Here is a 65,942-nt window from a genome sequence, read left to right as displayed (position 1 = left end):
AAAGTAGTACATGCTTCCGATAACTTGTCCAATTGTTAAGGGCAACAGCCTTACGAAAAAGAGCTTTAGCATGTCGTGGAAAGAAGTGCAAAACCATTGAGCAATATGTCAAAGCAACCTCAGGAGCCTGAAGCTTGTTACTAACAACATGAAATGTGAAACTACATCTTATGCAGGGATAGAGTTTAAAAGCAATACTACAAGAAACTACGTCCTACTCCTATGCTATGTACTATATATATCTAATCTAATAGTCTTGCTCACCATTCAACTCCTCCTATTCTTTCACGTTATTTTCTACGGAGTATTTAATATTGAAATTGATACATTGTCCGTGTTTGCCATGACTCGGTTTTGAACCCGAATGCAGCTTTCCAATATTAAGTGGTGTGCTCTGTGTCCGTGGGGTAGTCGGATGCCGGTAAATCGGCATGGGGATGAATGGCGATAAAGTTGGGTGTATGCGAGATTGATGTCGGGTTTTCGGGTTTATGGAAAGCTACTGAAGAAGATTGCCGAGATGGTCAATTGATTAGTGAGGTTCTAGAACATGGAGCTCAAGTTATATATATATTGAGTTTTAGGTACAAAAACTGATTTTGTATGCAGGTTCGCGATAGTTGAGCTCGAAATAAGTGCTCGAATATAAGCAAAACACATTCGAGGTACGGTGGTTGATGACAGAGTTTGTGCTCAAGCTGTGCGCGGGTGTGTAGAGATATTCAACTCCAGCCTGTCAAATTTGCTCCAGACAACCAAGTATAAAAAGAGCTTAGGTGTATGCTTAGAATAGAGGCATTCAGATGGAGGAGGAGATGAAGGGACCTTTTCCATTAGAAATGAGGTTGGGGACTGTGTTACTTAGAATCGGGTACATATCTACATACCACAAGTGGGTATGTATCCAAGTGTAAGACTTGTCATGACACACTTGGAGAAACGAGGACTTTCCGGCCATGAGGATATAAGAAGGGGTACACGTCTTTAGAATTTAGAGCATAAATTAATATTTCTATGCAAATATCTTTCCACCGTGGGAAAAACTAATTGTGAACTCTTATCAAATAAAATATTAATTTATAATAAGTGGGGTAGTTTTTGGTGACAATATATTCTTGTTGTAGAAGTGGTCAGAAGTCCACATGTAAATATAAGTGGCCAGAATAAAGTCCAAAAGAGTAACAATGCCGTAATTGAGTCAAAGTTTTTCATTAAAAGGAAATATCTAATGAAAAGTCATGTGGGACTCATATACACTGGAAATTCAACCGGATTCGTAAATATCGACGACGTTTTAGTAAACGTCGACGACGTTTTTTAAAAAAAAAAAACGACAATGCCCCTACTATCTCACTAACCCTTCACCAATTCTCTCTATTCTCTCTAACTCAAAACAACTAAAAATCAACCTTCCACCAACACCACTACCACACCCCCGCCGCTGCAACCACCACGCCGCTGCTACCACCACGGCCTTGCCGCCGACACCACCCCCTGCCGCCGCTGCTACATACAAAGGTAAGTGGCATTTTTTTTTTGGTTAAATTAGTTTAGAAATTGAAAGTAATTGAATTAAACTATAAAATTAAATAGTTTTCTTTCCTTTATTGTTATTGTTAATCGATTAAATTGATTGGATTTTGTTTTAGAATTGAAATTAGGTTATGTGTTAGCTTTTTATTAAAATTAATTGAATTAGTTTAGAATTTGTTAGTTTTTCTATTAAAATTCATGTTAATTAGTTGTTATTATGTAAATTTTGGTATTGTTATATGTTGTTTGCGAAATATAGTTGATTGGGATTGATTTTTGAGTCGAAATTTGTTGTTGTTAATCGGATTGGGAGTGAATTTGAACGGTTTTAAGGGCGAAACCACGGCCAAACGTTGGAAATGGTTGTTGGTCGTGGCTGGAACGTTGGAAATCAACGTTCAACCGTGGGTGTAACGTTGGAATTGGAGGTTTGGCTGCGGTCAAACGTTTAATTCTCACGTTTGACCGTGGTCAAACGTTGGAAATAATTGTTTGGCCGTGGTCAAACATCCATTTTCATTGTTTGGCCGCGGTAAAAAAAAAAAAAAAATGTTTGCCCGCGGTAAAAAAAAAAAAATGTTTAGCCACCGTCAACTAAGGGATTTTTTTGTTCAACCGCGGTCAAAGAAGGGGTCTGTTTTGTTAGTCCGCGGTAAATTAATTTTTTTTTTTAAAAAACCGTGTTTTATGCTATTATTTGCCGATTTTTGTTACTTTATATGATATTTAGTCGATTAACGTGTTTTCTAACAACTTCCAATTTCCTAATGCAGATGGCAGATCGAAATGAGAGAGGAAAGGCAATCATGAATGCTCCGCCTCCGCCTAACATACACGACCGTACCGCTGGGCGTAATGTTACGGGCTCGAAGCGCCGTTTGCGAGTTAAGCAGGCCCACAAGCAGCCACCCCCACTTCGAGAGACGTGCGGGATGGTTATGATGCCTACTCCCGGTCCACGTCATTAGCGAGTCGGAGGAGGCGAGGTCTCGGAGGTTGCTTTGGTAGTTACCGGCATGATGATAGAGGATGAGCCGTCGGATGACGGTTGCCTGGGAGGAGGAGGAGGAGGATGGAGAGTATGTGGTCCAACCGACCCGCACCGCCGGGAGTGTTGAGTCTGAAGTTGGGCCGGGATAGTAGAGGACGTTATTCGAGTGTTAGAGAGTCCTCTAGCACCGATAGGTCGAGGAGGCCGAGTAGGGATAGTTCTTGGATCCTGAGAGAGCCCGTTCCTGGTGGTCCTAGGAACATTAGCACCCTACGGAGTTTTGGTGGTCACGTTGCGTTCAACAGTTGGTCGGACCCTAACCCGGAGAATATGAGGTCGTGGATCAAGCTCTACGAGAGGCCGAAAGTCATGAGGGAGATTAGGCACATGGTTCTCACTGAGGGTGTTGCAGCTAGGGTAGAGGCGAGCGGGCTTGGGGTTTTGAAGGAGTGTTTTACCACCGGTCTAGATGATAACCTCCTTAGTGCTTTTATCGAGAGGTGGCACCCGGATACTAACACTTTCCATATGCCTTTTGGAGAGATTAGTATCATGCTCCATGATGTCCAACATATTCTTGGGATACCTGTTAGTGGTGATCGGGTTCTTGTGGCCGGTTCGGGCGAGGATGATGACAGTGGTTTGCGGGGTAAGATTGCGAGGTTTTATGGAGTTCCTGAGTCCGATGTTGCATCACCGCTCTACAAGAATGGCGGTATACTAACATCGGAGTTGAGGCAGGTTGTTTACCTAGTAAACGAGCATGACTCGTTACGGGCTTACCTCTTGATGTTACTGGGTCATACTCTTTTCATGGATAAGAGTGGTGATAGGGTGTCCGCTCAGTTGTTGCCCTTGTTTGATAGTCTTGAGCGGGTTGGTTCATATGCTTGGGGTGCGGCTTGTTTGGCTTACTTGTACCGACAGCTAGGGATAGCATCGCGCCGAGATAGTGCTGGTGTTAGTGGGTGTTTACCGTTACTCCAGGTGTGGATATACGAGTACTTTCCCAGGTTCCGACCCGGTGGTGGATTCTTTTTTGAGGACCGTCCTCTTGTTGAGGCTTGGGCCAACTTGCCTCGGAGTAAGGGCGAGTCTCGTACTTTTCAGTTGTATCGTCATAGTTTGGACGATCTTAGGTCAGAGCATGTCTGATGGTTGCCTTACGGGAACCGTCCTCAGGGAGCTTGCAGAGTATCGCTTTACTCGGGTTTTATCAGACATCTTGATTTAGTAGAGCCGTACCAGCCGGATCGGTGCATGCGTCAGTTTGGGTACCGTCAGGATGTCCCGGTCTCGATGCCTATTGCAGTGAATGAGTCTCGGCCCGCGAACGGGCTTTACAGGGTGGACTTCAGGCAAGAGCCCGATAGGACATGGATGACCGAGATATCCACCATACACCTCCGAAACCTGTCAAAGAAAGCATATATGCCTTTCGAGTGTACTAGTGGATACATGTCTTGGTATGCAGACCATTCACACCCCTACCTTTATCCCCCCTCACACCGCTTCCATTTTCGGCCTGTCGAGTTTCATGAGGAGCCTAAGTCGCCCTAGTCGTTAGTCGTAAGTTGAAGAATGTCTTCCGGCAAGCTGATGAGGAGGCCGAGAGAGAGACTCTAGAGGATTTGTTTGCGGGGATGCGTCCTTACTATGAAGACGTGTATGATGACTAGTTTCTTTTTATTTTCTTATGTTTTTCTATTTGTTTGGATTATGTTTGTTTGGATGATGTTTGTATGGTTTTTTTAGTATCTTTGTATGGATAATTTTTATGTTTTATTTTTATTTTCAGATGTTTGTATTATTGTTTGGAGTCGGTATTTAATTAAATGCAACGATATTTAATTAAATGACTTTAAACGTAATTTAACATAATTTAATTAAAACATTCATTAATTGAAATACAACGACATTACATAAACCACTTAAAATATAATTAAAATATAAACCACTTAAAACATAAATTCAAAACAAACAACAACACCCCATACCCTAAACCCTAAACCCTAAACCCTAAACCCTAAACCCTAAACCCTAAACCCTAAACCCCAAACCCCAAACCCTAAACCCCAAACCATAAACGATTATTACTTAAAACATAACATAATTAAGCCATGAAAGAGCAAGTGATATGTTTGAAAGAGGAAATTTCGAGTTTGTCAAAGATGATGAAGTTTTATTTCAAGTGTATCTTGTACTTGTTTGTGTTTCTTATGTTAGCCATTGTTATGAAGTAGTGAGTATTTGCAAAAATTTCCAAATTTGTATTAGTTGTCATGAATTCCAGAAATTTCAGAAATTAGTGATTGTTATGATTTTCAATAATATATTACATTACACAAGTGAACTTAATAGTTTTTTCATTCCGAACAACTACTAACTGAGATAACTGTCGCACTATCAGAGACCTGACTTCTACGACGTCTTCTCGGAGTTTCTAACATGAACGCTTGCCAAATCTCAATGTTATGTTGGTACAAAGTCTCTAGGTGAACAACACTGGGATCTCGGAAGGTCAACCAAGCGGGATCAAGTGGCGATAGGGAGACTCTCAAGGGGGTCGCTAGAATGCAACCGCATCCAATGGCTATGATGTAGGACAAACCACAAAATACCACACGGTAGTCGGCCTTCAACTCGGGTCTTCAATGGCATGATAGTTTTGCAACTTCCTTCCCAAACATTCTTCCCGTCTCGCAGTGTATGACCAATCACACATATCGTCCAGTTTAACATCGTTGCAAAAACTAGCAAATCGTCGCTACACATCCAATGGTCCCGCCCACAACTAATTTCTTGAAAAACTCAACTCGTCGAAGTGCTAAATCCAACCCGACATACCGCCGAGTGGTGATTGAAAACCTCCATATAACTCTGCGTAGATAGAGTCGGTCCTCATCTCCCTCGAACACCATTCCCGCATAACTATATAATCTGTCTCTTGGCCTCGGCCGGCGTGCGATATTACCCGGAATCCACAATGACCGTCATCTCCAACATCCACCCAACCATCGAAGTGGCCCCACAAAACCTCAGGTATACCCCACCGTTTGACCCATGTTGATATAAAGCCAATGGTAAAGTTCCTTCCCAAAGGAGCACCGGAGTTCCCGATTCGAAATCACCAATTCTTTGTTGAACCTCTGCATTTGTTGAACAGTGAGTACTTGGTGTCCCGAACTTCCTTTCTGCATGCTCAAAACCCGACTTGTTTCTAGTGGTTGAACCTCTTGGACGACCTTTCGGGTGCTCATTAATAGGGGGTGGCAAAATCTCTTGGTCCTCCGGGTGCTGGAAATCACGCAACAAGTCTATGGCCGCCCTTAGTTTAACCGGGTCACTGTGCCTCATATCATCCACTAATTCCTCCCATAAATCACTGTCATTTTTCGGCATTTGTTGAGGAATATCATACACCAATGTCTTCCAAAAGACATGAATATCCTCGAGATGGACCCTCCTACCTTTTCCGTGCAAAGATACCAAATTGCATGCATAAGGTAATCCATGAGTCGTTCGCATCACGTGTCGGCATCGATCATTCAATCCGATACCCAAATCAAGGCCTCTAGTAAGTTCTTTCTCCATTAACTCTATGGCCTTAGTAGACACGTTTCCTTGCAATAAGGAGAAAGTACGAGATGTTCTCCTTGGTTTACTCAATTCATCTTCGAGTTCTTTCTTAATCTTCGAGTGTTGACTTTCAAGCATGCCGTGGATACGGGACCACATGGAGTCAAGTGTGAGATGCTTTGACTTCAACCAAGCCTTCAATAGAGAATGTGCTGACTCAACACGGGAAGTTGCCGTGTTACCAAAATGTAAGACCTCGTTTGTATAGCATAAAACGAACTTCCCCCGCGTGTTGACCCCAAGTTGTCGACATAATCCACCATTTGTGGCCACTTACGTTGGAAACACCGCCACGCACGCTGAAACGATTCCTCGAATCGAATTGATCACCCTAAACCAACCATCTTCATCATTTGAGATGACAAATTTCCTCATACTTTCGCTTTTGAATGTTGTCAAGGCTTTTGCATTGACGGCTTTGTTCACATGCCATCTACACAACAAATGCTCACCGGGAAATACTTGCTCAAGAGCGCCGATCAAACCCAATTCCCGGTCGGTGACAAATACGGCAGGGACGCAACTCCGGTGGCATCTAAAATCGCAGCTAACTTTCTCAACAGCCACTTGTAATTCACGTCAGACTCGGTAGGAATCATCGCACATGCAATTAAGAAGGACGATCCCGTGGGTGTCACACCAACCATCTCAATGAGTGGATTCTTGTAAATGTTGGTTTTATAAGTCGAATCCATGAGGACCACATAAGGATAAGCCCGGAACAACTTAATCGCTTCAGGATGAGCCATGAAAATGTGAGTCAACTCTTTTGACTCCTCGGAATCAATCTCGTAGAAGTGGACGTATTTCGCTGCCACCGCTAGAGCCAACATTTGCTAAGCGGTGTTTCTTTCACCCATTTCTTCTTTCTTAATTTTCCTTGTTTCATTATACAGTTGGGTGCTTGACGGTTGAGGTTTATCGGGGGATCTCAAATGAAGACCATTTTTAATATCCCTCGGTTGAACCCCGGCCAATGTTTGTTGCCTAACATATGCCTTCTCTTCCGCGTCCAATCCCGCAAAGTGCCGATCCCCGTCCTTATAAACGGCTACGTTGTGGTTGTGTAGTCCACCACCCTCGGAGGTTAGAATGTTGCACACCACCGTCTCTTTATCATTTTTAGACACGAAATTTTGAACGGCACGAATACGAAACTTGCATGAACACTTCTGCGACCTCCTTGGCTTTTCAAGATCGTCCGTTTCTTTTGGTTTACCATGTCTTTTACATCGAAAATAACTTGCCAACAACCCGTTCTTTTTCCTATTTTTAGCTCCGTTATTTGCTTTAACCAAAGCAAACCCATTCTCGAATGTGATTTTCTGAGCCCAATTGAAAGCTTCGTCACGCGTTTCGAAATCTATAGTAGTCTCGAACAACGGGTTGTAATCAATTGGATTATCGCCAAAATCCTCCCACGATTCCTGTTACAAACAATAACGACTATAGTAAGACAATAAAAAGGAATCATATACTACATAAATTGCGTAAAACGAAAGAAAAACATGTAAAAACGAGTAGAAAACGACTTATTCATGCCTAAAACACGAGACCCAGCAAACGACCGCGGCCAAACATTACTTTCTATCGATCAACCGCGGACGAACAACGAAAACCAACTTTAATCCACGGCCAAACAATGAAAATCAACATTTGACCACGGCGAAACAATGAAATCCAACGTTTGACTGCGGCCAAACATTGAATTCCAACGTTTGACCACGGCCAAACATTGGAATCCAACGTTGGACCATGGCCAAACGTGGGAATCAAACGTTGGACCATGGCCAAACGTGGAATTCCTTTGTTTGGTCCGTGGCAAACGTTGGTTTCCAACATTTGGGCCGTGGTCTGAACGTTGGTTTCCAACTTTGGCCATGGTTCATCTTTTGGGGGACATTTTTCAGATTACGCAACAAATTCAAACATTCCCTACTACTAAGTTAATACGTCAATTAATTCAATTATCGAATAGAATGAACGATGCGCAAAAAAAAATTGAAAAATTAAGCAAATGATTAAGTTGTTTACGTACCGTTGAATCGAGATTAGACATATTGTTAATTGTTGTTGTTGTTGTTGTTTGTTTTGAATTTAGTTGAGTTTGAGAGAATTTTTTTTAGAGAGAGAAAGTCATAAGGGCAGTCATCGTCTTTTTTATGAAAAACGTCGTCGATATTTACTAAAACGTCGTCGATATAAATCAGCCCCCAAATTCAATATGAGAAAGGAAAAATATTACGTTTTTTTGTTAAGACGTTAGCAATAATATTGTGTAACAATTTTTTAGTCATACCAAATTTTAGTACCATATATTGTGTAATTATTTCCAGTCATAACCTAGGAATCCTGCTAAAGACCCAATTGCTAAGTCATATAAGACGGACATGGGTGAAGTTTGACATATAGGAATCCTTGTCATATTATAATTCACATATTCTCATTTGTGAACCAAAGTTGGCTGGTGTGAGTGGTAAGGGCTCTCATCTCTTAAACAAGTGGTCAGAGGTTCGATTCCTGACTCTTGCGAATGAAAAAGCCAAACTTGGGAGGGGTCAACCCATTAAATAAAAAAATATTCTCATTTGTGACAGGTTTATCCGTCACAAACTTGCGACGGGTCAAATACTACCCATGTAGGATAGATAAATTACTTTACGATAGCAAATTTACCGTTGGTAGCCCGGGCGAAGCCGGGCACCCATACTAGTATATAAAATTGCACGTTGTTCTTAATTTTTGTGCATGTTTTTTTTTTTCAACTTTGAACTCTAAAAAAATCATATTCCTTCATTCAAAATTAATTTCATAGGCCAATTGATAGTTTTGCTAATTTTCTGAAAATAATTATGATTACTTGGTATTACTAATTTACGATCTTTCAATTTTGTAGAATATTTTCATAATTTTTATATTATTTTGAGAGAATATAATAAATTTGATTAGTTTGGATGAAATTTTTTTAGTTTGGCTTTAATTTGGCAATTTTATAATTTACATGGTCATTTTGGTAATTAGATTTATAAAACGGTTGTTTTGGAAAATAGCTTGAGTTAAACGGCTATTTTGGCATAAGAGCTGGAGTTTCATTCAATTTTTTGCGGTGGCAAGTATAATAATGTTCCTACAATAATCGAATCCTTTTGGCAATATTACACCCATGTGAAAGTTCCAACATAAATAATACTACTTCTATCTCTGAATAAGATAAACTCTTTCTATTTTCACAATAGGCCGTTTCTCGATAAGCTTCACCTTTTACCTTATTCCTTTTTTTTTTTTGGCTGGTTTTAGTGGTCATTATAAGTTGTGACCCCAAGTATTTCTCAACTTTCATTTTCATCACACATGCTTACTATCCCTAATTTCTGTTCATTGTAACAAGTGAACCTTATTAAGAGACGGAGCGTCTTGGAAAGAAAATGAACTACAACAAGTGATGTTGCATCTTTTGGTAATAGAAATGCGTTGCTCGAGTACGGTAAAATGGGCACGAGAAACCATCGAAACATATAAGTTATCAAGCAAAAAGAAGTAAAGAACAAGATGCATTTACGGTAATGAAGACGTAAACATGATCGGTGAAACGCAAGCCAACATTAATAGCCTTCAAAATTTTAACCGTCCTAATAATTCAACCAAAAAGTCAGAAGTGCAGAGTAGTACAGAGAGTAGTACAGAGTACAGAGGGGTAAGTGAAGACATTCAGAAAATCTCCATTTTGTGATCTTGTCAGTACTACACTTTCTTCCAAAGGTATGTTCTTCCTCTTTCTTCTTTAACTTCTCTTAAACAAAGTTGATGCATCTGTGCTGCACTTAAGTTGTTTATTTTGTAGGAGACAAGTTAAGCATGGTGATCAAACCAACTCCTTCATTCTTCAAATTATATCTCCCTGAGCACAACTCTAACAAACTGGTATGTTCCGTCTCCATCATTTGTTTACCTTTCATATATTGTTCCATTCTATTGTGAAATTGTCTCATTCAAACTCTATCGAAGATGCTCTTTCATTTTTCGGAAATGTCTAATTTGCTTTAATTGCTTTGAACATGGTCATAATGCAGCTGATACCACCACCATTTATCAAATATTTCAATGGATGCATTCCAAAGGTGGTCAAATTGTGGAATTTGCAAGGGAAACTTTGGAAAGTTAAGCTTGAAGTTGTTCAAGATGGCCGCGTATACATGACAAAAGGCTGGAATGAATACGTGAGAAACCATTCGTTGGTCCGAGGAGACTTCTTAGTGTTTAAGCCGCTTAATAAGTCTGACTTCCACGTTAAGGTCTTCGGCATTGATGGGGTTATCAAGGAAGAGCCTGTGAACACAGGTACACTAATTGTTTGAAGCCTATTAATTACCTAAAGCGTTTATAAATTTCGATACAACTTGTTACGGATTTGTATAAGAGAAGAAACTAATGTTCTTTATCTGGTAGGTGTGACTACGGAAGCTGCTGCGAGCTTAGGAAAAGATGATGTTCCGCAAACCTTGCAGTTCAGTAAGATTTATAAGCCTTATAATAAGTTTTATGTGGTAAGGACTCAAATTTGGGAGCATAGTTTATGAAAATTTTGCCTATCTACTTAGTTATAAAGTTTCAATCTGCCTACTGAGAAAAAAAAAAACTCTGTTTTGTGGAATATTGGTATGACTGTGTACATCCGACCTCTCATACCCACAATTTACGGGAGCCCTTAAGACAATGGGGTAATGTCGTCATCGTTGTTGAGTTTCATGCTTTGGTTTTCTATTTGAGTATTGGCTATAACACACTCCATCAACAACATTATCCTGGTATATTAAAGACTCGCACTTATGTAGGATTGCAGGGTTGTGGGTCGGGTGTACACAATCTAAGCACCGTATGTTGGAAATACAAGGTTTTTCTTAGACTTCCAAAATTAGATTGCATTCAGGATTGCATTGGCGAGTCGCTACTGCAATTCACTACTGTATATAACAAACATGAGTACAACGAATCTAAAATCTGATATGAAGGAAATTATTATCAATGAGCATTCAGTTAACGACTATTGTGAAACTGAAGTATACATTTAATGATTCCTCATTTGGAAAATGATGTCGGATGTTCACAGTGTAACTATATTACTCAAAATGATGCTAAAATTGTGACTATTTGAGTGTGTTAATTTATGCATTATACCAAATACGGAGTATATATAATTAAGAAAGCGAAGACAATATCACAAATTGCTAATGTTGAACCATCGCAGGATTTACCCAAGGCTGTGATCGAGGCATGTGAGCACGGACTGCCTCAGAAGGTAACTCTGCGCGAGGAGAAGGGGTGCGTTGTAGAGTCAGTCTTGCGTAAAATAACCGCCAGATTTCGCTTGGGAGGTCAAGGATTTAATGAGCTTTGGAAAAAAACTAAAGTAAAGATTGGAGACAAGCTGGACTTTGAGGTTATTCTCGGAGAAGGGAGAAATATCAAGGAGATTCGTCTGAAGATTACACACAAAAGCAAAAAAGGCAAACTAGCTGCGGAAATTGCAGGTGGTCGGTGATCGATCCACTGGTGTTTCTTAGATGTCCATTCTCTAGTACTAGTATCTATACTATGTAAAAGAGTTGCAGTGTAAGACCAAGCTGTAGAATTTGTAAGGCACTAAGGATATGATGGGGGTTTGATATAATCCTTGGAGGAAAGGCGATCATGGGTCGAAATTGCATCAATCAACAATATTTCATCCTTCAATTGTCGGACCTCATTGGAAAACTAATCCATTTCATTTTCATACATTTGTTTAAATTACGGGAGACAATGCATTAGTCAGTAGCCACAAAGTTCCGTCAATTGCATGCATTAGAATTGTTGGAGTAAAAACTAAGGCATGCATCTCCAGTTCTCCACAGTATGCTTCCACAAAATACATTAGAATATTGATACAAATTTCGGTCTTCCTATTAATACTTTTACCTTGCAGTAAAACGGTCCTGGTATGTCTTCAAGTAGTTCTTCAGGGTCTTGCAGTATAAAATAAGAAAGCGTACAACATTGTTAGAGATGTGTTCATTGAGTTCAGCCTTAACAGTGAAAATGTGAGGTCCAAGTCCTGAATATCACCTCATGTCGCAAAGATGACATAGGAAGAACATGAAGAGGGGTATCCTTGCCATCTGAGCAGAGACTTTTGGACAAATGCGGCGGGCCAATCAAAGGACTGATAGGGGTGCAATAGATACGGCCATGTGACCATCCCTTGCTTAAGCCGCCATAATGATCGGCATGAAAGTGGGTAAGAAAGTAAGCAGAGCACCATACCGAAAAGCATCTACAGTAAAGGCTTTGCCCGAATTATGAGAAGAAACCTGTTAAAGAACGTGTGTAAAATAATCTTCCACCCTTCATTATTTGAAAATTGCACTGAAGAGAGTTATGCATCTACGAATCATGTTGAAAAAAATCGGAAATCACATGTAACATGGTCTGGTCTACCGGTGTGGGTCCCTCCGAGTTTGTAAAATCTCTGAAACTTTCCAAGTACCCTGGAGGAAGGTGCCTTACATAACTCATGTTCATTTTTCAGAAATTAATTGTATCAGTAAATACGACAGACGAAACTTATAACTCATGTTGAATGATTCAGGATAGGAATTGATTGGTTGAGGGTTCCTTCAGTGCAAGATGTATTTGCGCTGGTTTCAGGGAGCAAACTGGAAGGAAGGTGCTTCCTGCTCTGGCTCAGGTTGCTGAAAGAGAAGGCAAATATTTAGTAGAACTATTCTTCAACATCGGAAAACAGGATGGCGGTAAGGCTTACTGTGCCAAAGGCCTTCTCTTAGGTGAGCCTTTCGTTTACAAGCATGCCGGTAGCATGGCTTCTGTCGGGAGCTACAAAGGCGCTATATAATTGTAGACAAAAATATGGCAATGTGTATAGGTAGTATAAATAAGGAGAGGAATTGTATGTTAATTTGCATTTTTTTGTCTTTACTGACCATATATGAGTACTCATCTCCATCATCCAGAATTTAGAGTAATTTATCAAATACACCCACGTTAAATGCACATTTTTACATTTACTCCCACGTCAATTTTTTTTTTGTAATTTACACCCAAGTTAATAGCTCAGGTTATAAATTGCACCCAGGGCCATTTTCAGGGGAAAAACTTGATTAATTGACGAAAATACCCCCGCGTTTATAACTACCAATTTTCCTATGCCTCTTCATTTACTTTCCCCATTTCACCTCTTAACCTAATTTCATTCGAAATTTCCCCCAAATTTTGTCCTTAAAAATTCCCTTAAATTTACGCAATAATCCAAATTAAACGGGATTTCTAATTTGTTTGTAGGCTATTGTTCATCCATCACCATCTATCACTGCTGTAATGTATGTAACTATGTAAGTTGTCCTTCAATCTCAGATTTCTAATTTGTTTGTAGGCTATTGTTTGATTTCTGTTATTTTGATTTATGTCGTGAAATTCATTACTCCCTCCACAAACCTATTTTCACCCCATTTGCTTTATTGCGGTTTTTAAGACGACACTTTGACCGTGTTTTTCGAAGTCTATATGTTAATTTTTTTTCTTGAATTTTTTTTTTCGTGAAAGATGTCATGAAAATAAGTGTAAATGTTTTTGTTTTATACTCTAATAATTTTTATTGTCCAACTTATTTACGGTCAAAGTTCGGAAACTTTGACCTCCCAAAAGCAAATGGGGTGAAAATAGGTTTGTGGAGGGAGTATTAATCATTGCTCGAAAATTTTTCTTTGTTTTTTACCCTAATTTCTTGGTTTATAATTGATGGGCATTGAATTAGATTAATTTTGGTCATTCTGATTTCTGGGTTTTCAATTTCCGTGTTTGTAATTGATGGCTATTAAATTAGGTTATTTCTGGGTTTTGAATATTTGGGTTTTAATTAGTTTAATTCTGTGTTTTGAATTTCTGGGTATTGTATTTCTGGGTTTAGTGTTTATGAGTTTTGCATTTCTATGCCTTAGTTTATGAGTTCTGGGTATTGTAGGAAAGATGAGCAGCACCGCGTCTATAGTTCAGGGTATACAGGATAAGATTCATCGCATATTGGGTGAGGCTCCAAAACTATTTCAGCGTTTAGATGTTGTTTTGGCACCAACCGCCGTGTGGGGTATGTTGACTGGCCAAGACCCGGCGCTCCAACTTCAGCGGCCTCTTTTCGTGAATATTCCAGGTCCATCTCACGCTCCAATCCTGGGTGGTGTCGTCTCAAATAGTAAGTTGCAGTATACATAGGAGTTAGGTTTGTTGTGATTTGCAACTACCAGTTTCATGAAACGTTCGTATGTTTGGTCTGTTGCAGGAATGGTTTCCGATAAACGGGAGGAACTGAAACAGCTGACTAATGAGGTGGTCCTTCTATTTGAAAGGATCCGAAATGTCTTGTCCTGGGATGCAGTGGTGGATATATGCCGTGCGAGTAGGAGAATTGTGAACCTCCCAGAAGGACAGCATGAGTACCTCAGGATTCTGGATGTTTATTGTGATCATTTAGAGCCCCTACACGAAGACAAGCTTAGAGAAGAAAGGCTTCGAGAGCTTGACTCTTCTCCTTCTTCTGATGACAGTTACAGCCGATGAATGAGTTTATTCAAAGGGGGCAGGCAGGGTATGGAGGTTGGGGGGTTCTAGCTTGCTGTTGAACAATATGTTGTATTTGCACTTATGTAAGGGTATGGATGCATTAAGGGATGTATTTGCACTAATGTACGGTGATGTATGCTAGAGTAGTGTTTCAATTAACAGTTGTACTGTTGAACAATATGTTGTAATTCAACAAATTTCTTTCACCCATCTTTGTCTGATTCATCAGTTCAGTATGCCAAGTGTAGTATTCGTTTCATTTCCGTCTGCTAATCAAATGCAATGCCAAAAATTGTAGTGTGTAATTGCCATTGCCATTACAAAAATTGCAGTGTGTAATGTTACAAAAATTTTTCGTCTGCTTTTATTTTTTTTGTGGAATGTTAGTAGTATTAAAATATCATATCAAAGTCATTACACCCAGTACAACCATTTGAGACATTGGCCTCCTAGCTAAAAAAACAATTATAATACAATTCATATAGAGCCTAAGCTAACAAAATCCAGCAGCATGACACCAATAACGTACTCAAACACTGTTGTTGGGTTAGAGAACTTGCACTTCTCAAATCGTCTTCCTGGATTGTCTTGAGTCGAAGACGTCAAAATCGCAACTGGTACATCACAAAGACATTTCGTGGGTTGCTCATCAATGCCACTATGATGAGTGCTTTCATAGCTACTTTCAATTGACATTTTAAATGAATTTCTAACCCTAATATTCAAAAGAGAACCTAATTATCAAGAACCATGACAAGATTAAATGGAAACGAAATTTATTGAATACAAATTAATAAAATTGAACACATTGAACAAAAACAAAACAATGGGGAATGAATTACCTTGAGGATTAGTAACACAATGAAGGAAATCAAATTAGGGGAAATATGAGAGAGAATGATGAAGAAGGAAGGGAATGAATGAGATGTTAACCATCAAACAAGCACAAAGTCAATAAAGAAAGCAGGAGGGCAAAATCGTCCTAAAAATATGTTTTATCCCAAATTTGAAATTTGACGGAAATGTGGTCGGATTCCGATATTGGGTGCAATTTATAAACTGAGCTATTAACTTGGGTGTAAATTATTAAAAAAAAATTGACGTAGGAGTAAATGTAAAAAAGTGCATTTGACGTGGGTGTAATTGATAATTTACTCCAGAATTTATGTTGTTGGACTTGTATGTTGCAAGTAGACTTGGCAAAAGCAACCCGACCCGGTTGACTCGACCCGAAAAAGCTGACTCGAGACTCGAAATTGAGCCGAACTAAATCACCCGAATGTGACCTGAAACCCAAATTGACCAGACCCGACCCGAGAATGACCCGAGGTTTCTTGACCCGACCCGAAAATGCCCCAACCTGAAACCACGAAACCCGAAAATGACCCGACAAAACATAACTCTAATTGAACCGAAAAGACTTGAAATGACCTTTTCTCTCATATTCATTGACCCGAAAATGACCCGACCCGAAACAACCCGACCCGCTTGACCTGGAACAGACCCGACCAACAAACTCGAAACCCGAAATGACCCGACCCGACTTGAATTAACCCGAAATAAATGAGAGACCCGAACTTGGCCCGATTGACCCGTTTGCCAGGTTTAGTTGTAAGTAGACCTGACAAATGGATCGTTTAGGACAATAATTATCGGGTCGGGACATCCGGTTCGGGTCATAACTTTGCTTAAAATAATCATTTTGAGTCGGGTCCGTTCGGATATATCGGGTCAAGTTCAGGTCACATTTTTCGGTTTTCAGGTCAGCCTTATCGGTAGGGTGTAGGGCTGAGAATCGGTCCAAAACCGGACCAAACCGGGCCGGACCGAAGACCGAAAATAAAAATTAAGTGGACCGAAGACCGGACCTAAAACTTTCGGTCTTGGAACGGACCAAACCCGAAATATTTGGTCCAGTCCGGTCTTGGACCGAAATAGACCTAAAATTAGTTTTTTCACTGTTTCGTATAGGATAATTACATTTTAAAATTCCGCTAAATAAAATACATTTAAATAATTAGACGACTCTTTTTATGAAAATCATTGATAATACTATTTTATAATGTCTTTTGAAGATAAAACATTAATTTGATTCATAATATTTTAATGTTGCGTCATTAAAAACAGGAAATTTGGTCCATTCGGTCCGGACCTAAATTAACCGGTCTTGGACCGGACATGACCGAAGACTAAACCTTGAAAAACTGAGGACCGAGGACCGGACCAAAATAATTCAGTCCGGGTTTGGTCCAGACCAAATGGTCCGATCCGAACCTAAATTTGCTCACCCCTACTTATCAGGTTGGGTTATTTGGATCGGGTCAGCTTTGGCAGGTCTAAGATTTGACAGTAGAAATTAATTCCTGTATCAAAACCGTTCATGTCCAATTTCAACCACCCTCACACATAGAAGTATTGAAACGTTTTCAGAGTCCTTGGAAATGTTGATATGAAGTTACTCCACAACCATTGAAACCACAACGCCCTGCACTTTAAACGATGAGACAACGTACATTCTTGTTTAATGCACCAAATCTTTAATCTTCTATCTTAAATACTCACTTAGTCTCTTAATACGTCTTAACATTTCAGTGCTACCAACAAAACAAAAATGTCAGATGTAAATCCATGCATCTCTGAAGACATATGGTTCAAAATCTTCACGGAACTTCCTGTAAAAACCTTAGGCAAATGTCGCTGTGTTTGCAAATCATGGCATTCTCTCATTATTTCCTCGTCTTTTATGGCTGCACACCTTAAGCATTACACCCAAAACAACGCCAATTCCTTAATTCTCTACAAAAAGAAATCGGAAAACCCGTGTTACGAGCAGTGTGTTCTGTTCCGTGATTCAGCTCAGTTAATGGATGGAAATAGTACCGTCCACTCTTCGACTTTCCCTGTTGCGGTTTGCGAGTGGCCTTACTTCCAACTTTTAGGCTCCGTCAATGGTTTGTTGTGCATCTCTGACGATGCATATATTCGTACCTCTAGTCGCATCCTTATATGGAATCCCATACTTGAAAAATGCATTAAACTTCCCATGGCCATGGCCTCACTTAGGGACAGAATATCTGTGCTGGGGTTCGGCTATGATTGTCGAAAGAGTGATCATCGGGTGGTCAGAATTTATTATTCAAAAAAAGAAACTCCAGTGGTTGAGGTCTTCTCAGTTCAGGAGCGAACACGGAGAATTATTTGCGCTGATTATTTAGTTCAGAATTCCATAACTCATCTTACTTTCGCAAATTGTTTTGTCAATGGGGTAATTCACTGGTTTACTTGGGACGCTGAAAACAGGCCTTTACGTGCCAAGACATTGCTCCGGTTTAATGTCACAGAAGAGAAGTTCGACATGATGGAGTTGCCTGAAACCATTATAAACATGGGGGAAAGTAAAAATGACAGCGATTTCGGTGTCTTTGAGTATCAAGGTATGTTATCAGTGTCGCTTTACAATGCAGTCCACCGCCAGGGAACGGATATTTCAGATCGATGTCAAATCTGGGTGCAACGAGAATACAACAATGCGAGTTCATGGTTCAAAATCTTGGATGTTAGACCATTACCTGGTATTTCTCATACAGGCCCAGTGCAGTATTTGGGTAAGAATGGCGAGTTACTCGGGTTTACCAAGAAACATAGTGATGAGCTTGTCTACTATGATCCAAGGACTGGTCATATTAAGGAACTTGGTCATCGTTCAAGTTTTTCGACTAGGTTTAGTGCTTATTCTGAAAGTCTTGTCTTTCTTGATCAACAGATTTCTGATTATATTGACGACTCTGCTGAACGCGAATGGTACATTCAAGCAATCTCGGTTATTCTTTCTATACCTTAAGCATTAAACCGATAATTATTGTTAATCTGGCTTAAGTTTGAATGTTGGCTATGTATGTTCTAACCTTCTAATTAATCTCTCATCGGTTTTTAATGTTTGCTCCACATATCGATACAGGTCCCTTCGTCATGACACTTATTGGAGAACAAGCATTGCATAGAACTTAGAAGAGTTACAAAAATGGAACTTGAGCCTGTGAGAGAATTACTGAAAGGAAAAAGGCTTCAAGCTCTTATATTTCTTGACTTTTTTTCTGTCTCCTTCACTTTAATTTACAGAGTGAGTCTCAGTAATAGAAGAACAGAAGTATGATTTTTGCACTTTAGTTTATTTCGCACAACCGGCTTCAGCTCATATCCGTACCAGTTACTTTGCCTTTAACTACATAATTCTTTTTCGAGTAAATGAAATTAAATAGCATATAAAACGAATTTAAATCATAAGAAGAATAGTAAAACCATGTAGATGGAAGGGATTGTTACAAATATCCTTAATATTCGACAATATTACGATAATCTCAATGTTACTTCACCCACATCTTTAGTTACAGTGCATATCAATCTGTATATTTTCGAAAGATAATCATCTCCACTATCCTAAATTTTTTTGGTTTCATTTACGCAAAACACCCTATCGGCCATATTCACTCAGTTACCACTTTAATGTAATAAAAGAAAGTTATACAAATTAATTATACTATATAGTTTTAAATCAATAGCACCGTGTGATGGACCCGATTAAGGGATCTCAATGCAAATATTATATATCAATCAATACTATATATTAAATCCAGAAACCAAAGGGCTTCAAAGTAATTAGAGAAAGTTATACAAATTAATTATACTATATAGTTTTAAATGAATAGTACCGTGTGATAGACCCGATTAAAGGATCTCAATGCAAATATTATATAGTTTGGGTTAAAATTAAATTATATAAAAGCTTGGTAATTTTCCTAAACATGGTCAATTTCCTTAAAATAAAATAATTAATTAAGATGGTCAATTTCTTTAAAATAAAATAATTAATTAGTATGCCTAAGTAGTAAAAGTAATTTTATCAGTAAAGAAAAGAATGGTAGTAACATTTTTTTTTTGATAAGGTAAGAAAACTGGGATGATTATAAATCAACCTATACTTATATGATAGTAAGAAAACTAGAATGGTAGTAACATTGGATATAGTTATATGATAGTAATTACTCATCTGAATAGTAAAAGTAAATATTATCAACGAGATTAGTGAAAGTGGTAGAAACAACGGGAGTAGTGAAATAATCAATATTAATGCGGCAATAGTGAAAGTAACAATAATTACGGCAGGAGTAGTGAAATTATCAATATTAATGCGGCAGTAGTGACAGTAACAATAATTACGGCGGGAGTAGTGAAAGCAACAATGATTACGGGGAAGTAGTGAAATGTTATTACTATTGTTTCATTAATAAGAGTAAAATATTAATAGCGGAAGTAGTGAATTTGTCTCAAAATTTATTTCATCGTAATTTTAGGGTATGTTATAAAAAATATATTAATAATAAATTTATGGGTTATGCAACATTAAGTAATTTTATTTAATGAAAAAAAATTTAATGGTAAGTAGAGGTAGCCCGGGCGAAACCGGGCACCTATACTAGTACTATATATTAAATCCAGAAACCAAATGACTTCATTGTAATAAAAGAAAGTTATACAAATTAATTATACTATATAGTTGTAAATCACTAGCACCGTGTGATGGATCCGATTAAGGGATCTCAATGCAAATATTATATAGTTTGGGTTAAAATTAAATTATATAGAAGCTTGGTAATTTTCCTAAACATTTGTAAGAGACTAAAACAAGGTTAATTTCCTTAAAATAAAATAATTAATTAAGATGGTCAATTTCCTTAAAATAAAATAATTAATTAAGATGATCAATTTCAAGGAGACTAAAAGAAAGAAGATGCTTTATAATTTTCCTAAATATTTATAGAAGACTAGAAGATGGTCAATTTCCTTAAAATAAAATAATTAATTAGTATAAACATGTACACTTATGGTATTAATTATTATCATCATAAAATTATATATTAAATTTAAAATCTATGCAATTTTATTAAACTTTATAGTTTATTAGATGTATAGAGATGTTAATTATTTAACATACAAAAATATAATATAAGTAGGTTATAAATAATCCGATTCCAAATATATAATATTGCATAATTCTTTCGATTTGATTTAAGGCATATATGTAATATATTTATATAATCCTCTTAAAATTGCATGCATAAGTAGTAAAAGTAATTTCGTCAGTAAAGAAAAGAATCAATACATATATATAAAGCAGGAACTTTTCGAGCGATATTAGAGAGTCCAACTTTTTTAGAAATCCTAGCAAGAGTAGATTTCGAAAAAAAAATTGATTAATAAAATAAAACATTCAATAAATTGAAATCCTAACAATAGTAGATTTCGAAAAAAAAAATAATAAATAAAATAAATACTTTAATAAATAAAATTATCCTAAGAAAAATAGATTTCTTAATATTGAAAACAAATTTTATTAAAACTATCCTAACATAAGTAGATCAAATATATCTTAATAAAATTATCTTACTATAAGTAGATTAAAATGATCAAATAAATAATGGACATTCGTAATAGTTCAAGTTATCATTTTTATTTTTGCCTCACTTATGGTATCATACATTTGTAGTTGGTATTCTAACATTAAAATAAATTTAAGGAGCTGGTGGATAAATAATGAATTTATTTGATTAAAGTGTTATGTTAATATGATGTAATGTAATCTTACGTAGTTACACGGAGTATAAACTACGATTCCATTAAAATATACTCCCTCCATTCAACTCCACTTTGCAGGTTTCTCATTTGCACACTATTCACAAGCGGACATTCAACTTTAATTTTCTCTCGATACATACGTTAAAATATATTCATGTGGGATCTTATTTGATTCGTCTTTTAGAGTACATTAAAAATATCTAACTTTTATAATTTTTGCAAATACGTAGCTAAAGATATTTACCGCGTAAAACTCGCGTTGGCAAACGTGATAAATCAAACATGTAAAGTGGAGTTGAATGGAGGGAGTAGTCACTAAATAATCATTGAAGTGTGTATATAAATCGTAAATGTCTCCATATACATTCAAGTGATCAATGCATATAAAACAATACACCGATCTATATATGTTACTATTTTTGTTTCATCAATTTACTCTCTATAAGAATGTAGAGATAATTAGGTGGAGAAACGAAAGAATTAAATTAGAATTTGGCAACTCAAGGCTTTTTGTAACAATGGAGCAATTCTTAGTATTATTCATATGATGAATTACTGATCATTTCTAAACTCACGTATTAGCCTAGATTTCGAATAAGATTAAGTTTGAAAGAGTTTTAATAATTTATACTACAAATTATTAAAGGCCTCCAGAGTAAGGGTGGGCATAATCCGGTCCGGGCCGGAATCGAGTGGACCGGAACCAGAGTTAAAAAATTTGGTCTGGTCCGGTCTAGGACCGGTATTTTCCGGTCCGGACCGGTTTGGACCGGAATGCCCGGAATGCCCGGAATTATTGTTATTTTCATTTTTTTTCTTAAAATTGTATTTTTATTCCGGTTCAATCCGGTCCAATGGACCGGAATTTGAAAAAGTGAATAATTTCAGTCCAACCGGTCCGGTCTTGGACTAGAATGTTTCCGGTCCGGTCCCAAACCGGAATTTTTGTAATCCGGTCAGGTCCCGTACCATGAATTTTACCTATTCCGATTCCGGTACCGGTGCCCAACCCTACTCAAGACTCTACATATGTTATGGTCATTAATTAATTAAATCAAAAGAACGCACATTATGTTTTAGTTTAACCAAATCTTGCTTGTGCACTACGTAGTATTTACTCAACCATGTATCTTTGTGTTTTAGTATTGGTTTTACATACTAGGTAGAATTCTATTTACTCATATTTTTAATTAAATTTATATTTACTTAGATTTCTATGTATATAGGGGTAAAATTTGAGATAGATGATCAAAGATTATGGAGCCTTCGAAAGATTTTAAAGTATATTGGTTTTTTTGAACTTTTGATGTATTCGAAAGCTTTTAAAGTATATTGATTTTTTGAATTTTTGATGTATGTATATATTTTACTAATTAACCGAAAGGTATTTGATTTTTTGGTAAAATGACATAATAAGTACTTCATATTTTTTTGGTACAAATGAGGGGAGAAGCCCTGAAAACTAACTACTAACTATAACACGAGAAAAAGCGACACCAAAAACATCCTCCCGAAGGATCGAACATAGCTCCGGAAGAGGAGCGTCTAAATGCGTAATGAAGGAACCCGAATTGACCCCAAAGTTTGCTAAGAAATCATCGGCTCTATTAGCTTCCCAATAAGTGTGTTCCAGCTTGACTGTCCACCTCGTCTCGATAAGTACTTCATATTTAATATTATAAATAGAAGGATTAAAAAATTGGTAGCTTTCTCATATGTTACTCTTATTTTGGTAAATAATTTATCTACCAAATACTTACAAAAAATTAAGATAAATGAAATTTTGGTCAAATAAGCTTAAGCTTATTTCTTGGGAACAAGGCCATATGAGATTTTTCATGATCTTTGAACCATTCTCATATCAAATTGATTTGTTTTTGATGTTTTATTCTGGGCATGTTTACTTGCTTTTGAGCCTATTGTTAGGAATTAATGTAAAGTTTTTTTTTTTAAAAAAAATTTTATAAGTTAATTAATAGAATAAATAGTTATTGGTTCAGAATAAATGTTAGCAATTAAACATTGTAAATTTGTAACGCAAAGTATGTATATAGTCCATCATCACGAGGAACGGAATAATAAGTAATTGGTTCAAAATAAATGTTAGCTAAGAATAAAAATGGTTAGCTCTACAATAAGAAAAAGAAAATTTGATCAAAAAGGAAATCTATAACGAGTGTCCAATTATATCGCATTTATCTTGTATGAAGCGGATATAAATAAAGTTTTAGGTTCAAACTGAATTTTAAATCATGTCAACCATGGGATTTAGACATGGGTACAAATAATATCAGAATTATTTAAGAAAACTATAGAATAAACGAGTATATAACATTTAAATGAAACGAAACTATTTTAAGATTACCACATGTTGAAGCGGGTATGGTTTTGAAAACTTTATCCGCGACAACTAGGGGCATGTAATTTTTCTATTAAATACGGGTATGAGAAGGTCTGCATCCGTCATGTCCCCTCCCCCGTATGACATCCTTGCTTTTAGGAGTCGTTTTTTTGGTTCTGCGAGACTTGACAGAGTATTTTAGTCGTGTTATATTTTGGGAGCAAAATTCATTACTTTTAGGAATTGACTAAATGTACTTCATCCTCTTCGCAATGATTGTTTGTATTGCTTTTACACAGTCATCAATGGGGTAGTTTGACCATGATTTTAGACATATTAATGGTCAAAGTTATTAAAGTTTGACCCCTAAAATACAAGTTGGAAGATGTTTAAGAAGGGAAGGGATTATCCATTATGATTTTTTTTTAATATAACTCATAATGATTTGTTTAAGAAGCAAGGTGAGTCTTAGACCAAGTGCGGTATGCCGATTATGCTGTTGAGAATTTAGGAACATTAACTCTGTAAGAGGATTATGTAAGGGGATCTGTCTTATTATAAATCGCCTTGGAAAATTCGTAGTAGAAGGGAAGATAATTACAGGTTTCAAAGTCGGTAAAATGTACTTAACCCGAGGATAGTAATGACTTTCTCGGATGCAAAGATTCCTTTCGTTCTTAAGCGGAGACAATATACATTGAACCTGTTCTACACCATAACAATAAACAAGAGTCATAGACTCTTGTTTATGTGTCGAAACCAGTATTTAGTAATGGCCACCTTTACGTAAAAGCATCAAAAACATTATCATCCGAGGGATTTAGGTTCTCATTGATGATAGAGACCAAAGGTATTAAAGCCACACGAAGAACATTGTTTACAAAGAAATTTTCACAAATTTACAAAATTAGGTGTCGTATTAGATATTTTGCATGAAACTCCAAAGGATAAGTACTCTTAAGTATACATAGTCAAAGACTATTTTGGTAAAAAAATTGATGGTGCGTGAAACAATAAGAACAATAACTCTAAAATCCAACTATATCTATGAATGTTATACAAGTGATATAGTTAATACCAAATACTACAACGTTTTCGTTGCGTTTTTGTTATTGGAACTGATGATTAATCGATCCTCATCTAAATCAACCCCCGAAATTTTGTTTGCTCCCATTTTCAACACGATTTGACTTTTTGTTAAATTTAAAAATTTTCTGTTACTAGACCATGGTAACTTAGACCAACGCTTTCAGTGATTCATTTTGGATTTAAAAAATTTGCCAAAAAATACTAACTTGGTAACCCAATGATTTTAGTGATGCCATAAACTACTAAATGATGTTGCCAAAGCTAATACTACTAAGCACCCCTGGCCCCTGCATTCTATTTAATTGAATCACAAATATTTTTTATTGTTGTTTAGAGACTACTAATTCTGTTGAAATTCATTTTGGATTTGATTTTGTGAAAGGTATATAGGGAGCAAATACTCTTAATTGTAAAAATAGTCAAGGTAAAATTAAAAATTATGTTGTAAGAGATTTAACATTTTCTCTGAACATATTAAGTATATATAATCTTGCCACCTGTTATTTTACATAACATTCATATCATTTTTTTAATTAAAAACCAGTTCTGCCGGTAACAATGAAAAAACTAACAACATACTATAACTATGTCACTTGATATTATACTATTGAATGACAAAGCTTTAATGTTAAAAACACTAATAATTCATCGGTGATCAATTAAACCAACCACAAATTTTTTTTTTTCATCAATGATTCAACATAGTTGAACTTTTTTTTATCAACTTTAGTATATATTTTAACATATAATACTATTAGGAGCCCCGTGCATCGCACGGGCTTTCCAACTAGTTGTAGTAACATTTGATATAAGTATGTGATAGTAATCACTCATTTGAATAGTAAAAGTAACAATATTATCGGCGAGATTACTGAAAGTGGTAGAAACAACAACGGGAGTAGTGAAAATAATCAATATTAATGCGGCAATAGTGAAAGTAACAATAATTACGGCGTGAGTAGTGAAATTATCAATATTAATGCGGCAATAGTGACAGTAGCAATAATTACGGCGGGAGTACTGAAAGTAAAAATGATTACGGGCAAGTAGTGAAATGTTATTACTATTGTTTCATTAATAAGAGTAAAATATTAATAGCGGGAGTAGATGATCTGTCTCAAAATTGAGATCACAACAAGCAAGCAAATAAATTATGAAAACATATTAATTTAAGCATGAATCATCCCCCATGTTGGTTTCCCCTAATTACCCATTAACCCTAGCTAAGGAAACTACTCACTCATTATCATGTTGAACATGCTAGCAAGGTTGTCAATCATACCAACAAAGTGAAACATGATGAATAAATGAAGATAATTAACAATAATTAAAAAGGGATTAAGAGAATTATACCTACTAATGATTCCAATAATAAAACAAAGAATAATAGAAGTACTTGATGATTGATTGGAAGGTTGTCAATCTCCCAATAATAACCCAAATAATCTTCAATTACCCAAAACAAAGGATGAACAAGAGAGAGATTAAGGAAATGAAACTTGTATTAAAACTTGATTACAAGATTAAAGAGAGATTTGATTGATATTAACTACACTAGAGATTGCTAAGAACATGCTCTTCTAATTAGCCTAATGGGGTATTTATAGTGGGGATTAGTTACATAAATTAGGATTTACTAAGGGCTTAAATGACGATTAAGTCCTTGAGGAATCGCCGGTCTCAAGGGAGACTCCGGTCTCCTTTTTGCCGGTCTTAGAAAAATATGCGCATCCTTCCTTGAAATTTGTAGAAGACGAAATGGCTGACATACAATCCGAGCGTCCAGGGCACGGGACGGGCGAATTGTGGTAATTCTGGATGGGCGTCCAGCTGGGGAAGACGGGCGGATTGAGGGTGTTTTGGACGGGCGTCCACTAGGGGAAGACGCTCGGATTGTATCTCTTGGACGGGCGGATTCTGGGCAATCCGCTCGGATTGTCTTACAGCTACTTTCCTTCTTCTTTTCTTCCTTTTTTTTCATAGAATCCTTGAGGATTTCCTCGGGATGCAAAGATCTTTTCTCATCATTGCCCATCTACTATAGTATGTACAAAGGTTTTCTAATCTTGTATTCTCTTTGATGCTTTGTCATTGAATTCAATCAATTTAGCTTCATTTTGCCATGAAAATGCAAGGTTTGCACTCCTTTCCTACCAAGGAAACAAAACCTCAAAGAATATGCAAAACAAAGGACTAAATACAATAAATGACCCAAATATGCACTAAAAAGCATGGAAACAAGGCTAATTCGGGGGCTAAATATCCTCTAATTATGGTCACATCAAATACCCATAAACCCCAAAACCCCCATCCTCTCCATCACCAAAACAAGATTTCCTCAACCAAATTCAACAAAATCAAATCCAAACTTCCTTACAACAACAATTAATCACTCCTTTTCCAACAATAATCAATCCAAGCACCAAAATCTTCAACCTTTGAGTCGATTTTTGAAATACAAAGGCAAATCCTTTAATCTTAAAATCGATTTGGGTATAATTGGAAATTGAAAATTTTCAATCTTTTCTTGGTATAATCATCAATGGCAAGAACAAAAGAGTCAACAAAGACACTCAAGGCAAAGGCACTCTAAAAAAAGCAACAATGCCTTCAAGCAAAGAAAGCCTCAATGGCTATGGTGGTTGCTAGTGCAAACTTGGAAGTTCAACAACAACAAAATCCTCCTTTAGAAGCAACAACAACAACAACTCCGGAAATTGCTCAATTATCAAACTATCCGGAAGTAATTTTCATTTCTAACTCCCATAGGGATACATTTGCCAAGTATGCTAAGAAATCCATTCTACCCACCAAATTCATATGTGAAGATGCCTTGAACAAATTGGGTGTCCTTGAACAAACAAAAGCCTTCTTTGAAGCCATGGGGTTGGGAAAATTGTTCACTACAAGAGAATTGACATACCCCTCCCTTACCTTGAAATTCTTAAGTTCATTGAAAGTGACTAAGGTAGAAACTAGAACATATATCGAGTTTCGCCTTACCAATGTGAATAGGCGCATCACCTTTGATGTTTTGAGTAAAGCATTAGTTCTTAGTAATACACCTCGTTATCATAAGAAGCCCGAAAAATATGACCCCGCTCCTCTTTGGGAGGCGATTTCTGGGAAGAAATTTGAGAACTTTCATGCTTGTCGCGCTCTATTAGTCCACCATCCGGGCATTAGAGTGTGGCACAAGGTAATCGGGAATACTATAATTGCAAGAAAAGACACTAATCACTTTACAAAGCTCAATTTTGTTCTACTTGAGTCGGCCTTAAATGTTGGAAGGGAATTCACTCAAGGCACTCAAGGCAAAGGCTCAATGTGGCGAAAAAATGGGGTCATCTCATCGACATGGATGCCATGATTAACAAGTACAAGTGGGTCAAGCATAATCCTCTTGACACCAACTATGGGTGGCTCACCAATGATGCTAGATCATGATGCTAGATCTTTCACTTTGCCTTCCAAGATATGCCGCTTGAGTGCTCATAGAACAAATTAACTACTTCCACTCTCAAAAGGCGCCGAGTACATCATCCGTCAACAAAGGGGCGAAATTGAAGAACTCTTCTTCTCCATTGTCACACCACCCTATCCATTCAAATATCAAGAATTCAAACCCAAAGATGTTGAAGTGGGGAATGACTACATGAATCTACTTATGCAAGAGATGCATAAACAAGCTTACAAAGATCGAGTAGATGGATACTTGGCCCAATATCCACCCCTCTTTCATTTAGCTAGGCAATGACTACTTGATCCTTCATGTCCTTTGCCTAGTTGGGCGGATAAGGAAGTCTTCTTTCCAAGCATATCTAGGGGTTAAAGACCGGGTGAAGATGGGAATGTCGATGATGAGGTTGATGATGATGAGGGTGTTGATGAAGAGGTAGATAATGAAGAAGAAGAGGCTAATGAAGATGATGAAGGAAGTGAGCAAGGAAGTGAAGAGGGAAGTGGTGATGAGTCCGCTTCTATGGAGGAAAATGATGACAATGATGATATGGTGGAGGACTAGCAAACTTTGGAGGCTCCTACCCTCTTGAGGTTTGTCTACTTCTTTCTTTGTTTTATTTATTTTTATCTTGATCATAGTTGGAGAGTCCTAGCAACATGAGGACTAACACCTCGGCCCCATTGAGGTGTTCTTATTTTATTGTTCCCATTTGAAAATCCAAAATGACAATATAGTTTCATGCATTGCATCTTGTGTACATGAACTACCCTAACTTTAGGACATTAGAAATAATGTCTACCTCGGTTTGGGGAGGTACATGCATACGCAACGGGAGGTAATCTAAATTACGCTCTCCGTCATAAACCAAAACTCATGCATCATGTAGTGTAGATTAGTATAGCTTGCATTTAGTATAGAATTCATGCATCATGTTTGCATAATTTCCTATCATTTTGGCCATTGAGGACAATGCCCATATTAGTGTGGGGATGGAGAATTCTAACTTAACTTTTATTCAAAAACCCAAGAAAATCAAAAGGTTTCGAAAAATTAAAAAAATTTGAAAATTTTGAAAAATCCAAAAACAAGTTCATTTCCTTTGTAGTGTAGACTTATATATATTATTGTATATATTGTGTTTGTCTTATCCTTGTTCACATTGATCGACTATGCCACATCCGAGACATGAGATCAAGATCAAGATAAGATCATTTCCGTACATGAATATTAAAATATAAGATCCTTTTCCACACTCTCCTTTTCCACGCACACCGCTCTCCCTCACACAAAGATCAAGATCAATCTCTTTCTCACACCAAAGATCAAGATCAAGATCAAGATAAGATCCTTTCCGTACATGAATATTAAAATATTACAGTTAAGTCTTGTTTTTCCATCAAAATTAAGATCAAGATCAAGATATTTCCATTGTCTTTGCCGTATCCATATCGTGTCAGTAATTGGCGTATCCGATACGTATCCCGTATCGTATCGTATCGATACGGAATACGCCACTCAACAGACGTGTCCGAGTATCGTAGCTACTTACTATTAATTTTTTTTCATTAAATAAAATTACTAAAAATTGCATAACCCTTAAATTTATCATTAATATATTTTTCAATAACATATCCTAAAATTACGATGAAATAAATTTTGAGACAAATCCTCTACTCCCGCTATTCATATTTTACTCTTATTAATGAAACAATAGTAATAACATTTCACTACTTGCATGTAATCATTTTTACTTTCAGTACTCCCGCCACATCCGAGACATGAGGATATTGAAGACCGCATGGTATGATCTTTCCAATCCCTTTTTTCCTCTTTATGTTAATGACTATGTGGCTTTATTCTGATTGATGCGGTATAACAATGTGAATTTAGAACTTGCATTTAGTTTATATGGCATATTAGTTGGTAGAATCATTTGCATTAGGATGTTTATATGTTAGTTGCATCATGACATGTAGTTGCATGTTAGAAAAATTTTGCGAAACCGTCTACTTGGGAAGCTTGACAAGTGTATATAGGCCTTAGTAAATGCTTTTTCTTCTTAAGACTTTGTTTGTTAGAATACTTGTAAAACACCCTAGGATGTGTCATGCTAGTATCCTTTGACCCATGGATTAAGGCCTAGTCAAGAGTATCTTGTGGTGTGATAACTCCTTGGCTACCGTTTATTCCAAGGTGACCCTTGAAACCATGCATCAATCATCCATGTTCTACCACATTTTTGTCATCAAAGGGAATGGGCACAAAAAGAAATTGATTTGAGTTCGATGAAATGAAAAGTGAAAGAAAGTTTGCAAAATGCATCAAATGAAAAGAGGAGCAAAAATAGACTCCTAATGCTTCAAATATAAGGCACCCTCACTACATATGGGGTGACTTTGAAAATGTTCAAAAAGAAATGCAAAAAGTTGAAAAGTTGTCAAATATTGAAATGCCAAAAATCAAAAGAAATGGCAAAAAGAAAGTGTTCTCAAATGTCAAATGCCACAAGAAATTGGGGGGAAAAACAAAAACAAAAGCAAACTCCCAAAACGAAACTCAAATATCTATTAGTCCCTTTATCCATCGTATCCATTTTTGTGCATGGTAGAGAGGGGACGACCCTTCTTCTTGTCTAGGCAAGAGGGGGAATTCCGCGATCCTCCAGTGTTTCTAACACCATAGGGAGTCTACTCTTGACAAAAACATTTAACGATTGAGGACAAAGGTACCCTAACTTGACACAATTTGGAGGTGATTTATTGGTATCCTTCTAGGCTTAGTAGTTTGAAGAAATTGCATCTATGAAGAAGTGTGTACTCTTGAATTGCTTCCCTTGTAGATAATTTCCGCCACTTAGATGAGGAAAGTGGCTATTCTTTTGTAGATGCATCCATTACTTGATTTTGTGTGCTTTAATATTTGGATGTGTCGTCATTTTGGCAAGACCCACCTTGCCTTGCAAGAAGGTATCCTACCTAATGGTTGTCTTGTTGTGACTTGAAGGGGCGAAGTGAGACCCGCTAATTGTCTCATATCGGCTATGCTATTAGGTTAGTTTAAATAACGGTCCTAGTCTTTGTCACCTCTTTACTCGGGACGAGCAAATGTTCGGTTTGGGGATATTTGATGTGACCATAATTAGAGCATATTTAGCCCCCGAATTAGCCTTGTTCTCATGCTTTTTAGTGCATATTTGGGTCATTTATTGTCTTTAGTCCTTTGTTTTGCATATTCTTTGAGGTTTTGTTTCCTTGGTAGGAAAGGAGTACAAAACTTGCATTTTCATGGCAAAATGAAGCTAAATTGATTGAATTCAATGAACAAGCATCAAAGAGAAGACAAGAGTATATTTTGATTAAGGCAACCATGACCGTATTTATTTCTCAAATATAATAAAATATATATATAAAACGTATCGTATCCGTGTCTAAAAAAAGTCAAGATACTCCTTTGACCGTTTTCCCGTATCTATTAAAATTCGAAATCACGTGTCGTATACTCCGATACGTATCGGATACGATACTTCGTATCCGTAACATAAATAAGTAGAGGTAGCCCGCGCGAAGTCGGGGACCAATACTAGTATCCTTAATATTCGACAATATTACGATAATCTCAATGTTACTTCACCCACATCTTTAGTTACACTGCATATCAATTTGTATATTTTCGAAAGATAATCATCTCCACTATCCTAAATTTTTTTGGTTTCATTTATGCAAAACACCCTATCGGCCATATTCACTCAGTTACCACCATCTCCACCACAACCCTTAACAATGTGCCTCTTCGACAATTCATTTTACTTTCTCAAAACTCAACATACCTTACAACCTTCTTAACGAGTAATCCTGACAACATCACTCACTCGTATAAAATTCAGAAGTTAATTTTACCACATGAAGCCAAGATTCTCTACTTTCATTTCAAACTCATGTTCTATTCACGTACTTCTCAAATTATGCCATAGGCATCTTCTTGTAACTATTCATCTCTTCATTTTATGTTTTCCATAACAATCCTGACGTCCTGACAATTTAAGTATCATCTGAAACATACTCTCAAACAGCCAAATACAGCTATAAAACACATTCGACAGTTTTATTCGGTGCCGCTTAAGAAAGAGGGAAAAAAGTTGGACCAACCTTTGCTATGTGAGGGCTTGGCATCGCCTCGAAATTGAGTCAATGTCGGAACAACCTTTGTTACTTTGATAAAGTTCAAGAAGACCTGGTACATATTTCTTGAAAGGTTCAATAAGTATCTTTAGGAACTGAGTCTCAGTTTTAGCAATGGCGGAATAAAAGCTGTAATCTAACAAGCCCTTCTCCTTCAAAACTAACAACACACGACGTCTAGGTGCCATTCGCTTCTCGAGGCTATAAGTAAACAAAGCAGAATGTGTAACTAGGAAATCAGGTTTGTAACCCAGCTCAGTCATCAAATAACCCAACTTTTTCTTAATATTTTCTTCAGATTTTAGGAAAGCAATAGGACTTCTCCTCATTAATTCAGAAACATCATATTCAGTCCATCCAAAGCTTTTTAAGAGCTGAGATTTAGACTCGATCATCTTCTTACTAGACTTAGACAGCAAATACATGCCATACAAAAACATTCCAGAATTTTGAGGAATCCCTAATTCCTCTTCAACCCTAACCAATGTATTTCGGAAAAACTCGGTATCCCTAAAAAAGGATCTGGGTTGCTGAAGAATGCCATTCCGAATAACTCGGATATCAACACCATACTCATTATTCAACAATGCAATATTTGAATTAAGATTTACCAGAGCAAATGTTGTCATGAAACCTAGAACTCTATTAAAAAACTTGAGTAGATTTTCATTACTGCCCAGAATAACCCTGAGATCATGGATAATATGATCCATATGTCTACCTGCAAATGAAGGATTCGATGAAACTAAAGTAACTAAATTAGACCCAGAAAAACCATGATCTTGAAGAAGTTTAAATTTGGGCTTTAGGGTTTTGTCAACACTAGCAAATAAGATTTGAGGGTAACCAGATACAACCTTTTTGAGATGAGTATCATCAAAACCATGTCGTTTTAAGAAATCAACAACAGAATCAACATTACCATTACCAGATGATTTGAAGTCATTAGCATTATTGGAACGAAGCTTGGTGGAAGTTGATAGAGCTTGTTCATTGGAGAAACCCAGAGAATTAACCAAATAATTAGCGAAAGATCGATTTGGGGATTTGGTTGAATAGAGATGAAGACGGTGGAAATTTATATGCAGAAAAGTGAAGGTTTGAATGCTGTTTTTGAAACGCGAACTCAGCATTTTTTTCAACCCAAAATGAAGGTTACTGTCAAGGGTTAAGAATGGAGTATAATTTGTGAAACACAAATTCTCGTTTGTGACAGGAAAGTATTACCCACTTTGTAGGACAAAACAAGCGAGGAAGTGGCAAATAAGCCCATACGTTTAGTCATATGTGCAAATCACCTGCACAACTTTCAACACGTGCAAATTAACCCGTGTGTTTAGCATTTGGTGCAAATTACTCTTCATTTAATTAATTTAGTTGATATTCAATATTTTATCCCTTCTCTTATTTATTCCCCAATTAATTTCCTCATTTTTAAAAGAAATTTGGGCAAGGTACCAATCTACCCCTACCCTACAACACTTTGTTTACTGTTAAAAACCCAAATTCATATTCTTCTCATACACTCCGTTTGCTCCACAGCTCCATTACCTCGTGACCTCCTCCCACTTGACCCTTTACCACAATACCACCATGGCACCACCTCATGAAACTCCAGCACCAAATATGACGGCACCCTCTACAATCTACTAAACAGTTCACTGGCGCACCACCCTAACCCGCACTACGCTGACCTAACACACATGTCATTCGACACAGTCGACATTATTCGCTGACAGGGGGAGATTCGCGGTTAGATTAAGTTGATTCAAAGGTGAGGGGTGGTGTTTTGTGTGGTTGGGGTCGGTTTTGACGAGAATGGGATAGTGTCGTAGTGGTGAGGCGATCGGACATATAGTATATGTGAAAACTTGCTTGGTAGTATATGTGAAAACTTGCTTGGTGGTTGAAGGTAATTTTGAGCTAAACTTAGGTTTTTAGGTGGTCGGCAGGAGAAGAGGGGGTGTTGTGGTGATAAGAAAAGGGTAAATTTGGATTTTCACAAATTAGTAATATTATATGTGAAAATTTAATATTAATTAATTATGTTAATTCAATTTTTATGTTTTAAATTACAAAAGTTTAGTAATAGTATTGAATTGCACCAAAACATAAAGTTATGGGGTTAATTTGCACGTATTGAAAGTTATGAAGGTGCTTTGCACATAGTGGTAAACGTATGGGATTTATTTGCTACTTCCCCGACAAACACCAGTCATTTTGGGATTCTTTAAACTTTGTTATATCAATAGGCCTTGGTATAGACGGGTGGGGCGAACAGACGGGTAAAGACCTCTAATAAAATGGGTAGGGGGAACAAGGTGGGACACCCCCATGTGCTTCCCACTTTATGACAAATAAGTATTTTGTAAGAGGAAATGGTATCCGTCTATACGTATAGACGGATAGTGTCCGTCTATAATGAGAATTTGTGTTGTTATATCTACCTAAATGGAAAAACTTGATCCATAAATTTTATCCATTAGAAATTTACGACGAATATTTTTTCAACCCTAAATTTGGGCTTTAGAGTTTTATCAAGTGTTAAGAATGGAGTATATACAAGTACACCTCGTAAACGGGTCAATTTCAGGTTTGCTGTTTTCAGGTCGGGTTCGGTTATTTCGTGTCAACTATTATTGAGTTATTTATGGATAATAATTTGTTTGCAACAATAAAAATTCGTGTTGGATATTAGTTGGTTGGGTCAATTCGGGTTTCGGATCTTGAGTTTGGGTGTCGGGATGGGTTCGGGCCTGGTTATTCGAATCAAGTCAATTTTGTCAAGTCTATATACGAGTAGGTTTAACTTAAGAGAGTTTAATCGTAATACCATAAAATGTTAACATTTCTTAATAGAAAGTAATCATTGAACCATAAAATATTATAACTAAAGTTCTCACTTTTTAACAATAAATTAATGGTAGCTTTTTATCAAAAAAAATATTTATATTTTAAGGTAAAATGGTCACATTTAGTAAATCTTAATTTCAGATGCAAATAGTCCGCTTGAAACAAGAATTTATGTATATAAAGATTAATAAGTATAGAGAATTACAAATTAGATCTGGTAAGCGGTTCGATTGATTTAAATTTTACGACGAAAATTCAAGATCTAGTTTAGGTGTATTACTCAATATATTTTTGAGGGTTTTTTGAGAACGGCTCCCACAAGTAAACCATTTTTTGATAATTATTAATTGCTACCAAGGTAAAAAAAAGTTTAAAAGGTGAAATTCAGTACCAATTCATTAAACGAGAACGATGAAAAACTTAGTAGCATTTCTCAAAAAGTGGTTTACTCGTAGTAACAGTTATCAAAAAATCCTATTTTTTAAGTGGGATGAGTACTTTAAATTTCACATTTGTTTAGAGTATATGTAGTTATCATGCCATTTGGAAGTATATATTCTGAAAGTCTTGTCTTTCTTGATCAACAAAGTTATGATTATATTGACGACACTGCTGAACGCAAATGGTACATTCAAGCAATCTCAGTTTTTCTTTCTATACCTTAAGCTAAGCATTAAAACGATCTTAAATTTCCGTCTTAAAATTTAAAACGATCTTTAAATTTTCAGTAGGTCTCCCTTGCGACGGGTCGGATATTGCGACGGGTATTATGTGAGTGGAAATGGGTAGAGGGGACAAGGTGGGCACCCACCCCATGTGCTCTCTCTCACCCCCATGGGTTTTGTGTGAGACAAAATGGTACCCGTCGCAAACTTGCGACGGGTATCTCCGTCATAAGGGAGAATTTGTGTTAAATTTTAGGACGGAAATTCAAGATCCATTTTAGGTGCTTAAGTTTGAATGTTGGCAATGTCTGTTTTAACTTTCTAATTAATCTCTCATCGGTTTTTAATGTTTGCTCCACATATCGATACAGGTCCTTTCATCATGAAACCCGGGAGCTAGATACACTATTGGTTGAATCAGGTGAGGTTCTGAGACCATTTTTTTTTTCATGACCAGTTTTGAGTTTCGACAGCTGAATTCATGCTAAAACTAAAAAACTTTTATTCAAGCACCTGAGTCTGACTGAAGTGATGTTGCAGAGTGTTGTTTGGTTTTAATTTATGTAATTATTGTGCTGGAGTAATCTTTATTTGATTTTTCAGCCGGAAGTTCCTTATAGGACCGGCATATGGTAAGACGAGTTCTACAAGAACTTGAGAAGTAGCCCGGCATATTAATGTAACCTTGTACTTAAGTGAACATGTACTATTATCCAAATGCAGGCTTCTTCTGTACGTAGATGATCTCGATTTATCTCATCAGATGGTTCACGGGTTGATCAAATCAAGCAGTAATTTTAATTTTTTTGTGTTTTGTAAAAGTTGAATTTGAATTTAAGAAGTTGGATTTACTTGCATCAATGTCAACGTTTTCTATCTGCCTTGAGAAATGAAGCCTTATTATGGCCTATTCTACTGCAGTATGTGTAAATTTGTAATCGAGTAGATCTAGCTAGTTAACACCGATTCAGTATGGTCTCGAGCTCAGATGGAAAATAATCGGTAGTCCGGATTTTTATACATGCTGAGAGACATTGCCACCAGTTTTATTTCTCATATATAAAAGCTCATCATAATGACAGTCCTGCTCATACATTAGAAAATACAAATTGAACTAAAATTGATCAAAATAATAATCTCGTTCATTAATATTTAACACATCAGTTAATCTTACCTTAACAAAATCACTAAAACTTCATAGGAGAGCTTTACTTCGCTGGGTTTGCTTTCTCGAAATGTGGTGGATTAATAAGCAACCAAGATATTGAGAATCTTTGGTTCATGTGATAAATACTTTGTTCATGGCAATCCCTATAACATAAGATGAAACTTATACAGTGGGTGGCCGACACGTCTTTGAAAATATACTCATTTATCCAAGTATGAAGTCGTTGAGGATGATTGGAAGTCCCCTGATCAAGGCTGTTGATATAGTGCCTGGTCTTGCCTGTTGCATTGAAAAGAAAACCATTATAATAATGCAATCACAGTTTCTATCCATTTTTCCTTCTTTTTTTTTTTCCGAATACTAAGACATAAACCCAGAATATTACACATTTACACATCAGATGCATCTGAAGAAGAATAAAATTGGATAAGGAGACATTCATATCCGTCTTAAGTTTAAACTGGGCCAAGTAATAACCCATATAGATAGATGGGACAAGTTTATTGTCATTCCCTAGGCATTTTACTTTTCGTTCCATACATCTATTTGACCCGTATCATGTTTAAGACGAATAAGCCCGTCTTAAATAAGACCTTTTACTGGTTGTAATAATGAATATGCAAGACTTACAACACTTCAACCGTGCTTGTACTATATGTTTATAGGACCATGGCTAGCTTAAGAAGGATCACAGATCAAGGAAGATGCAGCCAGTTCCCGACCTACCCGATTTCGCGATATATGGGTCTATCTCATTACCAAATCGAATACTCTTTACAATACCGATGATAAAGAAGTCCAGAACTTGGCCAAATATTTTCAACATTTTAACCTCAAAAATTAGATCTTTATCAGTAACAGATGCAGCTTACTAACGACTTATACATAATTCCTACAAGCAGGCAGAAAATATAGGAAGTTGCCATCAGTTTCTCAGCTAATAAAAATATCAATAGCGAAAAAGTGACAGGAATTTTATGTCTGAATCCAAGACAGAAACGCAATGAGAAAATAAGTTGGATATGATTCCTAAACTGTCTTCAAAATCATAAATCAATTTTACGATACATTACAAGATCTAGCCACAGCTCCACCAAAGGAAGACTTTATCTCATTAATCCAATTGACAAGCGAACATACACCATTTAATAACAAAATTACATGACACTGATTGGAGAACAAGCATTGCATAGAGCTTAGAAGAGTTACAAAAATGGAACTTGAGCTTGTGAGAGAATTACTGAAAGGAAAAAGGCTTCGAGCTCTTATATTTCTTGACCTTTTTTTTTGTCTCCTTCACTTTAATTTACAGAGCGAGTCTCAATAATAGAAGAACAGAAGTATGATTTCTGCACTTTAGTTTATTTCGCACAACCGGCTTCAGCTCATATCCGTACCAGTTACTTTGCCTTTAACTACAGAATTCTTTTTCGAGTAAATGAAATTAAATAGCATATAAAACGAATTTAAATCATAAGAAGAATAGTAAAACCATGTAGATGGAAGGGATTGTTACAAATATCCTTAATACAAATATCCTTAATATTCGACAATATTACGATAATCTCAATGTTATTTCACCCACATCTTTAGTTACACTGCATATCAATTTGTATATTTTCGAAAGATAATCATCTCCACTATCCTAAATTTTTTTGGTTTCATTTATGCAAAACACCCTATCGGCCATATTCACTCAGTTACCACCATCTCCACCACAACCCTTAACAATGTGCCTCTTCAACAATTCATTTTACTTTCTCAGAACTCAACATACCTGACAACCTTCTTAAGGAGTAATCCTGACAACATCACTCACTCGTATAAAATTCATAAGTTAATTTTACCACATGAAGCCAAGATTCTCTACTTTCATTTCAAACTGATGTTCTATTCACGTACTTCTCAAATTATGCCATAGGCATCCTCTTGTGACTATTCATCTCTTCATTTTATGTTTTCCATAACAAACCTGGCGTCCTGAAAATTTAAGTTATCATCTGAAACATACTCTCAAACAGTATCATTACCCAAATACAGCTATAAAACACATTCGACAGTTTTATTCAGTGCAGCTTAAGAAAGAGAGAAAAAAGTTGGACCAACCTTTGCTACGAGAGGGCTTGGCATCGCCTCGAAATGGAGTCAATGTCGGAACAACCTTTGTTACTTTGATAAAGTTCAAGAAGACCTGGTACATCTTTCTTGAAAGGTTCAATAAGTATCTTTAGGAACTGAGTCTCAGTTTGAGAAATGGCGGAATAAAAGCTGTAATCTAACAAGCCCTTCTCCTTCAAAACCAACAACACACGACGTCTAGGCTCCATTCGTTTCTCGAGGCTATAAGTAAACAAAGCAGAATGTGCAACTAGGAAATCAGGTTTGTAACCCAGCTCAGTCATCAAATAACCCAATTTCTTCTTCATATTTTCTTCAGATAATACGAAAACATGAGGATTTCTCCTCATTAATTCAGAAACATCATATTCAGTCCATCCAAAGCTTTTTAAGAGCTGAGATTTCAACTCGATCATTTCCTTACTAGACTTACACAGCAAATACATGCCATACAAAAACATCCCAGAATTTCGAGGAATCCCTAATTCCTCTTCAACCCTAACCAATATATTTCGGAAAAGCTCGGTATCCCTCAAATAGGCTCTGGTATGCGCAACAATGCCATTCCGAATAAGTCCGAAATCAACACCATACTCATTATTCAACAATGCAATATTTGAATTAAGATTTACCAGAGCAGATGTTGTCATGGTAAATTGAACTCTATTAAAAAACTTGAGTAGATTTTCATTACTGACCAGAATAGACCTAAGATCATGGATAACATGATCCATATGTCTATCTAAAAATGAAGGAGTCGATAAAATTAAAGTAACTAAATTAGACCCAGAAAAACCCTGATCTTGAAGAAGTTTAAATTTGGGTTTTAGGGTTTTGTCAACATTAGCAGATAAGATTCGAGGGTAACAAGATACGAGCTTTATAATACGGGTATCATCAAACCCATGTTGTTTGAAGAAACCAACAACAGAATCAGCATTAACATTACCAGATGATTCGAAGTCATTAGCATTGTTGAAACGAATCTTGGTGGAAGTTGATAGAGCTTGTTCATCAGAGAAACCCAGAGAATTAACCAAATAATTAGCGAAAGATCGATTTGGGGATTTGGTTGAATAGAGATGAAGACGATGGAAATTATGCAGAAAAGTGAAGGTTTGAATGCTGTTTTTGAAACTCAAACTCAGCATTTTTTTCAACCCAAAGTGAAGGTTTACTGTCAAGTGTTAAGTATGGAGGATGAAAATTGACCGGTAATCATATAATTTGTGAATCACACACACTCATATTTTTTCAACCCTAAATTTGGGCTTTAGGGTTTTGTCAAGTGTTAAGAATGGAGTATATACAAGATTACAAGTACACCTCGTAAACGGGTTAACTGGGTTAAGTTAGAGTCGGGTCAATTTTAAGTTTGCTTTTTCAAGTCGGATTGGGTTATTTCGGGTCAACTATTATCGAATTATTCATGGATAATAATCTGTTTGCAACAATAAACATTCGGGTTGAGTTATAGTGGGTCGGGTCAATTTGGGTTTCAGGACTTGAGTTTGGGTGTCGAGATGGGTTCGGATCGGGCCAGTTTTGCTAAGTCTATATACGAGTAGGTTTTATTTAAGACGGTTTTATCTTAAGACTAGAAAATATTCATACTTCTAACTACTCCCTTCAATCCAATCCAAACTACTCATTTGACTTTTCACGGTCTACGAGACGACACCATGACTACATTTTTCATCATTTATATATTATTTTTTTGTTGAAATTATATTTTTTCAAAACCTCTTTTTATAACAAACATAAATATGTCAATTTTATGTATAAATTTACACAATTTGAGTAAATATAATCGATGTCAATCTATATCTATATCTATCTATATTAATAAAGGAAGCTTTTTTCGAACGTTTACAGAATCTCCAACGTTTACGAACTACCCGGCGTATAAAATATAGATGAAATAATAATATTGATTATCCTAGAACTCTAGAAGATCTTAATTATGTAATACACAACAATACACATCAACTACTCCGTATAAAACTCTTTATTTTAAGGAATTTTAATTTTGATAGAACACAAACTATTAGCATGTATATATACGGCTTTCTAACAGTCAAAATTCCAAATTTCCAAACGTGTGATTCCCATGTGGTTTCCCCTCCCCTTTAAACTCATATTTATATTTTTAATTTAACTAGTCTTAAACCCGTGCAAATTGCACGGGTGTGTAATTCAAATACTTTTAATTAGAAGATTTATTAAAAACTTGGTTAAATTTTGTATGTACTCATATTCAAAAATTTGGATTGAATTATAAATTACATTTGCAATTAGGAGATTCTAAACGACGAACTTAGATATAGGAGTCATAACGTTTAAATGTCGAAGTACTCGATAGAGTATGAATTGTTCTCTTGATAACCAAGTATGAGTTCCTACTTTACGGGTTGTTTGCGCGTGGAAATAAAGTCCTAGTTAAGTTGATATAAAAGAATTATAATTTGTAAGGTCAAACACTGAAATATATACTTGTTGATGTTTGACCCAACGCGGCATGTCAATTCAAAGGTTAGTTCCGGTGAGTCTTTATCTCGGTGGCTGGGACCCAATTGGGACGAAGTAACCCGTTAAATCAGGTCGAAACCTTGTCTGACCCGCTGGCTCAAATATAAGTATTTTAAATGGAATATAAAACATACTATAACTCTATAAGTCACTAATGTTATTGTAAAAAAATACTTTAATAGTTATATAATCTAATTAATATAATACTTTAATTACAATGAAATAATAAATTTTAGTTTTATATTTCATTTGATTCTTAGGAATTTTCCCATTTGATTAAATAATCCTCACAAATCGTAAGAGGCGTGACAATTCTAAAGAATCGGAGAGACTAACACTTTTGTATCATTTAATATTAAATTATTTTGGAATTACTTAATTTTTATAATTGTTTCAATATAAGAAATTTAAGCAATAAATCTAATTATTAATATTAAATTTAATATAAATTTTCTAAATTAGTTTCTATTTAAAAAAATGGTATAAAATATGGCATCTGAAACTCCCTTGACTTGTACACTGATCCCTAATCGACCCGTAATCCATATGACTTTATTATGCTAACCTGACCCGTAACACCTAATCTAAGTAAGGGGATAATTATATGCCATAGGTAAAACATATAAATTGTACGGAGTAAATAAATATTAGACATGTCGAACAGATCGAGTCGTGTCGTGTTCGTGGCAACTTAAACGGATCACCACTACCCCCAACCTTAACTCGACCCAATTATATAAACGGGTAATTTTTGTCAATTCTTACCTAACCCATTTAATTTTTCTGTAACCCAACCCGACCTGTTTAATCCATTTATCTTTTACCAAGTCATTTTTAACCACTTAACCTGTTTTATCCAATAAACTAATAAAATAAACTAAGCTTTTAGTCCTAGTATCCAAAAAATGATGCATGAAAATACTCATTTTTAAGTTGTTTCGTTGGATTATTGATTCAACCCAATATATTATCACACTTTTAAACAAATGAGTTATTCATGTCGGGTTTGTGTCAAAAGAGCTCGACCCTAACTCAACCCATTTAAGTTTTGTGTCATGTCCGTGTTAACCCAATTACTTAAATGAGTCTTAACGTCTTAACCCTAACCCGCTAACTTCGTTTCGGGTTCGTGTCACGTTATTGGGTCGGATCACTATTTGACAACTCTATAAACAATAGGCTAATTAAGTGAAACACAAAAATCCGTCTTAAGATTAAAATGGTCGAAATAGTAAGAAAAGACAAATGGAAAATGCATGGAGAAAAGCAAAATATTTATCTTATATGCGCAAATGTAATAATACGTGATATTTCCGTCTTAAGAGAGACCGTGGGTGAAATAGGTCGAAAAATCAATGTTTGGGCCAAATTAGCCAGCTCTTAACCCATTACTAACCCTATTTGACCGACGTTATAAATAAACCAAACAAATTTCATTCAACATTATTCACTGAGCCGCCCTTACTTTCTTAACCATACATTCTCATTCACTGTTTCACACCCAACACCCTTACCAACATTTGCTTGATTCATTCATCATGATCACGATCACGATCACGATCATCCTCAGCACATGTTTTACCTCTTTTTCGCTCTATTTTTACCCACTTCTTCCCTTTATTATCAGCTAATTATGTTATGTTTTTGGTGTGTTTTATTTTATAAATATTTAACAGATTTAATATTTGTGCGTATTTTTTTTTTGAACAAATCAACCTCATTCAATTTTCAGAATTGTTTCTATTTAATGGGTATTTCAAAGAATTGTTTCTATTTAATTTGGTTTATTTTATATTTTATTTATAATGTTAGACCGTATTTGTAAATCACTTCTTGTATTGTTATATTTGTATTGAAGATTTCTAAATATAATTGATTTTTTTTTAATTGAAGTTTGAGTTCATATTAATAAATTGTAAGCAATTTACAATTATTTTATGGGATTATAATGTATTTGTGTGTTTTTTTTTTTTTAATATATATTAAAGTTCTAGATTTATTTTGTTAATTTTTTATATCTTAATCAAGTTAATGCTAAAGATTAGTAATTATTATATTTTAAAGTTAACTAATGGGCAGTTTACATTTTATCACATATTAGATGGTGTGAGATTGATTGTTTGTAAAGAGATGAATTTTTCTGGAAAAAAAAAAGATGAGTATAGAACGTGGGTGGGGGAGTGGGGACACTCATTTAAAAAATATAAAAAAATGAACTTTTAACCACAGAGCGACAACTCAGCTCTGTGGTTGTTCTTTTAATAAATAGGATTTTATTTTTATTGTGAATGCAATCTCTGTTTATTCGTAATTTATGTTTTCGATACTGATTATTGATCAACAATTATTCAATGTGTTAATTACATTGTTTATTGAATAATTAAGTTATTAAATGGTAATGATCTGATTTTAAATTTTTGGTAGGATGTGAAGAATGCTACAGAAGATGAACACAATACAACGAGAATATCAGATGCAGCTACAACACTGTCGTAAGTATTACCATTAAATTAGATTAGTTTGGACATGGGGAGTATACTATTTAGGATTTAAAAGTAAATAATCTATTTTCCTTCATTTTGTTTCTATTTATTGAGAAAAGACCAAACGCCTAACAAACGATATGATTAATTGATTATAAGTTGATAATTATCTTGATTGAAACAATACTCCTTTCATCCCAAAAATATAGTAGAATATTGTCAACTACATCTTCTCCAATTCTAATTTTACCTTCTTTTATCTTTTACAGGTTTGAATAGATAAGTGGTGGGTTTTTAAGAAGGATCAAAAAATTATTATAATTGGAATTGTTGTTATCCAAACAAAATATGAACGATTTATCACCAAATAAAATATACAAACATGGTTTTCTCTCTCTAAGTTTCTAAACCCTAATGTCCACACAAGAGAACCCGGATCTCGAGGATGATCCGGCGGCTCGATCTACTAAAAAGTTCAAAATGCAGCAAGACAGTAACAACTCGACGTATCATGGCTCTGAATCCATGGAAGTTTCTATGCTACCGGAGACGTTGGAGGTTGTCTCTCAAACTTCCAATCCCAAACCCTCGTATTTAGAGTCTCTAAACAAGGGGACGTCACCGTCATTTGCCTTATATGGAGAGGCAGGGTTCAATGTCACGAACAATATCATGTATGATGATGTGTCTGACGATGATGTTGAAGATCAGGAAATGGCCGAAGATTCCACATGCCCTACTATTCTGTTAACTAAGGAGGAGAAGAGGATGATTCGACGACAATGGAAAGACTCTCTGATAATCAAAATGTTTGACAAAAACATTGGATACTTCTCTCTTCTGAGACAAATTAAGAAAAAATGGGCAATTAAAGGGGGTCTGGTGTTAACCGATGTTGGGTGTTGATACTATGTAGCACGATTTACTTGCAGAGAAGATTATGAATTTGTGCTCACCCAAGGATCATGAATGATCGGGGTTCATTATCTCACTATTCGCAAATGGGTGCCGAATTTCATTGGAACTGATGAACCTATCAGGTTTCTAACTACGTGGATCCGCATAACTAGACTCTCTGTTGAATACTACCATGAAGATATTTTGAGAAACATTGGGAGCAAGATTGGAAACGTGGTTCGAATTTATACCCCCACGGCTAATGCAGAGAGGGGGCAGTTTATTCGGATGAGTGTAGAAGTCGATTTATCCAAACCTCTGCTTTCGAAATTTAGACTGAATGGGAAGGTTTGGCTAGTCCAGTATGAGGGGCTACGGCTCATTTGCTACAAGTGCGGTAAGCTGGGTCACATGGAGGCAAAGTGCCCCTTGTTTTCTAGTGACCATATAAATGAACATGAGGGGAATGAGGGCAGACATCCACAAGAGGATGATTTTGCAACTCGGCAACAGAGTGACCTGGATTTACAGGCTAAGTCTAAAGAGACATATGGGTCATGGATGCATGTGAAAAAACCGACAAGACGAAAGGTGACTCGTGTGGAAAAAGACAAGAAAACAGAGGATGATGTCCCTGTTGTACAGAAGGTGCAGATTCTAAAAAAACCAACAGCACAGAGTACGGGGTCCAGGTTTGCCTCTCTAGGGGAGGATGTAGCAGATGAAGTAGAAGCCATTAACAGGGATGAGGTGTCTGCCCTAGCGGATGTTCAGGTACTAAGTGAACCTCTAGATAGGGGGTGACGTGAAGCTGCACTGGAGTGTGAACCAGGGGAAAGCCCAAAAGCCCGAAACGAATTTTCCTTCAGCAATGCTAATCAAGAGAATATTCCTAATATCTTCAAAAATCGAAATTATATGGAAAATTGGATTTGGGTTCCTAAAAATATGGAGAAGCAATCATCAATTCCGTCTAAATCCAATATTTCCATCTAATTCTATTGCTTTAGTTACTCCTATTATTAAGGAAAGGCCAAACCCTAATTCAAATGCAATTCCGGTCTCTCTGCCAAAATCTCAGTCAACGCATATCCAAACACCTTTGGCAAGTATTAATCCCAATATCCCTGTAATTCCTAACAAATTTCCAAATAATTCCAAAAGCAATTTCCTGAAGAATAAAGCTCAAAACAAATCCATATCGAGAGATATTATCCTAAAAAAGAGCCTTTCCTGTAAAATTCCTTTCAACGCTCACAAAAAAACTAACTGTTCCTCTGTTATTGCTCTCGGCAGAGAGAATGACAACATCCCACCTGCACTAAACCCCGTACATCCTGCATTCTCATATCCCTCTATCCCTTCATCTCCCATTGTCAACCCTGATGTTGGAGCTGAGAGTGATATCGGCCATTCCCTTGGCCAGAACCTTGGTGATAGACATCAAAACGAAGCCTCTGATTTTGTCAGACAGTCCGGAGCCAGGTATAACAGTGGGACTCCTCTCCAGGGAGAGGGAGGTCCTAATGAAACTCTCTGAGGCTTTCCTAGCCTCGTTAAACTTCCACCCGATTAATTTTATGGATAGATTTCCTAATTTCTTAAGTCATAAACCCGTTGTGAGTATTATGACTTGGAATGTGCAAGGTGCTGGCAACTCAGCTCTTCTCTCGATGTTGACTGAGTTAATCCGTGTCAACAACCCCCAGGTTCTGGCGCTTGTTGAACCGCATATTAGTGGTGAGACAGCAGAGCGTGTTTGTAATAAGATTAATTTCAGCGGTAGAACAAGAGTTGATGCTGACGGCTTTAGTGGTGGCATTTGGCTATTTTGGCGTGCGGAACTTGTAACTGTTACTCCCATTATCCATCATCCTCAGCATATCACAGTGGAGATTACTAGAAGGGGGGATATGCCTTGGTATTTCTCAGCTGTTTATGCAACTCCTGACCATTTAAAAAAAGAAGAACTTTGGAGGGATTTGGAGATTTTTGCACAGTCACATGATAAACCATGGTTAGCCATGGGAGATTTTAATGATACGAGGTTTCTTCACGAGAGGAATGGGGATAGTAACACGATGAGACGCCGGTGTCAGAAATTCAACTCGTGGTTAGAAGGAAACAATTGGATTGATCTTGACTATTCGGGTCCTAAGCACACCTGGATGCGGGGTCTTTCTGCTAATAATAGGCAATGGGCAAGACTTGACAGAGCAATTTGCAATTCTTCATGGCGTATCATGTTTGCGAAGGGATCGCTTCGCCATCTGGTTCAAAATCAGTCCGATCACTGCCCCATTATCATGAATACCAATGGCTTTGCTCCTATACCCAAAGTGTTACGACCTTTCAGATTTCAAGTGGCTTGGATGAACCATAATAAGTTCTCGGAATTAGTAAATCATAACTGGGATAATAATGAGCCTTTCTTTCCTTTTGTACATGAATTCGCCTCAAAACTCAGTCAATGGAACAAAGACGTTTTTCATAATATTTTTGCTAAGAAAAGAAGTTTAGAGAGACGTCTTTTGGGAGTTCAAATGAAGCTAAGTATGGGAGGACCGGATTATTTGTTCAAATTTGAAATGAAATTGAAGAAGCAGTTAGACGATGTTTTAAGAGAAGAGGAATTATTATGGTTTCAAAAATCAAGGATGGAGCAAATATGTGATGGAGATCGTAACACTCGTCTTTTTCACCTGAGCACGATTATTAGACGGAAGCATAATCGTATTGAAAGTTTACATAATGATATTGGTGAATGGGTTTGGGATGTGGATATGGATATGGTTAAGAATATGGTCTTAACGTATTTTCAAAACCTTTTCGCGAGACCGGTTTCCAGTTGCAACTTTAATGGATTAACAATGGGTCTGTTTCCATCTTTGATGCAAGATGAAATTTCGAAGCTTAATCGAAATTACACGAGCGCGGAAATTCAAGGAGCCTTGAATCAGATGTCGCCGTTCAAAGCGCCTGGACCAGACGGGTTCCAAGCATTGTTCTACCAATCTCAATGGGATGTTGTTGCTCCAAGTCTAAGTCGATTGGTTTTTCATGCTCTTCATGATGGAATTTTCCCTGACGGTTTGGGGGACACTTTCATTTCCCTCATACCAAAGGTTGAAAACCCCCACCTGGTAACCCAATTCCGACCTATCGGCCTTTGTAATGTGGTTTATAAAATCATAACAAAGATGATTGTAAACCGGTTAAAACCTGTTTTGCCTATCCTCATTAGCCCGGTTCAGACGAGCTTTGTCCCTAAGCGACAAATTACTGATAATGTAATCCTAGTACAAGAAGTTTTTCATTCGATGAGAGGCAAGAAAGGAAGGAAGGGATTTATGGCCTTGAAACTTGATCTTGAGAAGGCATACGATAAACTTGAATGGCCATTCATCAAGCATACCTTAATCGATATGAGGCTCCCAGAAAAAATGGTGAATATCATCATGAAATGCATTAGGAGTTCCTCACTGAGTATTCTTTGGAATGGAGAAAGAACTGAAGCTTTTGCACCAACAAGGGGCATTCGACAAGGTGACCCGCTTTCCCCGTATTTATTCACCATTTGTATGGAGAAATTAAGTCAGTTGATTGATAATGAGGCTCGAGAGGGCCAATGGCATGGATTCCCGTCTTGTAAAGGTGGTCTGATCTTGTCTCATTTATTCTTTGCGGATGACATTATCCTATTTGGTGAGGCATCGATTCAACAAGCTCGAATTATCAAGAAGTGTCTAAATATTTTTTGTCAAGCTTCGGGACAACGGGCCAGCCTCGCTAAATCGAAGATATATTGCTCGCCAAATGTTGATGAATTGACTGCTGATAGCATTAGACGCGAGTTAAATATGGAGATTACTGAAGACTTGGGCATGTACCTAGGAATGCCGACAATTAACGGAAGGGTTACCAAAGAAACCTTTGATTTTATTGCTCAAAAGGTGGATAAAAGGCTAACTGGATGGAGGGCCAAAAACCTCTCTCTAGCGGGTAGAGCAACTTTCATCCAATCCACTTTATCTGCTATCCCGTCTTACGCAATGCAAACGACAAAGTTACCTCGAGGCCTATGCGATGAGCTTGACAAGAAATCTCGTAGGTTCTTATGGGGCGGTGACCAAGAGTCTCGTGGCTTGAGTTTAGTATCGTGGGACACAGTAACAAAAGAAAAATCAAATGGTGGCCTGGGCATGCGGTCTATGAGGCAGGTTAATGTTGCTTTTATGGCAAAACTTGGATGGAGGATACTCATGGAACCTAATTCATTATGGGCTCGAGTTCTCCGATCTAAATATTGCAAAGGCCGGTGTGACATGAGATGTTCGAGCCAAAATAGGTGAGCTCTAATGCTTGGAAAGGGATCGTTGAAGCCATGGAGACCACTAAAATAGGGATGAGATCGATCATAGGGAATGGGATGGATACTTTGTTCTGGCGACAACGTTGGGCAACACAGTGTCCATTAATTGATTTAACATTAACTCAAATACCGGAATCTATTAGGGAATGTACTGTTGCGGACATGTGGGAGTCGCAAACTGGTTGGAGATGGGAAGTCTTTGCAGAGTTCCTTCCTCAAGAAATCCTCCAAACCATTGCATCATATGAAGTGACTCCGGGGGATACGAATGCGGATTAAGTCTACTGGGAAGGAACCTCAACAGGATATTTCTCGATTAAATATGCTGTGAACATCATTAGACAGGAAGAAATTAACGAGGATACAGGCCGGTGGAAGCTACCATGGAAGACTTGGGCGCCGCAAAAAATGAGAATGTTTTTGTGGCTCTTGATGCACGATAAAATCATGACGAATGTCAACCGAACCCACCGCTCACTCACGGATGATCCATGGTGTGGGATTTGTGGAAATAGGGAGGAAACAACATTGCATTTATTGAGAGATTGTAGGGCAGCGAGGAAAATTTGGAGCTTGTTTCCTTTTGTGAAAGAGAGAAAATTCCTGGAGATAGGGATATTCAAGAATGGATAGTTTTTAATTTATCACACAAAGGCAGCGAAGAACTCCGGCTATAGGCAAGTACCTTCACCGTGATTGTCTGGTGGATTTGGTGTTGGCGAAACTGCCGTGTGTTTGGGAGAGAGGAAGCTATACCCGACAATGTCTTCACGTTTTTAATCCAACGCATTTGGAAAGTGATTAATGCGAAGGAGTCTATGGATGTGTGCCTACAATCTTCGAAACAAATGCAAAAGGAGGTGTTCATACGCTGGATTGCACCACCCTATGATTGGGTCGCCTTAAACATTGACGGAGCATCTAAGGGGAACCCGGGAATGGCAGGAGGTGGGGGAGTTTTTAGAAATTCCATGGGTCATGTTATAGAAGCATTTTATGAAAAGTTGGGGATTGCAACGGTAACTAGAGCGGAACTTATGGCATTGCGAAGGGGGCTCATGATTGCTTTAAAACGTAAGATCCCTCGGCTTATCATTCAAACCGATTCAAAACTCGTTGCTAATGTAATGGAGACCGATCATAAATATCCGTCGGAACAAGCTCATTTGATGAAAATATGCAAATCTTTCATTGAAGACGCGAATTGGCAAGTCAAAATAGTGCATATATATATAGAAGCTAATATGTGTGTGGATTGGATGGCGAATTTTGGTGTTTCTCAAATGTTGCAGCTATGTCGAGTCGATCACACAAACATGCCTATGCCGTTGTTTCACCTAAACCAGCAGGATATGGGAGGAGTGGCGTGGCCGCGCTTTGTCCATATGATCCCGTTTTAATTTTGTTGGGAGTATTAGATAGTTTTTGTTCTTGTTCTTATGTAGTTTTATTTCTTTAGCATGGATGTATTCCGCTTCGATTGACCAAAAAATAATAATAATAATAATATATTGTTATGAATTCGATTAAGGATATAATACCAGTATATAGCTTACGAATTTGACTAAAGGATACCGGTATGTAATTCAAATTGTCAAATTAGGCCCAATTTTTGTTGCGAGCCATTGAGGAGTTGAAAATTAGTATCATCCATTTACAGCTACTCACAAAAGACGGATTTCTAATAAACTTACTAAATACGTACTTCGTAATATAGTAGGATCCATGTTATGCATGCATTATACTTCCTCTGTCTCGGTTATTTGTTGTCCTTTTGTTTTGGCACAAAGACCAAGAAAAGAGGAGATAGTCAATTAGTAAATGACATGTGGAGCAAATTGAGTGTGAATGAGCAAATTGTTCATCAAATGCATTCCTAAAATAGAAAGGACAACAAATAACTGAGACGCCCTAAAATGAAAAAGGACAACAAATAATCGGGACGGAGGGAGTATTAATCTTCCGACGCATCGGAATGCAATTCGAAAGACATAGAAAATACTTAGGTTTACGTTTTTGTTGAGGGCAAAAAAGGTTTGTGAAGTCAGAAACTTGGATCTTCACTTTGAAAAGTAGGACAACTATCAATATGATAATCCAATTTTTGTGTACTCGCATAACAACATTTATTTCACAATACCTTCTAAATATAAAATGTACTCCTTCCGTTTCGGCAGGACAACAATTATTGAGACACTCCAAAATGGAACAGGACAATAAATAACTGAGAAGGAGGGAGCACGATTTAAGGAGTACATGTCTCAAAATGGAATAGGACAACAAATGACTAGAATGGAGGGAGTACGATTTAAGAAATACATGTCTCAAAATGAAAGAACAACAAATAAGTGAGACGGAGGAAATACAAGACTACTATAAGTGAAAATGGAAGCTATTTCAAAAACGGATAGAATATTCACAAAATCTCATTGAAGACGGCGATATCCGTCACAACCTTGTGACGGATACCATTTCCTCTCACAAAATACCCATGAGAGGTGAGTGGGGGACTGGGGGAGCACATGGGGGGTGCCCCACCTTGTCCCCTCTCCCTTTTTGTGAGAGGTCTTCAGCTTGTGATGGAATTAGCCCGTCACAAGCAAGACGCTTTGTAGAATATTATTTTCTCCATAGGGTTAGTAATCCACGACTCATTTAAAACACTTTTGCCCTGTGAAATTGATTAATGTCGTCCATAATTTTGCATACTCATAATCTAGCCGTTTAAGATAATAATAATAATATAAAACGAGTAGTACTTTCAACTTTGCATGAACATTGTGCGATAATTTCTTGGATACAATCTAAATATTTGATGCCCACTAAACACCTTAACTATAGTAGTAGTATACTCCCTCCGTTCCGGTCAATTATCGTTCTTTGTTTTTGGCCCAAAGACCAAGGAAAGAGGGAGAGCCCAATTACTAAATGACAAGTATAAGAGACAAGAGGCTTATGAATGTTTTTGTATATATTCAAAGAAGTACAAACATGAGTATATATACTAATACAAGGTGAGAGCAATGAACATCTAACCCTAAGCTAAAGCAGCCGTGCAAGGCTTGGAGAACAAGAAAGAAAAGATACAATTACCTAAACTAATTATACACAAGATAAGAGAAAGATATGAACAAATAATATAAGATATTAACAATATATAGTTAGGTAATATTATTATTCTCTACACGCCCCCGCAAGACGGATGGTCGTAGAGTGAGTCCGATCTTGGATAAGAGAAAATGATGACGAGTACGAGGAAACGGCTTAGTAAGCACGTCAGCGAGATGATCATCGCCCGAGATATGACAGACACGAAGAGCACCACGATTGACCAATTCACGAACAAAATGAAACGAGAGTGCCACATGCTTCATACGGGAGTGAAAAATGGGATTGATAGAGTAGTTCGTGACACCTAAGTTATCACAGTAAATAACAGGACAGTCAGGCAAGGAAATGCCGAGTTCATCAATGAGAGAACGAACCCAACAAATTTCTGCCGTGGTGTCAGCTATGGCACGAAATTCCGCCTCAGTAGAAGAGAGAGCTAGAGAGCGTTGCTTCTTCGAGGACCACGAAATTGGAGTGCGACCAAGGTAAACAACATAGCCAGTGGTAGAGACATAATTATCCGTATCACGGGCCCAATCAGCGTCACAAAAGGCATGTAAAGAGAGAGGAGAATGGCGATGTAAAAGAATACCAGAAATAAGAGAACCATTTAGATAACGCAACAAGTGTTTCAGAACATCCCAGTGTGCATCACGAGGAGCTTGCATGAATTGGGCTAACTTGTTAACGGTGAAAGCAATGTTAGGCCGTGTTAAAGACAGGTACTGAAGACTACCAACAGCTGCGCGATAGTCAGTGGCATTAGCAATAGGAGAACCAGTTTTCAAGGTTAGAACGGGCTCTTTGGCCATTGGAGTAGGCATGGGCTTCGAGTCTAGCATATTGTACCGAGCTAAAAAATCATGAATATACTTGGTTTGGGTAAGGAGAAGGCCGTGGGAATGAGGGCAGGCTTCAATGCCAAGGAAATAGGAGAGAAGGCCGAGGTCTTTTAGGGAAAAACGGGTGGATAAGCTATCAATGAAGGTTTGTAAATAGGTAGGGGAAGGTCCTGTGACGATGATATCATCGACATAGACTAATAGGTAAACAGTAGTTGAATTTGTATGAAGAAGGAAAAGGGATGGGTCAGCAATAGAAGCATTAAAACCGTAAGTGAGGAGGTATTGTTTGAGCTCGGTATAACAGGCTCGAGGAGCCTGCTTTAGACCGTAGATCGCTTTCTTGAGTTTGCAGATATAGGTGGGGTGAGAGGGGTCGACAAAACCGGTGGGTTGGGACATGTAAACGGTTTCAGAGAGGTGTCCTTGAAGGAAGGCGTTGTTGACATCGAGGTGACGAAGAGGCCAGTTTCGGCTTGTAGCAAGGGACAGTATGAGACGGATTGTGGTGGGTTTAACAACAGGGCTAAAAGTTTCAGAGTAATCAACACCGGGTCTTTGATGAAAACCTTTTGCAACTAATCGGGCTTTTTACTTTTGGATAGAGTTGTCGGGGTTATATTTGACTCGGAAAACCCATTTGGAACCAACGAGATTAACACCAGGAAAAGAAGGAACAAGAGTCCATGTATCATTTCGAGTTAATGCGGTATACTCATCAATCATAGCATCATGCCAGTGCTTGTGGGCTAAGGCCTGTTTTGTAGTTGTAGGAAGAGAGTGAGGATTGGTTAAAATGGTTGACTTAGCATACTTAGGATTGGGTTTGGTGATGTTATTTGTGAGTCGGGTAATAACTGTACATGAGGGAGAAGGTGGAGGAGGGGGTGGAGGTGGAGGAGGGGGGGTGCTGGGGGAACCAGTAGAGGAGGGAGTAGTGGGATTGGTGTTTGATGGAGGGGTAGTAGTGACCGTGGCAGGGGAGCTGTCGGGAGTTGAGGCAGGGGTTGTGGAAGGGAAGGCATTGGCGGTGGGAGTGGTAGGTTCAGCAGGGGTGGTAAGGGGACCAGGGAGGATGACAGGAAGAGGGATATCACACCACTGGTTGGACGAAAAGGGAGGGGAGACATCAGTTTTGGTGAGAGTAGTGTAAAGGAAGATTGTTTCAACAAATTTGACATGACGGGATGTGTATATACGATGCGTGAGAGGATCAAGACAATGATAGGCACTTTGGGTGGCAGAATATCCTATAAAAACACAAGGTAAGGAGCGAGGAGCAAGTTTTTGTGGAGAATAAGGTCGGAGCCATGGGTAACAAAGGCAGCCGAAGCTACGAAGCTTATCGTAATTAGGTGATGAGTTGAACAGAGTGAGGAAGGGGGACTTATGCGACAAGGTGGGAGTGGGCAGTCGGTTTATGAGGTACACGGCTGTGGTGAGGCCATGAGACCAGAATTTAAGAGGCAATTGGGCGTGGGACAGGAGAGCAAGACCTGTCTCAACAATGTGGCGATGTCGACGTTCGGCGAAGCCGTTGTGTTCAGGAGTATATGGAGGAGTGGTAAGGTGTGTGATGCCGTTGGATAGGAGAGAAGGGGTAAGCTTAATGTACTCACCACCATTGTCAGAATATAATTGAAGAATTGGACGATTGAAAAACTTTTCGACAAGAGCTTGAAATCGTTGAAAAACAAGGGCAGTGTCGGATTTATTTTTAAGCGGATAAAACCATATGTATTTAGAGAAGTGATCGACAAAAATGACATAGTACTTAAAATTATCATGAGAGTATAGAGGCGCAGTCCAAACATCAGTATAAATAAGATCCAAAGGACCCGTAGAGGTAAGTGTAGAAACATGAAAGGGAAGCTTATGACTTTTATTGATTTGGCATGCATTACAATTGGATAAATAATTGGAATTGAAATTAAGTGCAAACTTGCTATTAAGAAACTTAAAAATTGCTAAAGATGGATGCCCAAGACGATGGTTCCAAGTCATTGCAGGGGTGGTGATGCCAAGATGAAGACGAGGTAAGGGTGGAGTCCATTCATAGATGCCGTGATAATGGGTTCCTTGGAGAAGAGTCGTGCCCTTTGCTAGTGCCTTAACAATAAAAGAAGAGGAGGAAAATTCAAAGGAGACATTATTATCACGGCAAAGTTGCGAGATTGATAAGACATTACGAGAAATTTTGGGAACATATAAAACATTAGTAAATAATAATGATTGAGAGGGTAAAGAAATAGAGAAAGAGCCTATACTTGAGATTGGGAGCGAGGAGCCATCGCCTCTAATGAGGTCATCGACACCATCATAGGGATTGTGAAGGGCAAGGTTGGTGAGGTCATTGGTCACATGGTGAGTGGCGCCACTGTCAAGAAGCCAAGACCGTGGAGGAGCAGCATCTTGCGTGGTGGCTGTGTGGACTTGAGGAGATTTGGTGGCAGTGGCACGAGAAGAGAAGGGGGGAAGAACAATATCAGGGTGTTGCTTCTTGAAGTTGCGGCATTGGGAGAGGAAGTGACCCAAAAAACCACAATATTGGCAGCGACCTTTGAAATTGGAGGGGGGAGAGGCAGTAGGTGTGGGGTTGGGAAGGAGACCAGGTGTGGTGTTAGGGCGAGGTGTGAAACGGGCAGAATTGGGACGGTAGGATGTGGCGTGGACAGAGGCAGGAAAGGCAGTGGTATTGGTAGAGTCGAGTTGAGTTTTGAAGGTGAGGTCATGGTGGATGAGTTTTTCATGTAGGGCTTCAAAGGTTATGGGGGTGTCACGGGCATGAACCGCATCAATAACCGGTTTGTAAGTGCCATAGTCGAGACCGCGAAGAACCTTTGCAGTGATGTCCTCTTGGTCCATGGGTTTTCCTAGCATGGCAAGTTCATCAGTACAGCTTTTGATGGACTGCATATACTCAGAGACAGTTTGGGTAGTTTTGGATAGTGAGTTAAGGCGGTCTTTGATTTGGAGAAGGTGACCACGGGATGGATTGGCGTAGGTTTTGGCCAAGATATCCCACGCTTCTTGGGATGTCTTAGCACAGTTGAAAAGAGGTGTAAGGGTGGGTTCAAGAGTAGCAAGTAGGGCACCAAGAATAAGACGATCTTGGCGTTTTCAGGTGGTAAGGGCAGGGTTAGGTGTGGACTTGTTGTCGACCACAACGGTGGCAGTAGGGGCAGGGTGGGTTCCGTCTACAAACTTGAGTAAGTCATAGCTGAAAAGGATTAATTCAATTTGGTTTTTCCAAGAGGGGTAATAGGATGGGTTAAGTTTGGAGCAATTGGAGAAATTCACAAGAATAAGGGGATTGGTGGGATCATTGGGATTGGGAATTTGGTTGTTGGTATTGGCCATGTCGAAGAAGAGAGGTTAGGGACAACGAAAAAAAAAATTGATCGGTTTAGCTCGATACCATATAAGAGACAAGAGGCTTATGAATGTTTTTGTATATATTCAAAGAAGTACAAACATGAGTATATATACTAATACAAGGTAAGAGCAATGAACATCTAACCCTAAGCTAAAGCAGCCGTGCAAGGCTTGGAGAACAAGAAAGAAAAGATACAATTACCTAAACTAATTATACACAAGATAAGAGAAAGATATGAACAAATAATATAAGATATTAACAATATATAGTTAGGTAATATTATTATTCTCTACAACAAGTGGAGCAAATTGAGTGTGAATGATCAAATTGTTCATTAAGTTCATTCTTAAAATAGAAAGGACAACAACTCACTGAAACACCAATATGAAAAAGAACAACAAATGAGCGGGACAGAGGGAGTACTTCGTATATAATAGGCGTACAAATATCTACATTTATCTTTGGCCTTTGCATATACTCTATTCATTTCGGTCATTTGTTTACCATTAAACAAAGAGCAAGTAAAGGGAAAAGATCATTTATGATGATTGTTAATGGATGACAAATAGAAATAAATGTGTATGATCAGATAACTTATGCAAAACTTGGCTAATATAAAAAGATAAGCAAATAAACGAGACGCCTTAAAATGAAATAGGTAAAAATAACCGGAACGGAGGATTATATGGATAGATAGAGGGTTCATATTTCTTAATGCATGCTTACTAACCTTACCTGTATTAAAATTGATAAAATACCTATCATAAGTTACTGCATTATTTACAAATAAAACATTACAAAAAGGCCCGTGCATCGCACGGGCATTAAATCTAGTATATATATAAAGGAGAGTTTTTTCGAGCGATTCTAGAGCGTCCACATCATCAAAAATTAATTTAGGAAAGTTTCATAAATAATAATTTTCACATAAAAAATAAAGTGGAGAATCTTTTAATTATTATAATATCTATATTTCCTATTTTATATTCATGAGAAGTTTTTAATTTTTTATATAAAAACTTTGATATTTTATTTGGCAAAAAAATGTTGTTATAAAAATTATGAAGATAATATAATTAGATTCGTGGTAAAAAATGCTTTCATTAGAGTATAGATTTCATATCATTTCCACATATGAATATTAAAGAAGGTGTACTTCTTTTAATAACATTGAAAAACAATGTTAGTGTGGTGATTATAATACATATAAATTATATAATTGTCCCACATCGAAAGATTAAAATAAGGTGGGTGATCCTATGATTATAAATAAGAATCATCATTGAAACCTATATACCAACTAAAAACTTTTTGAGTCTCTTAAGTATTATTTTTTAGAGCTCTTAAGAGTTTATATCATTATTTTCACAATATGATATATACATATTTTTTCTATATTATGTATTATATTCAAGTGATGTTTATAATATTTATTAGGGTTATTTCATAAGAATAATCCAAACTAAGCCTCTTCTTCTTATATTAATCCATGCTATTGTTTAACTCAGAAAAATCCAAACTATTACATCATTTATCTTACATTGAACTCTTGGATTGGAAACCTATTCAGCCGGTTCCCTCTTTTTTTTTTTGGTGCTTAAGAGGGGCCAAGCCCCAGTACAATAAGAGAAATTAAACACGAACTAAACGTGGAAATGCTACGCCTAGAGCATCCTCACGAAGGATAGTACGAAGACCATCGAGAGGTTCTTCTAAATAGGTAACGGTTGTGCTTGCGTTGATCCCTTCGTTAGCGAGCCAATCAGCTGCTCTATTCGCTTCGCGGAACACATGATGGAATTTAACTAACCACCCATTAAGCTTGATTAGGTCGTGACATCGTTGAACGAGTGGCCGAAGGCTGCTACTTAGTAATTGTTCATGTTGGACAAAATCCACACAGGATGAATTATCCATGTGGACAATGAGCTTCCTTATACCCAGCTCTCGAGCTCTTTCAAGTCCAACCACAAGGGCTCGCATCTCAGCCCGCATCGAGTTGCATACACCACAAGAGAGGAGAAAAGCGTAAACAAAATTACCCGTCTCATCGCGAATAATTCCACCACAGCCAGCAGGACCGGGGTTTCCCTTCGAGGCCCCGTCCATATTTAGAAGACACCAGCCGTGAGGTGGTGTTTCCCAACGGATAAAGCGCTCCTCGTGGGTCGTGCCGGGTATAGGTATGAAAATGTCGAAAGGGTCAAATGCCTTACGCGAAATTTCAAACTGATGGCGGAGGAAAGGGATAGGATCAGTCGGGTTATCAGCTCCTCTTCCGAACGTAATGTTATTTCGCCACCGCCAAATCCACCAGCAGGTTATCGCAAACTTCATTGACCAATTATGTGAGGCGAGAGGGATTGCGTTACTTGCGTTTTTCGAAATCCAACTTGTGAATGGCATCGTATAGAAAGTGTCAGTAGTAGCACATTCCTCCAGTAAACTCCAAAGCTCTCTAGAGTATGGGCAATTCCGTAAAAGATGATCCGTTGATTCATCATCCTCGAGGCACCTAGGACAAATGGGATCGTCATGAATACCCCTTCGCATCCGATTATAATTAGTCATTAGGCGGCGATGTGCTGCGAGCCAAATGAACATTCGGATTCTTTGTTGGACTGGAAGTTTCCAAATAACATGCCATGCGACTGGTTCGATTTCAGGTTCCATTTCTGCCGTTTTAATTAGAGTTAGGGCTGATTTGATGGAAAATTTACCGCTAGAAGAAGCATTCCAGTATAGAGAATCGTCTAAGTCTGGTTCGGGTGATAGATAATAGGCAGCTATCTTTAGGAGGTCTTCTCGCGCAAGATAATTCGAAAACTCCTCCCACTTCCAGCCTGTTTCCTCGTTCCACATATCAGCAACAGTAACCCCGATAATAGTTTCCGGGATAGGCAAAATAACTCTGTCAGAAAGACAACTCGGGTCGACCCATGAATGATCCCAGAACAGCGTTTTTCGTCCGTTACCCACTGCCGTAGTACTGCCTTTATTGATTATTTTTGCCTGCGAAGAAATACCGGCCCACACATTTGACATGTTCGGTTTTGGTTGGAACATGTCGACATCACAGCGTCCTTGGCAATATTTCGCTCTCAAAACTCGAGCCCATAATGTTTGTGGTTCTGATAAGACTCGCCAACCTAGCTTGGTAAGAAAAGCTGCATTAGATTGACGGGAAGATCGTATGCCTAGACCCCCCCATAGATTTTGGTTTTTGTACCATATCCCATGAAATCAAATGAATCTTTTTTTGATTCTCATTACCACCCCATAAGAACCTCCATGTTTTTCTGTCAATGGAGTCGCACACCGACCGAGGAATTTTCGCCGTTTGCATACTGTAATTCGCTAGAGTGGTGAGAGACGATTGAACCAAAGTATTCCGACCTGCAAGCGATAGATATTTGTTTTACCATCCAGCTAGCCGTCTATTGAGCTTCTCCTTTAGATGGGCAAAGGTTGCCTTCGTAACTCGTCCGTTAATTGTAGGCATTCCCAGGTAGGTTCCCAAATCATTTATCATTTCGAAACCGAGGATGCTTGTTACCTCCTCTATATCCGTGTTAGCTGTGTTCGAAGAGAAGAAAATGCGTGATTTTGCTACACTGACTTTTTCTCCTGATGCTGCGCAATAATTGTCAAGGATATATTTGATGACATGGGCCTGATCCGCTCGAGCCTCCGCAAAGAGGACCATATCGTCTGCGAAAAAAAAGATTGGAAATACGAGGGACGTTTTTGCAAATAGGTATGGGTTTCCAATCGTCCCCTTGCACTCGAATATAAATAGCTTGTTGAAGTTTTTCTAAACACATGACAAATAGGTATGAAGAAAGGGGATCACCTTGGCGAACTCCTCGAGTTGGTTTAAAGGGCGCGGTTGGTTCACCATTCCACAGTATTTGCATAGACGGAGAAGTTACGCACTCCATGATTGTGTCAACCATAAGGCCAGGGAAGCACATATCTTTTAATGTATTGTATATAAAGCTCCATTTCAGACGATCATATGCTTTCTCCAAATCTATTTTAATAGCCATATATCCTATTTTACCTTTCTTCTTTCGCATGGTATGAATTGCCTCTTGAAAAATCACTATATTATCAGTGATTTGACGACCGGGGACGAAACCGCTTTGGATCTCAGAAATAAGTCTTGGGAGGACTTTCTTAATTCGGTTCGCAATAGTCTTACTTATAATTTTGTAAGCGACATTACATAGACTAATTGGACGTAATTGTGAAATATGCTCCGGTGCATTAACCTTTGGAATCAAGACGATATGTGTACTGTTTAATCCGTCCGGAAAACCCTTGCCTTCCAAAGCCTTCATAACCATATTATAGACATCATGTTTAACAGTAGACCAATGCTTTTGGTAGAATAAAGCCTGAAATCCGTCGGGGCCGGGGGCTTTAAGAGAGCCCATATTAAAAATAACATTATCAATTTCCGCCGGCGAATAGTTCCTCGACAGTTTATCCCATTGTTCATTGGAGAATTCCTGAAACAGGTCATAGGGAATATCTGCATCCTCCCTCTCCGGGGTATCGTCTGTATATAATCGCTTAAAGAACTCGATTACCATCTCCTTAATTTCGTTGATATCCTCTACCCACTGGCCATCATCGTTCTTCAACATATTGATACGATTACGCCACCGTCGTACTAAGGTACTAACCTGAAAATAGGAGGTGTTGCGATCTCCGTCGCGAATCAATTCTGGATTTCTGGTACCATAGTAGCTCTTCTCGTTCCAAGATATCGTCTAGTTCCTTTCTCAAACGTGACTCGAGTTTAATGAGATGGTTCTGTCTATGAGCCGAAAGTTCACGCTGGCAACCTTCAATACGAGCCAACAATTCTCTTTTTTTTTCGAAAAATATTGCCAAATACATCTTCATTCCACCGCTGTAATTTGGACGATAAGTCTGATAATTGTGAGACTAAAGTATCTCCCGTCTTCCAGTTGGAAACTATAAACTCAGATAAATTCTCATGGGTCATCCAAGCTTCTTGGAAACGAAAAGGACGTTGGACGGAGCTTAGTGGCGCAAAACCATTTGGAGAGATAAGTAAAGGGCAATGATCAAATTGGAATGCAGGGAGGTGACGAACACTAGCATCACTAAATTGAGTGCTCCATTCACTATTACATAAGGCTCTATCGAGGCGGTCACTCTGACGAGTTGTAGCAGAGTTTCCGTGGGCCCAAGTATGAGCCGGACCAGAAAATTCCAATTCAATAAGTTGACAGTTTTCTATCCAATTGTTAAAGAAGGCGCATCGACGAGCCATATTTTGATCTCCTCCGTGTCTTTCATTCAAAGAACGTGTCTCGTTGTAGTCACCAGCTAACATCCAAGGATGTCCATTAGAGCGAGCAAATTGTTCAAGTTCAGTCCATAATTCCATCCGGTTAGAGGGGTTCGGGCTTGCATAAACAGCCGAGAAAAACCATGGTAAATCTCCATTACGTGAAACTTCGACAGTAATATATTGTGAATGTTCCTTCACAGGTGTGACAGTGACAAACTCAGATCGCCAATAGAGCCATATACCTCCACTAAACCCATTGGCATCAACACGAGAATGGCCGGTGTAGCCAATAATTTTTTGAATTTTCAGAGCATGCTCGCCATTCATGTGAGTCTCGATGAGTGCAATAATTGACGGCTTGTAAACCTTAACTACTTCTTTCAGTGCATTAATTTTATTCTTATTTCCCGTCCCTTGTATATTCCATACCATACAGGTAATGGGGGACGAATTTGGTGACAAAGCAGGTATTCGATCCGACATATGGAAAGGTGCATAAAGTAAATTTGTTAGATAAGCTCGACTTACTATCGATAGCACTTGATTAATGTTCCATGGTATCGACATCTCCAGCTGGAGAATCGATGGGTCCTCCTGGATTGATTTGAAGTTGAGATCCATTATCGGACATTCCCGTACCATCACCCCCATATAAGGTGCGAGAATCTCCTTCCATACTGATATCGATATCGTCTGTGATGGTGGAATCATCTCGAACCGAGGATGTTAAGGGAGGTAACGGATTTGTGGGAGCTTGAGGTCTAAGTAGGATATGTGGGGATCCATTCTGTTCAGTTGTAGTCAGAATAGAAGATGAATTTTTTGTAGTCGTTGGTACAGGGGAGTAGCTTTTGGGTGGATTAATTGGTGTAATCTTTGGAATATTAGAAATATCGTGTAGAATATTGGGGGAATAATTTGGAATGATCATGTTACTGGTAGATGGATTATTTTTGGTAATTGGAGCGGATTTTGTGGAGCGGAGATTGGGACGAGATTGGGAAGGATTTTTGCTAGCTTGTCTATTATGGAAATTAGTCCTCTGATTATTTTTGGCATTATTGCCTATATTATTTTTAGAGGAAAATTAAATAATTTCCCTAGATAAATTAGGTGATTGCGAGATTACTGGGATATTTTCTTGATTTTGCAAGATCTCAAATCTTGAACCTTGCCTTGCTTGATTTTTTTCGAAATTGAAGATTGTATTACCATGGGTGGATTGATTGATGGACTGGACTTGTTTTCCCTGTGTATTGACGGACTTCTTTCTTTGAGGCTTTGTAACTATCATCCAGTTACCAAAGTCGTCTTTCTCCTCCGGTCTAAGGCCTGCTTCAATGGAATTGGCACTCACTACTGGGACTTCGACATACCCCTGTGACTCTGTATGTGAATGAGCACTATCTTCAGACTCTCTGTTTGCCCGAACAGGATAACTATCAGTATTATGGCCTAATATACCACATTTGAAGCAAATCATTTTCAATCCTTCATATTGAATACGAATTCTCGTTCTGCAGATGTAGTATTCTTATCAATTCGTAGCACCTTCCCAATTCTCGTTCCTATTTTCATCAAAAAGGTTTCGTTAAAGTATTCAACGGGGAGATTTGGTATACGAACCCATGCCGTTAGGAACTTTATACTATCTTCCGAGGGAATGAAATTCGGAATCCATTTCCTGATGGTTCCCTCTAGTACAACCATTGAATGAAAAACAAAACATCACTATCTACTTCCTTTTAATCAAGCAGAAATCACTTCAATCAAAAATCAAAACCCCTAAATTAATTTCCCCTAATCTCTATCATTAGTTTTTCTGGGTTTTATTCACACCCAACTTTCTCTCATTTGCTCGCACTTAGTATTTCTAATCCTTGCCATTAATTTTTACTTGATGATTTTACATGAATATTAATGATCATTAAAGAATAGTTAGTTGAATGTGATTGTGGATTTTTTCTGGGTTTTTATTTGTTTTCTAAAACCTTTGAAATTTCTTGCATTTTTTCATGAATTTCAAATGCAATTTTGGACTTGTTTACTGAGTGTTTGAATACGGTAATCTAAGTTGGTGTTGGATGACTAAAGCATTATGTTTTACATTATAAGGGACAAGTGACGTTTGATTAATGCAAATTATGCAATAATAGCTTTCTTTATAGAATTTTATGAATGCTAGTTTTCTTCCCAGAATTTGTAAAACATGGGTACACATTGCAACATGACAATCACAAATGAAGGTGCATATAGAGGTGATAGGTCTGGGTTTATAAAGTCGGATAGCAACTCTTTGGACGATCTTATGTAATGGTATTCTTTGTTGGATTAGCTTGGTGGTGGACTGGTGGTGGTGATGGTTGGTTAATGGAGAATTAATTGGGTTTTAAAGTGGTTTAATGATTAATGGAGAATTAAAAGAGAATGAAGAAGAAGAAATGAAGAAATTGGAGAGAGGATGAAGAAATGAAAAAAAGGAAGAAGAAGAAGAAGAGACCAGAAAAATTAGAAAAGAAATGGACCCACATAGTGACCTGTTGGAAAACAGGTGCTATCAGGTAAATTATGGGATCGGTTCACTCAAAGTTAAATGATGTCAAAGATCGGATTTTTCTCGGTTAAACATTAGTTTGGATTAATATGAGAAGGGGAGGGTTAGTTTGAATTATTCCCATGAAATAACCCTATTTATTATATAAAAACTTATACATCTCAATTGCCAAAAAAATATTATAAAAAAAACGTACGAATATTAAAACGGATAATTCACGCGGTACCCTTAAAGTTGGTCATTTTGCACAAAATACCCAAATTTTTGATCCGGAAAACTTAATGAGGCCATAACTCGTATTTACGAACTCAAAAAGTAAAGATTTTTTTTTTCAAATCGATCATCTTTCTGAGTACTACGATTTGAAAAAAAAGTTTGACGAGTTTGGAACTCGTGGCCAGGAGATATGCTCACTCAAAGTTTGTTCGGTCGAAAAAACTTTGACACACAATAACTCCTATTAGCGGAATCCAAATGCACCATTTTTTTTTCCAAATTGTAGTTCTCGAAAAGATAAGCGATTTGGAAAAAAAAAAATCGTCACTTTTGGAACACGTAAACACGAGTTATGACCTCTTTAAGATTTACGGATCAAAAATTTGGGTATTTCGTGCAAAATGGCAAACTTTAAGGGTACCGCGTGAATTATCCGATATTAAAAAATAGTACTCCCTCCATTCAAGACCAAATACAATATTTTCGTGTACACACTTGCCAAGACACAAATTACAATGTAAATATCTTTAATTTACATTGTAAGAAATTTAAAAATTTGATATTCTCATTGTACTTTATAAGTGAATCAAATAAGAACCCACATGACCATATTCTTACATGTTGCAAGGAATCATAAACATTCTATTCGTTCATGAGTAGTGTAAAAAAAGGAATGTTGTATTTGGTCTTGAATCGAAGGAGTATAGTATTTGCTCATTATTATTAACCCGGGTTAGATGTCGAATTATGTGCCAAAAAGATGATGTATTTCTAAGTATGTTATTTGTCCCACATTGAAAAATATGTTGATGTGGTGAATATATTACGTATAAATAATAGAATTGTCCCACATCGAAAGTTTAGCACACTAGTAGAAAAAACCTCTATCGTGTCGCAGCTATCATGGCGGTTCTAATAGAAAACGACATAAAAAGGCAAAAAAAAAAAAGGGCGG

At 37.5% G+C, this 65,942-nt stretch overlaps 7 protein-coding genes and 1 long non-coding RNA gene across 11 annotated transcripts; 4 read left to right on the top strand and 4 right to left on the bottom strand.

The window, feature by feature from the left end:
* Positions 1 to 5,494: 5,494 nt before the first annotated feature.
* LOC141637552 (uncharacterized) lies at positions 5,495 to 6,996 on the bottom strand. Its single transcript, XM_074447047.1, has 3 exons — positions 6,716 to 6,996; positions 6,505 to 6,596; positions 5,495 to 6,315 (listed from the first exon to the last, which is right to left on the bottom strand). Exons 1-3 carry the CDS (start codon positions 6,994 to 6,996, stop codon positions 5,495 to 5,497), a joined length of 1,194 nt encoding a protein of 397 aa, XP_074303148.1.
* Positions 6,997 to 9,247: 2,251 nt separating this feature from the next.
* LOC141642483 (B3 domain-containing protein REM20-like) lies at positions 9,248 to 11,893 on the top strand. 3 transcript variants are annotated; one of them, XM_074451307.1, is made up of 5 exons: positions 9,248 to 9,922; positions 10,005 to 10,084; positions 10,234 to 10,501; positions 10,610 to 10,672; positions 11,409 to 11,497. In XM_074451307.1, exons 2-5 carry the CDS (start codon positions 10,019 to 10,021, stop codon positions 11,438 to 11,440), a joined length of 429 nt encoding a protein of 142 aa, XP_074307408.1. In that variant the 5' UTR covers positions 9,248 to 9,922; positions 10,005 to 10,018; the 3' UTR covers positions 11,441 to 11,497. The 3 variants fall into 3 exon arrangements, with proteins under 3 accessions (XP_074307408.1, XP_074307406.1, XP_074307407.1); XM_074451305.1 differs by having other exon boundaries at positions 9,257 to 9,922; positions 10,610 to 10,707; positions 11,409 to 11,893; XM_074451306.1 differs by lacking the exon at positions 9,248 to 9,922 and having other exon boundaries at positions 9,929 to 10,084; positions 10,610 to 10,707; positions 11,409 to 11,893.
* A 1,493-nt stretch (positions 11,894 to 13,386) lies between these two features.
* Positions 13,387 to 14,974, top strand: LOC141628921 (uncharacterized). Its single transcript, XM_074442004.1, has 3 exons — positions 13,387 to 13,537; positions 14,175 to 14,402; positions 14,490 to 14,974. Exons 2-3 carry the CDS (start codon positions 14,180 to 14,182, stop codon positions 14,765 to 14,767), a joined length of 501 nt encoding a protein of 166 aa, XP_074298105.1. The 5' UTR covers positions 13,387 to 13,537; positions 14,175 to 14,179; the 3' UTR covers positions 14,768 to 14,974.
* Positions 14,975 to 17,381: 2,407 nt separating this feature from the next.
* On the top strand, positions 17,382 to 18,611 carry LOC141637547 (F-box/kelch-repeat protein At3g23880-like). Its single transcript, XM_074447034.1, has one exon. It carries the CDS (start codon positions 17,382 to 17,384, stop codon positions 18,609 to 18,611), a length of 1,230 nt encoding a protein of 409 aa, XP_074303135.1.
* Positions 18,612 to 26,323: 7,712 nt separating this feature from the next.
* Positions 26,324 to 33,791, bottom strand: LOC141642482 (uncharacterized). The gene is made up of 2 exons (XM_074451304.1): positions 32,442 to 33,791; positions 26,324 to 26,983 (listed from the first exon to the last, which is right to left on the bottom strand). Exon 1 carries the CDS (start codon positions 33,605 to 33,607, stop codon positions 32,447 to 32,449), a length of 1,161 nt encoding a protein of 386 aa, XP_074307405.1. The 5' UTR covers positions 33,608 to 33,791; the 3' UTR covers positions 26,324 to 26,983; positions 32,442 to 32,446.
* A 2,096-nt stretch (positions 33,792 to 35,887) lies between these two features.
* On the top strand, positions 35,888 to 36,894 carry LOC141642480 (uncharacterized). Its single transcript, XR_012543321.1, has 3 exons — positions 35,888 to 35,952; positions 36,364 to 36,413; positions 36,716 to 36,894. It is a non-coding gene; the product is annotated as an uncharacterized LOC141642480 (long non-coding RNA).
* A 120-nt stretch (positions 36,895 to 37,014) lies between these two features.
* Positions 37,015 to 40,556, bottom strand: LOC141642479 (transcription termination factor MTERF8, chloroplastic-like). 2 transcript variants are annotated; one of them, XM_074451302.1, is made up of 2 exons: positions 39,267 to 40,556; positions 37,015 to 37,439 (listed from the first exon to the last, which is right to left on the bottom strand). In XM_074451302.1, exon 1 carries the CDS (start codon positions 40,427 to 40,429, stop codon positions 39,272 to 39,274), a length of 1,158 nt encoding a protein of 385 aa, XP_074307403.1. In that variant the 5' UTR covers positions 40,430 to 40,556; the 3' UTR covers positions 37,015 to 37,439; positions 39,267 to 39,271. The 2 variants fall into 2 exon arrangements, with proteins under 2 accessions (XP_074307403.1, XP_074307404.1); XM_074451303.1 differs by lacking the exon at positions 37,015 to 37,439 and adding an exon at positions 38,170 to 39,140.
* A 21,187-nt stretch (positions 40,557 to 61,743) lies between these two features.
* On the bottom strand, positions 61,744 to 62,649 carry LOC141637509 (uncharacterized). Its single transcript, XM_074446987.1, has one exon. It carries the CDS (start codon positions 62,647 to 62,649, stop codon positions 61,744 to 61,746), a length of 906 nt encoding a protein of 301 aa, XP_074303088.1.
* Positions 62,650 to 65,942: the final 3,293 nt, after the last annotated feature.

Source organism: Silene latifolia, chromosome 2 (assembly GCF_048544455.1).
Source record: "Silene latifolia isolate original U9 population chromosome 2, ASM4854445v1, whole genome shotgun sequence".
NCBI lineage: Eukaryota > Viridiplantae > Streptophyta > Magnoliopsida > Caryophyllales > Caryophyllaceae > Silene > Silene latifolia.
The sequence above is the reverse complement of the archived record's forward strand: the minus strand, read 5'-3'. Positions and strand labels throughout refer to the sequence as shown.

Coding starts and splice junctions, on each gene's coding strand:
- LOC141637552 (XM_074447047.1), bottom strand. CDS start 6,996: ATGTTGGCTCTAGCGGTGGCAGCGAAATACGTCCACTTCTACGAGATT. Junction 6,597..6,715: donor TACAAGTGGCTGTTGAGAAA/GTTAGCTGCGAT, acceptor TTTGTTGTGTAG/ATGGCATGTGAACAAAGCCG. Junction 6,316..6,504: donor CATCTCAAATGATGAAGATG/GTTGGTTTAGGG, acceptor GTGTTGAGTCAG/CACATTCTCTATTGAAGGCT.
- LOC141642483 (XM_074451305.1), top strand. CDS start 10,019: ATGGTGATCAAACCAACTCCTTCATTCTTCAAATTATATCTCCCTGAG. Junction 10,085..10,233: donor AGCACAACTCTAACAAACTG/GTATGTTCCGTC, acceptor GTCATAATGCAG/CTGATACCACCACCATTTAT. Junction 10,708..11,408: donor CTTATAATAAGTTTTATGTG/GTAAGGACTCAA, acceptor GAACCATCGCAG/GATTTACCCAAGGCTGTGAT.
- LOC141628921 (XM_074442004.1), top strand. CDS start 14,180: ATGAGCAGCACCGCGTCTATAGTTCAGGGTATACAGGATAAGATTCAT. Junction 14,403..14,489: donor GGGTGGTGTCGTCTCAAATA/GTAAGTTGCAGT, acceptor GGTCTGTTGCAG/GAATGGTTTCCGATAAACGG.
- LOC141637547 (XM_074447034.1), top strand. CDS start 17,382: ATGTCAGATGTAAATCCATGCATCTCTGAAGACATATGGTTCAAAATC.
- LOC141642482 (XM_074451304.1), bottom strand. CDS start 33,607: ATGCTGAGTTCGCGTTTCAAAAACAGCATTCAAACCTTCACTTTTCTG.
- LOC141642479 (XM_074451302.1), bottom strand. CDS start 40,429: ATGCTGAGTTTGAGTTTCAAAAACAGCATTCAAACCTTCACTTTTCTG.
- LOC141637509 (XM_074446987.1), bottom strand. CDS start 62,649: ATGGTATGGAATATACAAGGGACGGGAAATAAGAATAAAATTAATGCA.